The sequence below is a fragment of the Dipteris shenzhenensis genome, chromosome 1 (genome assembly GCF_047967505.1).
Source record: "Dipteris shenzhenensis isolate YYH24624 ecotype China chromosome 1, Dip_SZ_1.0, whole genome shotgun sequence".
Classification (NCBI taxonomy): domain Eukaryota; kingdom Viridiplantae; phylum Streptophyta; class Polypodiopsida; order Gleicheniales; family Dipteridaceae; genus Dipteris; species Dipteris shenzhenensis.
The window spans coordinates 27,908,909-27,980,997 of record NC_141596.1 but is presented as its reverse complement, the minus strand read 5'-3'; the positions used below and the strand labels follow the sequence as shown (position 1 = coordinate 27,980,997).

General features: G+C 42.9%; 1 protein-coding gene across 6 annotated transcripts; it reads left to right on the top strand.

The window, feature by feature from the left end:
- The first annotated feature begins 13,527 nt into the window (after positions 1–13,527).
- BCE2 (2-oxoacid dehydrogenases acyltransferase family protein) lies at positions 13,528–52,802 on the top strand. Of its 6 annotated transcripts, XM_087373751.1 has the most exons (11): positions 13,528–13,791; positions 13,879–14,111; positions 14,723–15,041; positions 15,732–15,881; positions 16,032–16,157; positions 22,336–22,796; positions 22,971–23,218; positions 51,695–51,783; positions 51,976–52,203; positions 52,503–52,640; positions 52,713–52,802. In XM_087373751.1, the coding sequence occupies exons 2-10, from the start codon at positions 14,041–14,043 to the stop codon at positions 52,614–52,616; spliced, it is 1,806 nt and encodes a 601-aa protein (XP_087229877.1). In that variant the 5' UTR covers positions 13,528–13,791; positions 13,879–14,040; the 3' UTR covers positions 52,617–52,640; positions 52,713–52,802. The 6 variants fall into 6 exon arrangements, with proteins under 6 accessions (XP_087229877.1, XP_087229871.1, XP_087229893.1 ...); XM_087373745.1 differs by having other exon boundaries at positions 52,503–52,802; XM_087373767.1 differs by having other exon boundaries at positions 13,879–14,143; positions 52,503–52,802.
- Positions 52,803–72,089: the final 19,287 nt, after the last annotated feature.

Sequence of the window (72,089 nt, the reverse complement as noted above, 5' to 3'; positions counted from 1 at the left end):
TTTTAAATGGCTTCCAATCTAAAAATAGATAAGTTTGAAGGAGAGGGGTTCCACACTTGGCAAACAAAACTGAAGTTTATTCTCATGAAAAAGGGAATATGGAAGGTAGCGAATGGTAAAGAAACTAAACCTACAACTAGAGAAGGAGAAGCTTCATGGCTTCCAAAAGATGAAAAAGCTCTTGCTATAATTGCTCTTGGTTTGAGTGATTCCTTTATTCATCACATCGACAGATGTGAGATTGCTCATGCTGCATGGACTCATCTTGAGTATGTGTTTAGAGCACAGGGAAGATGCTCTAAGTATAGCTTGCTTATCAAGTTTTTTGACTTAAGATTGGATAGGGGGGAGTCCATCTTTTCACATCTAAATTCAATGAAGAGCATTTTGACACAGATATCTAGCATCAAGTTTAATCTTAATGAAGTAGGGAGATGATTGTGGATCTGGGATCTACCTACATGGAGGCAGTTGCCTATATATGTAACAACTCTATGAATAAATAACTACATTTGTGTCTCATTGTTTCTACATGGAATTACACTGCTCTAGTGAGGCAATACAGATTCAAGCTGGGGACTATGGCACTTCAGGAGATCATAAAGTTTCAAAAATCTATCGATCTGCTCATCCCGATGGCAAGCTTTGCAAGGGTGGTACACGAGGTCATGCAGGACCTCAACAATAGCCCAATGTCTTAGTATTACAGGCATGGAGTTGTGGAGGCTCCATGGCATATTTTCAGAGACACCTTGCATGCCATGCAGCATGCAACTGATGCCTACCTAGTAGACCTCATGGATGACACCCAGTTGACTGCCATCCATAGGAAAAGGGTCACTATGACCGCCAAAGACATGCAGTTTATTGTCCATCTTAGGAAGCCCAAGGGCACTTAGGGATTTTGCAAAATATGCCTTGGGCGATAGTTAGAGTTCATGTATTCTGCCTTTGGGCATCAGTCTTGTATCAGCCTCTTTTCAATATAATAAAGTGTCTTTTTTTGCATTGTCTTTGCATTTGCAATCTCAAATTTATTTTCATTGTATTTGCAATCTATTAATTTACTTACATGCAATCTCAATTTACTTACTTGCAAAATGAAATAATAAACATCAAATTTCAATGGAACATGCAAAAGGAAACAATACTTAATTTCACTTAACATGAAAAAGGAAACAATGTTCCGTAATGAACAAGAAAATAATTTGAAAATGGTATTCTTTATTGACATAGAGTGATATTACAAAGAGCACCCACTTTAACGCACAAGCTACTCTAGTCTATGCTTCTTCTTGATTGGTTTAGATCCCTTTTTTTCTTGCTGAAGAAGAGAGGGTTGCACAATTTCATTCTCTATAGCCTGTGGATCTGTAATGCCAGCTAGCCGTGCAATAGCTATGATACTATGGAGAGGACCAGATCATGTGTTCGAGAACAAAAATAAAGCTATACTATGCCTAACCAAAAAAATATGATCTGCAGTAAGACGGATGGGCCTCATCTTCACTATCTGACTAAGGACCCTAAACTTCATGATATTCAACTTTCCATCCGACGATAATTGTCGATGGAAGACCAAAATGTGTTGAGACACTCTGTTGATGTAGTGGCCAATCAAAGACATCCCCCCACCAAAAGACCCTCTAGTTCCACCCTTGCATCTAGCATATTCATCAACCCATAAGATTGTTGAGATATGGTGCCATGTGCACATATCAGAGGCTAAGGTATGGTATAGGAATGTATTAAAGTAGCCACCCTAGGATGTGGACTAGATGATGTGGAGATGTCGATCAAGGATATCCACATGGAGAAATGTGGATGAGAGGATCCCACATGTATTGACTATTCTAAAGGTTCTCTCTACATAAGAAGCCTATCTTTGTATTGTTCCTGTACACATTGCAATAGATTGAGTGTTTGCTTCCCTATGTCTCTCTTGTTGTGCTTTGATCCTCCTTGATCCCTCACTTTTACATGGTATCAGAGCATGGTTCTACCTTCCACTGAGACACCATCTTTCTTGTGAGAGTTCTTTCACTTCCGTTGAGTGATAGAGAAAATTCTATCCATTGAGAATTTTCATTCATTCCTTTAAGATTTTCCGAAGACTTGGTTTCCCAATGTAAACAATCAACAAGGAATCAAAAGGATTGCCTAGATGGTGGGGTGATCAGAAGACAAATCAAAACAAAATATGACGATCACAAAAGATGAAGATGAAGGATGATGAACATGTAGTTACTAGATGAACAATTCAGTGCAAGTTTCAAGATTGGCAACTAATGGCAGTTACTAGCCATGGAATTAAAGAAAAGACCCCGAAGTTAACAATTTTTCATTCACGTAAGGAAATTTTCAACAAAAAAAATCATCCATTTTACACAAAATAAGGACTAAAAATCATCACAACAATCGGAGGGGATTTGATCCCATGACTCATCCTTTAAAATTTTAGGTCCCATGCATGAAGAACTATACCAAATGATGGCATGTTGCATGTTGGAAACGTTAGAGACTTTTTAAATATAAAACACCCTTTTGTATATTAACCTTTGGTCCTTAATTTACTTCCTTATGTATATATAAATTTGTAAGTAGTGCAATTAATAAAAACCCATATGTTGGACTCACATGATAGAGTTACATATGATAGACTTTACATATAGACAATGAAAATATTTAAAATTTTGTGACAATATATATTCTTTTTTAACTATGTTGTTATTCGGGGGAAAACTTTATATGCACTTTATTGCGCCAATAGTTCTAGTCTGATTTCAAACTAGTATGAGAAGCCTAACGAGTATAAACATTGTCAACATATCACATCTGTGGACAATCATGGAATGGTCAAGTATCAAATGGCCATTCAACTTTACATGGGTGTTAATTAGAGTAGGTTCCATGTCCTTGCAAAGTTTCTTCTTGATAGGTGAACATTTGGGTGGGCGGACATGCAAAATTTCCTATTTGTGCACATTAGTGCATGAAATCCACATAAGTGGAATGGTCAAGTGCCAGATGGCCATGCAACCTTGCACAAGTGTTAATTAGAGCATGCAACCTTGCACAAGTGTTAATTAGAGGAGGTTTCATGCCCTCACAAAGTTTCATTTGTGCACAAGCATCGTGTGTAGGTCATGAAATTTGCATGTCTAGATCATCAAGGAATGGTCAAGAATGAGATGGCCATGCAAGCATGCAAGGGTGTTAAGTAGAAAAGGTTTCATATCCTCCTAAACTTTTGTGCCAATCGGGAAACATCTGGGTCGATGGGCATGTGAAATTCCCCATTTGTCTAGATCATCATGGAATGGTAAAGTGTGAGATGGCCATAAAACTTTGCAGGGGTGTTAATTAGAGTATGGTCTACACCCATTGTTGTGCGCTGATGACGTCAGTGGGGATGTCATAGTAGCTAGTCCCTGCTATGCGTGATGGAGTTTATGGTTTTCAACCTTATGAGTGACTATCATGAGTTTGAAACTGTAATGACCCTATGAGCTCTCTTAGTTTGATAGAAGAGAAATGTCTTCACGTGTTGTAATTTCCTGCACCACCTCCCTCTCCACCACCCTCCCCTCCATTTCCCTCCACCCCTTCCATCTCCTCCACCCCCCCTCCTCCATCTCCTTCTCCACTACCACTCTCTCTCTCTCTCTCTCTCTCTCTCTCTCTCTCTCTCTCTCTCTCTCTCTCTCTCTCTCTCTCTTTTTTCCCCCTTCTCTCTCTCTCTCCATCTCTCTCTCTCTCTTTCCCCCTTCTCTCTCTCTCTCTCTCTCTCTCTCTCTCTCTCTCTCTCTCTCTCTCTCGCAAATGTTCATGTCAATCAGGAAACATCTAGGTTGATGGGCATGCAAAATTTCCCATTTGTGCACATGCATGGTGCATAGGTGCATGAAATTTTGCATATGATGGTCTACATAGAGAGATGGAAGATGGACCATGGCAAATGGCATGCAACTTTGGATGCATGTTAAGTAAAGTAGGTTTCATGCCCTCTCAAATTTCATGTTGATCAGAAAACATCTCTATGAAGTGGGCACCATTTGTACATATTCATGGTACATACATGCATTAGATTTGCATGTGTGGACCATCGTGGAATGGTCAAGTGTCAAATATACGTGCAACTTTGCATAGGTTTTAATTAGAGTATGCTTCATTTCCATGCATAGTTTTGTATTGATCAATAAACATCTGGGTCAGTGGATGACATGCATGGTGCATAGGTGCATGAAAACCACATTTGTGGGGCATCATGAAAAGTCCAAAGCATCACATGGCCATGAAAATTTTCATGGGTGTTAAATAAAGTAAGTTTCATGTCCTCAAAAAGTTTAATATCGATCTCGTTGAACATCTGGATGGATACGCCTACCAAATTCCCCATGTGTGCACCTGCATGGTGTGTAGCTACATGAAATTCACATCCTGGAATGTTCAATTTTCAAATGGACATGAAACCTTACACGGGTGTTAATTAGAGTAAGTTTCACGTCCTCACAAAGTTTTGTGTCAATCGGGAAACATCTCGAAGGGTGGGCTTGTGAAATTCCACATTTGTGCAATGTGTGGTGCGCATAAGTGCACAAAAATCGTATCTATGGACCATCATGGAATGGTCAAGTGTCAGATGTCCATGAAACTTTGCATGAGTGTAATATTCATTTCCTTGCAAATTTTCATGTTGACAAGGGAACATTTGGTTCGGTGGGCATGCAAAATTTCCCATTTTGTGCACATGCATCGTGCATAGGTGCATGAAATATGAATGTTTGGAATATCATGGAATGATCAAATGTGAGATGGACATGCAACCTTGTAAGGGGGTTAATTATAGTAATATTCATTTCCTCGCAATGTTTTGTGTGAATCAGGAAATATCTAGGTAGATGGGCACGTGGAATTTCCCGTTTGTGCACATCCATGATGCATAGGTGTATGTAGTTTGCATGTGGACCATCATCGAATGGTCAAGTGTTAGATGGCCATGAAACTTTGCATAATTGTTCATAAGAGTAGGTTTCATGTCTTTGAAAAGTTTCATATTAATAAAAAAACATAGTGTGAGTGGCCATGTGAAATTCCCCATTTGTGCACCTACATGGTACATGGGTGCATGGAATTCACACGTGTGTACATCATGGAATGGTGGACGATCCTTAGATGGCTATGTAAAATTTTAATGGCATTAATTAGAGTATATTTCATTCCTACACAAAGATTTGTATCAATCGAGGAACATCGAGGTCGGTGGGCATGCAAAACTCCCCATTTGTGCACTGTAGTGTATACGTGCATGAAAATTCATTTGTGAATCATCATGGAATGTCTAGAGTGTCACATGGCCATGCAAATTTGCATGGGTGTTAAATTATTTTTCATGTGCTCACAAATTTTCACATCGGCAAGGAAACATCTGGGTGGATGGACATGCAAAATTTTCAATTTGTGCACAATGCATGGTGCATAGATGCAAGAAAGCCATATCTGTGGGCCATCAAGGAATGCTCAAGAAATTGATGGCCATGCAACTTTGTAAAGGTACTAATTAGAGGATATTTCATTTCCTCACAAATTTTCATATAAATTTGAGAACATATGGGTGGGTGGGCATGCGAAATTCCCCATTTGTGCTCATGCAAGGTGCATAGTGCATGAAATTCGTATCTATGGACCATCATGAACTGGTCAAATTTTAGATGGTCATGCAACCATGCGTGGGTTTTAAGTGGATCAAGTTTCATGTCCTCTCCAAGTTTCATGTCAATCAAGAAAAATTTAGGCTAGTGGGCATGCACAATTCCCCATTTGTGCACATGGGTGGTGCATAGATACATGGCAATCACATGTGTAGACCATCATGGAATGGTCAAGTATTAGATGGCCATGAAAATTTTTGTGGGTGTTACCTAGAGTATGTTTGATATCCAAACTTTTGTATTGATACAGGGGGGGTATGCGAGATTTCCCTTGCACATGCATGGTGCACAAAGTGACAAAATTGGCATGTGTGTACCATCATGGAATGATCAAGTGTCAAATGGCCATGTAGCCTTGAACAAGTGTTAATTAGAGTAACTTTAAAGTTCTTGAGTCAATGGGCATGTGAATTCCCCATTTGTGCACATGCATGGTCCATAGTTGCATGAAATTCACGTGTGGACCATCATGGACTGGCAAATTTCCATGCAACTCCTAATGGGTGTTGATTACAGTAGGTTTCATGTCATAGTAACGTTTCATATCAATTGAAAAACATATGCATCAGTGGGCATACAAAATTCCCCATTAGTGTACATGCATGGTGCATAAAATTTACAACACCATCATTGGTGTCACATGCCCATGCAACTTCTCATGGGTGTTAAATAGATCAATTTTCATGTTGTTTCACAATTTCATGTTAATCGGGAAACACTGGGGTTGATGGGCATGCAAAATTTTCAATTTTTGCATATGCATGGTGCATACGTGCATGAAGTTCACATGTGTGGACCATCATGGAATGGTTAAGTGTCAGATGGCCATGAAACCATGCATGGGTGTTAATTAGAGTAGGTTTCACTCACTTGTAAAGTTTCTAGTTGAATTTGGAAACATCTGAGACGATGGGCGTGCAAAATTTCCCGTTTCTACGCATGTATTGTGCATAGGAATATGGTCATGCAACTTTGCATGGGTGTCAATCAGAGGAAGCTTCATGTTCTCACAAAGTTTTGTATCACGTCTAGGTCATTAGGCATGCAAAAAATCTCCATGTCTTCACATGCATGGTGTGTAGGTGCATGAAATTTGCATTTGTAAACCATCATGGAGAATGAACAAAGCATCCTATGGCCATGTAACTTTTCACAGGTGTTTATTAGATTTTCATGTCCTTGCATAGTTTCATGCTGACATGGGAAAACTTCTGTGGATGGGCATGCGAAATTCCCAAATTTGGGCACATGCATGGTGCATAGGTGCATGAAATTTGCATCTATGGACCATAAGAGAATGCACAAGTGTGAAATGGACATGCAACTTCACACAAGTGTAAGATTTATGTCTATGAAAATTTTCATATCGATAGGGGAACCTTTGGCTAGGTGGTCATGCAAAATTTTCCATTTGTGCACATGCATGGTGCGTAGGTGAATGAAATTTACACATTTGGATCATCATGGAATGGTCAAGTGTGAGATGGGCATGCAACCTTGCAAGGGTCATAATTATAGTAATATTCATGTCTTTGCAATGTTTTTTGTTCATCCATAAACATCTAGGTAGATGGGAATGCAAAATCTCCCATTTGCACATCCATGGTGCATGGATGGATGGAATTTTCATATGTGGACCATCATGGAGTGGTGAAGAGTCAAATGGCCATGCAACTTTGCATTATTATTAATAATAGTAGCTTTCATGTCTTTGCAAAGTCTCATATTGATTAGAAAACATTGTGTGAGTAGGAATGCAAAATTCCCCATTTTTGCACCTACATGGTGCATGGGTGCATAAAAATCACGTGTGGACATCATGGAATGGACAACTGTCAGACAATTGTGCAAGTTTGCAAGCGTTTTAATTAGAGAAAATTTCTTTTCTATGCAAATATTTGGATCAATCAAGGAACATCTAGGTTGATGGGCATGTAAACTCCGGATTTATGCACATCCATGGTGCGTGCATGCATGAAACTTGCATATGTGGACCATTATGGAATGTCCAAAGTGTCACATGTTTACATGGGTGTTTGTTAAAGTAGTTTTCATGTCCTTATAAAGTTTCCCATTTGTGCATATGCATGCTGCATGAGTGCATGAAATTCACATCTATGGACCATCATGGAATGCTCAAGAGTTAGATGGCCATCAACTTTGCACATCTAGGATTTAGAGTAGATTTCATGTCCTCACAAAGTTTCATATCAATTAAAGAACATTCGAATGGGTGGGCATACAAAATTCCCCATAGTGCATGAAATTTGCATCTCTCAACCATCATGGAATGGTCATATGTCAGATGGCCATGTGACCATGCGTGGGTGTTAAATGGAGTAAGTTTCATGTCCTCTCAAAGTTGCATGTCAATCAAGAAACATTTAGGTTGGTGGGCATGTGCAATTCCCCAATTTTTGCACATGGGTGGTGCGCACATGCATGGCAATCACATGTGTGGACCATCATGGAATCGTCAAGTAATAGACGGTTATGCAACTTTTTACGTGTGTTAATTATAGTAAGTTTCATTTCCTCATAAGGTTTTATATTCATATAACAACATTTGGAAGGATGGGCATGCATAATTCCCCATTTGTGCACATGCATGGTGCATAGGTGCATGAAATTGGCATGTGTGGACCATCATGGAATGGTCAAGTGTCAAATGGCCATACGACCCTGCACCAATGTTAATAAGAGTAATTTGCATGTCCACACAAAGTGTTGTGTTGATCGAGAAACATTTGGGTTGATGGGCATGCAAATTTTCCCACTGGTGCACATGCATGGTCCATAGGTGCATGAAATTTGTGTGTTGATTAGAGCAGGCTTCATGTCCTAGTAAAGTTTCATATCAGTTAAAAAACATCTCAGTGGTTGGGGAATGCAAAATTTCCCATTTGTGCACATGCATGGTGCATAGGTTCATGAAATTCACAAGTGTGGATGTCATTCAATGGTCAAGTGTCATATTGCCATGAAACTTTGCACGTGTTAAATTAAGTATGTTTCATGTTGTTTCATAGTTTCATGTCAATCAAGAAACACTTGGGTTGATGGGGGCATGTAAAAGTTTCTAATTGTGCACATGCACGATGGTGCATACATGCAATGTGAATGGTCAAGTGTCAGATAGGCATGCAACCATGCACATATGTTAGTTAGAGTAGGTTTTATGTGCTTGCAACGTTTCCTATTGATTTGGAAACATCCGGGTCAATGGGCATGCAAAATTCCTTATTTGTGCACATGTATTGTGCCTAGGTGCATGAAAATTTGCATGTGTGGACCAACATGGAATTATCAAGTGTGAGATTGTCAATTAGAGTAAGTTTCATGTCCATCCAAAACTCCCCATGTCTGCACATGCATGGTGCGTAGGTGTGCAAATCACATTTGTGGACCATCATGGAATGTCCAAAGCATTATATGGCCATGTAAACTTTCAAGGATGTCTACTAGAATAATTTTCATGTCCTTGCATAATTTCATGATGAATTGGGAAAATCTATGTGGATGGGCATGCGAAATGCACTATTTGGTCACATGCATGATGCTAAGTGTATTAAATTTGCATATGGACCATCGGGGAATGCTTAAGTGTGAGATGGCCATGTAACAACTTGTAGATAGTGGTAATTTGAGTAGGTTTCATATGCTTGCAAATTTTCATATAAATTGGAGATAATTTGGGTGGGTGGGCATGCAAATTTTCCCATTTGTACACGTGCATGGTGCATAGGTGCAATTCACATTTGTAGATCATCATAGAATGGTAAAGTATCATATGGCCATGCAACCTCTTAGTTTATCTCCACTTCTATCAAAGAGATGGCAATTAAGAAAAGGTTTCAATTTTCTACTACCAAGAAATGGCAATCAAGAACTCACTGCCATTTTGTGCTACCATTTGTTCCTAAGAAATGTCAATCAAGAATGTATGCCATTTTATGTTGCCATTTCTACATAAGAAATGGCAATCGATAGCTCATTGCCATTTTGTGTTGCCATTTCTTCCTAATAAATGTCTATAAAAAATGTCTGCCATTTTGTGTTGCCATTTCAACCTTAAAAATGGCAATAAAAAATTGATTGCCATTTTGGGTTGCCATTTATTATCAAGAAATATTGACATTTCCTATTGCTTTTTCTTCTTAGGAAAATGTTGCCATTTCTTCCTAAGAAATGGCAACTCAAGAACTAGTTGCCATTTCCTACTGACATTTTTAATGAATAAATGGCACTTTGAGAAATGGTTGCCATTTCATACATAAGAAATGGCAAAAATAAAGTTTGGGTGCCATTTCCTTTTGCCATTTCTACCTTATTTTCTAGTAGTGGGAGTTGATGACTTGGCTTACTACACATCGGTCCACTGATAACACATTGAGGATTCTTGTAGATTGTGCTGCTTGAAAGCACATAGACAATCATTGGCCGGACTTTGTGAGGGAGCCATGCAACTTACATCTTGAGCTTGCCATGGACGGCGTGAACCCTTTTGGGTTACGCTCGACATCTTAGTCAACATGGCCTAAAGTCTTGGTGAATTACAATATCCCACCATGGCTAACAATAAAGAAGGGACACCTCATGCTTGCACTACTTGTGCCAGGGAAGTACAAGGCCAAAAATATGGATGTGTACATCGCACCTTTGATAGAGGAGTTATAGATCTTATGGAGAGGCATACATGTCTTTGATCTTTCCGAAGCTCCTAAACATACCAATGACATTTTGGTCAAGGGAATCTTGATGTGGACCATGCATGACTACCCAAGATATGAATAGTGTGTAGGTACGTGGTTGTGTCTTTACATGTATAATGATACTTTTATGACTCTCTTTCTAGTGCATGTCTTATACTAACACATTCATGCATGCATGCAGGACTTGCAATAAGTGGGTACCATGCTTGTCCTATTTGTGGGAAGGGTTTGAGTGCTCTTGCATGACACTTCAAACACATGAGAAAAATGGTTTATGAAGGTCATGCTCGATACCTTCCACTGGACCATCTCACACGTGAACTCCTGGTATAAAGAGGCTATCCATATTTCAAGAGGTTCCTTATTGGGGTCAGTTACAAATCAATCATCTCTTTGATCCCATGCATATCTTCAAGAATGTGGGGGCTATTATTTGGGCACACTTGGTTGGTGACAAATACTTGAGAGGAGTGCAAGAAGACTTGCACGCTATGGATAGGATGCCTCGTTTTTTGCCCCAAGTCGTGGTCGTAAAGTTGTCCTCTTGAAAGCAACATGGATTCTCTCTAAGAGAGAGGAGGCACCGGTCAAGGCAGACATTGCCTCTTTTCAAACACTGATAGGGTACATGAGTTGCTTGAAAGGAGCATTTTCAAAGGACAATAAGCTTAGTGGGCTCAAGTCCCATGATTGGAAGAAGGTCTTACAAGGCTGTAGGATTAGTGTACCAATAATCATGATGCATTAGTGTAATTATGATTATGCTATATTATTGACATGACTTCTTTGTTGCTTGCTTGGATAGTTCATCCTCCCAATTATAGTGAAAGGGTGCTTACAAGAAGATGCTAGAAATGCTATATTAAAGATCAGTGGTATTGTGAGGTATGCTTACTATCAACTCACATTGATTACATTTTCTTCAACTTAAGTTGAATAATCTGTAGAAAGATTATGAATCTTACATGGGCACGTGAAATAGGTGGATATCTCAAAAAGAGATCTCCATATCGAGCATCGAGAAGGCTAGGGTGGACTCCATCAAAGTTGTATGCTTGCTTGAGAAGCACTTTCCCTCGAGCATTATGATGACTCAAGTGCACTTGCTTGTGCACATAGTTGATGAGGTGGCCATTGTAGGTATGGTACCATTCATAGTCGGTGGATGTGTTTTCTCGAGCAATTTATGAGAACTTTGAAGGGATTTGTAAGGCAGAGAGAAACATCGGAAGTAAGCATGGCATAGGGATGGCTTGTGCACGAGTCATTAGTATATATCACGAAGTTTCTTGCATCCATAGATCCTGATATGCCATAGGCTTGGCATAACAAGGATGATGATCTCATCGTTTGGCGAGGTTCCCCAAGGAAAAGGGATTGAAAGAAAGATGAGCAAAGAGAAAATGGAGAAATTCAATAAGTTTTGTATCCTCAATAGCAAGGAGCAAAGTCATGCATAAGCGAGTGCAACCATATCCATGGGATCTCACCCTTCTTCCCACTCACATGTCACTTGATTGGCTACAACTGGCTCTACGTAAAGTCGAACACGATGGAGAGACAATAATTGAGCGCGAGCGAGAGTTATCATCTGGATGTATGATGCATGTAAGTTTCTTACCTCTTGACATAATTAAGTTATTTGTGGCAATATACGCTATAAAATAGATGCATACTCATTGTTTTAATGATGCTCTTTTGCAATACAAAAAGTACAGTGCATTATGGTCATATGGATGACATTTTCACGTGGAATGCATCGATTCAAAGAGAGTCACATATGATTGTGGAGTCATGGCTAACTTTACACAAGATAGCCGATCAAGTGCTTCAGATACTAATCTTCTCTCCTCACAGTTAAATTATTGTGGGACCATATGCAAAATCTATAAAATTGATTTTAGACGATTTAGTATTTTCATTCTTGATGTAAAATGGTTTAGAACTATTTATAGTGGTCCCCATGCTACAGTGAGGAAAGACAGTAGTGGAATCTTTGCGATAGACTCCACCAATATCTGGACTGATGAAAGTGATACTTTTATCCTTCCCGAGCATTGTGAGCAGGTCCATACTAATGATTTAATTAATTGAAAGATTTCATTTTTAAAGATCAATTGGTACATGTACTTAAGCATAAATTCATATAATTGATGGCATTTGACACCCATCTTCAATATAGGTGGCTTTTCATCTGGATTGTTCCGATCCAAGATTGTGGTACGTGATCCAAGTTGCACCACCATGAAGTAGATAAATTTTTGAAGATAGAGATGTGGATATGGAAATGCCACTACCAATGCCAGATCCAATTGATCTAGATGGATCTAGTGAGGAATATGAAGATCACAATATGAGCCAAGAGGAAGATGCACATAATGACATCGTACGGGAGGAAGATGCATATCACGATATTGAGGGAAGAAGATGACGATTAACAATCACCCGATTTTATTGAAGAGGGGGAATTACAAGATATAGTCTTAGGTGAGCATACGATGCCAGAGTACGATGATGATATAGGAGATTAACTTGGTATAGAGTTGGAGATAGACTTGTTTGGCATGCAGGACTTGGCTTAGGATGAAGCCATTGATGTAAATGCTCTTGATTGATTTTTTAAATCTCAAACTTGGACATGAATATATGAGCTTCAAACTTGATGTACATGCTCTTGTATTTTTATTCTTTTAAAGGATCAAACATGCATGAAAAGAAATTTTTTTTGTCATTGGGAAACACTCTTTAAAGGTCAGTATGGGGAAAAACACTCTCTGTAAAACGTTGGTATAGGAAAGCGCGTCTCAGAGTCGATATATACCGACCTTTTACACTTTTGTAAAAGTTCGATATATACCGACCATTCACAGGTTTGGTAAAGGTCAGTATATACCCACCCTTTTACTCCCTCCATACATACCGAGACAATTAGTGCACCACACGTGCTAAATGTTGATGCTTAATCGTTGCAACAAGGCCATGTGTAGTAGTGTATAACAGATTATTTTTCATTTGTGAGAAAACCCTAAAACTAATTGTATTCCCTATGGCCTGAATAAAAACCATAAACTTGTTATTTTCCCTATGTTAGAAAACCATCGCAGCTCTCACTTTGAATTTAGCTTCAATTGATGACGTAACGTCCACTTTGACGAAAAAATGTCGCTTTTTAGTTTTTACTCTGCTCATCCATCGAGCTGAATTCCAACCCGTCGATTATTGCTTGCCTTTATATCGCTAAGGCAGTTCTTCTATGCAACCTAGGACCATTGGTTGCGGCTTTGCATATCTTGAAGCAGTGCCATACCACCACCTGCCCGAAAAACGTCTTTTCTTAATTCGCTCTTTTTAGCTTGAGCTTGATCGAGGTATTGTTGCATCGTTCTTTGACCATCAGACTCAGTGATGACTTATCAGAGGAGCTCTTTCTTCACTGACATCAAACGCCTTTTCAGGGTTGGGGAATGCGCTCCTCCTATTATTCTTCAAAAGATGGGAACTCGAGACCGGGGATGTCCCCTAAACACTTGACACATGTCGAGAGAATGTTTGGTTACGGCACGCCAAATTTAATTATTCCATAAGCAAATTGGATTGCAATTGAATTTGATGAGCAAATGTGTGATATGGCATGCCCCATGCCCATTCCCCATTTTAGTAGTGCCAGGCCTGTTTCCATGCAATTCCGGCATCTACATTAGACCTTGCAACTCTGATCAGGTGGATAATTTACTACTCTTACAGTGCTCAATGCCCCACTTCAGTCTGGTGTGACTCTGACTTAGTAGATTATGTATTGCCTTTACGATGCTCTGTTGAGCGAACGCACCCTGATTCTGTTATGGGCAGAGTTAGCATCTATTGGAATGCTCACCCAATGCAATGATACTTCTGTTTTTTAGAGATGGTAATCGTCGTTACAACTTTTTATGCGTTATCGTCCCTTTTGAAAACTCAGCAAATTATAACACTAATACTGCTGCGGTAAACATTGCAAGTTTAAACTTTAACAATGGGTACATGATTTTGTACGTGGGAAAGCAAGTTACAAATTTAATTCTCACACATAGACGTATGAGGGCAATCAACGTTGTCCAAGATAGTGCGTCCACATTTTACATTATTTAGTTCACTCGTCATCACATCAAAGTGGAATGCGGCTTTGTTTCAAAGCAGAGCTAATGAAAGAACCTTGAGGTGTTGTGCTGCAATGTTCATACGTTATGGGTCTGTATGAAAAATTGCAAGACGGTTTTGACCTTTACTTGTGTAATAAACATCTCTAACCTCTTCTTGCAGCTCAAAAAGGCTCTGGGGCGATTTTGAGACGAGCAAATTTATAAATACACCTAAAGGAAGAAACATGAAGAGATGTGTGGCGCAGAAACTACTGAACCATTCTCACTTTACACCTTGGGGAGCTCCAGATTCATTTGCTGGACTACCGAGTCTGAAATTGATCATGAGCAGGTGGGCTGGAGGGGACGAATTGGACAGGACATTCACCAACTTTTCTCAAAATGCATTAGAAGCAAAGATTGTGGAAAATTTGCCAATGCTCTCAAAAAGTGCATCCAAACCAGGCAGATCATTGCAATGTTATGGCTCTTCAAAAGTTGTAAGTCACATTCTAAGCTAAAATTGAACAATGAATGGGTTGCACCAAGATGGAAGAATGTGGTGTAAATCAATTCTGATGGGAAGGATTTTGTTTCAAATACAACTCTGATGGGTGTGTCATGAAAGGCATGAGATATTGTTCGTGGCACCACTATGTGCTGGAAATCTTTATCTGCTGTGTGGGAATTCACCAATCTAGAAGTGAAAGCATAAGATTAAATTACAAGACTCAATCTTCTCCTTTGAGATGCAAGCACAATGCTGAAGCACAAAATCAAGTACCCAGATGCCAAGGGGGGACAGAATTAGGATATACAAAAGACTCCAATAGGTTTGCCCTCGTCTTCTAATGAGGATTCTGAAGTGGCTCTCCAGAAGGAGCCCATTGGATGGGCTGGGGCCACTGTCTGGCCAGCCCCACACAAGGGATGGTCAAATCTGACCTTAGCTCTGGATCTCCGAGTAAAGACGTCGTGTTTGTGTTCCAGAGAGAAAACTGGCTTTTGAAACGAATAGTTCTGCATATTGTTGCATCATCAGTCACAACAAAAATGAACTTAAATACATGAGTTGACATCAAACTGATGTAGATAATCATTTTCTAATTAGTGCTTGTGGCTTTAGTTGAGCGTGTAATAATTTTGCATTTCATTAACGTTCAACAGTACTGACATGGTTTGGTTAACAGTGTTTCTACTCAAGATACCCAAAGTCGAAGTTTTCCATGTTTCATTCACAAGCTTCAAAATTGGAGTTGGGAGGGATAATTGAAGTTCCACTAGCCCAGACAGGCGAGGGCATTGCAGACTGTGAGCTTCTGACCTGGCTTGTTAAAGAGGTGTGCAATTATCAATACGTGTTCTTACATTCAAGTTTCCAAGTTGTTGTGAATCATAACATTCCTTGTACTTGATATCTGGTTTCCTTTCTCTAGACCTTTTGTGAACCGTTAGGGTGATTTAATAAAGCCCAGTATATGTTATTACAGGGTGATGAAGTGGACGAATTCCAGCCTTTGTGTTCTGTTCAAAGTGATAAAGCCACCATCCAAATCACCAGTCGCTACAAAGGGAGAGTCTCAAGGTTGAATTTCATCCCTGGGGATGTTGTCAAGGTTTGTCGCTGTGTTTCTTCCCAAGGAATCTCTATTTGACAAAAATGATGATGTGGCTTGGTCTTATAGTGTGGTCTTATAGGCACCCTGTGCATATTTTTTAACACACTCTAACATACTTTTGTTGGTGTAGTGACTTTTTGGGTCTTTCATTGACAGAATCTCTCTCTCTCTCTCTCTCTCTCGCGCGCGCTCTCTCTCTCTCTTCGTAATAGAAGATATATACTAAAGTTGTTTATATTTTACAAGGCCACACAGCCACCATGTGGTGTGAAGCTTTACCTCACTAATTAGTCCGAACTGCAAATGTAGCTCGGAGTACCCTCGTCCAATATAGTCATCTCTCTCTCTCTCTCCCTCAGCGAGATCTCTCCCCACTGGCACAATGCCCGTGAAATCACCATAGCTTGGGGACGACTTCGCCAGAGTGTTATGAAAAACTGGCTGCATGGCTTAACTCCTCTCTGGTGCTCGAATCCCAAATCTGCAGAAGTCTCTGTCTCCTTACCATCAAAGGAGTGGGCTGACAGTGATGTCTAGCTGACACTCCCCCAACTGCCCAGTTGCTAGATGAGCTAGTCAATTCCAAATAGATGAGATAGCATTATCCATTAAGGAGGGAAAGAAAATAAAAGAAAGAGCTCTCAATCTCAGGGTCATGGGGCTGAAGAAAGCAGAAAGTAGAGCTTAAATGAGACTCCGAGTGAATTCTTTTGCAATACCATGGAAAAATCTTGTTAGGGTGGAAAAAATTGGTTGCTATTGTACCTTCTTAAAAGCCTTAGGACTCCCTCAGGAGCAAAATCTGGAATGTAGGGGGATGGTCTCTAGTAAAGACCCTAGCTTTGAAGGAGGAGATATCTGAAAACTGACATACTCTTAATATTGGAATTCTGGGAGCACGAAGGACACGAGATTCCAGAGGTACAAGGATTCCAAGAAAACGAATGAACACAAAAATATCCCATAAGGGACAGGGCTGTGGTGGAATAGCATGCTACATTAGCAAAGTGTGGGAGAACACAATCTAGGTCATAAAAGAGGACCCTCAAAATATGTGGCTGGAGATAGCAGCAAATGAGAGAAATATCTGCCTGACAGCATGTTTTGCGTCCAACAAACAGAACAATCACATCTCACGAGGGGACCCCTTCATATATTTGGGAGAGGATATAGCCATATACCCTAAAGATCATGAAATTATAATGGAAGGGGACTTTAATGCACAAAGAGGCTGCTGAAACAGGCTATCATAAGAGTAGAAAGAAAAAACCACTGTGAATGGCGGAAATGGATGAGGATAGGATATCCCAAACCACAATGGCACACATCAATGTTCCTCATGATTGATTGTGTGATTCGATTCCCGCTACTTCCTCATCTAGGCTTGCAGTCATTGAAGGGCAGCCAACTAACCTATGTGTTATTTTTAATTTTCTTCAAAAAGACTTCTATTATGTATGAAAGACTTCTACTACTTTTATTTTTTCATTAAAATTACTGCTATTATGTACGATAGGAACAGCCAAGATCACAGAATTCAAGGCATAGATACATCATATGGAGCATGAGAAACAAGTGGTAAGGTGCCATTGAAAATATATAAGGATATGCAAATCTTGAAGGAACCAAGACTGTGGCTGAAAGTGCCTCATCAGGCCAATAAGTGACTTAGAGAAGAAAGGATTGCCTCTCCACTTTCTAAGAAAAAGCGTTCTCTTGGCCAAAGCAAATCTTGAAGACCCCTACATCATAGACCAAATGGCCACCAAGGCCACTACATCATAGACCAGATGTGCAATATCTATCTAGATGCTAGCCATGGTATGAGTAGGGCGGATTTAGGTGCCGTCTAAAGCCTCAATACATCCGGATCTCCAAATGTGCTAGGCAGTGTTGCTAGTAACAATCTTCCAACCTCATATTACCGAATCCATAGTTATTCAGAATATTATGGAAAGAGCAACTGCATTCCTCAAGTTCCTCTCCTTTGACTTTCTTTCTTTCATTTTTCTTTCACCTTATTTGGATCTACTGAAACTGAGATCTTCCTTGTGGCATCCAAAATTGACACGTTTCTGCTCCGTACCTTTCGTCACCTCCCAGATTTCCCTGGCCACTAGATGACTGCGAACGCTAACTTTCCATATAGGATAGTGAAAACGAAGGGCAATGAAGCTCTCTCTTCATGTAGACGATGGAATTGAAAACTCTCTTCAATCTCTCTCTCACTCCCTCTCTTGGCACAACATTAGGGCCCAGAACCCAAACAGGCTGGACCCCCCCGAAGGTATTGTGTTTCAGTAAAAGAAAGTACAAAGAAAGCTCTCAGCTCACAAGCTGCTCCTCTTCATACGTGAAGTTCCCTTTACAAAAGCTCTCAGCTCTCACTTACTTGGCCACATGCCACTTGTCATAATCCTAGCTGAAATCCTAGCTACATGCCTCAAAGGACAACTCTGGAAATTTCATAGCACTTGGTCACATGGAGTATCTCCTGATTGCTTGCTAAGCTCCATGAGGCTTTGGGTTTTCAACCCCTCTTGGTACCTGCAACAATGAATTGAAACACACAACCATGGCACCCATTAATTGTTAGTGCTTGCATGCAAAAATAAACTCTAGACTAATCTGTGGGCGTCCCCACCAAGCAAACATGCTCTCATAACATAGAAAATACTCTGGTTGACCGAGGTCAACCCTCTTGACCGTAATGAAGGGGCTTTGACCGAAGGTCAAGGCGCCTTAATCAAAGCCAAAACTCACCGATCGGAGTTGAAACGCCATACGAGAAAGCTGATTGACATGTGACATGCATGTGAGAAATGCTGATGTGGGAGAGCAGTCAGTGCAGGTATAGAGCTGATGTGGTAGCTGGGCCAGCTTGTTGGTTTGCAATGTTGATTTGAAACTGGTTCCAGTACTTCTCTTGTGGCAGTACAAGCAACTTGCTGACGTGGTCAGGTTGAAAACTCATAGCCTTACGGAGCTTAGCAAGCAATTAGGAGATCCTCTGTGTGACCAAGTGCTATGAAAGGTCCAGAGTTGCCCTTTGAGGAATATAACTATGATTTAGGCTAGGCTTATGCCATGTGGCATGTTGCCAAGAAATTGAGAGTTGAGAGCTCTTTGTAAAGGGAACTTCACGTATGAAGAGGAGCAGCCTGTGAGCTGAGAACTTTTTTGTAAAGGGAACTTCACGCATGAAGAGGAGCAGCCTGTGAGCTGAGAACTTTTTTTTGTACTCCCTCTTTTACTGAAATAAAATACCTTCGGGGGGGTCCAGCCTGCTTGGGTTCTGGGCCCTAATGCTGTGCAGAGAGAGGGAGTGAGAGAGAGATTGAAGAGAGTTTTCAATTCCATCGTTTACGTCGTGAAGACAAAGTTTCATTGCCCTTCGTTTTCATAGAGAGAGATTGAAGAGAGTTTTCAATTCCATCGTTTATATGAAGAGAGAGTTTCATTGCCCTTCAATTTCGTATAAATGAAGGACTCTATAATCATGATCAAATAAATGGTCAACTGGAACTTTGGCTTGGAGTATTTACAACTTGGTGACAGACAGTTTGTTCTGTCAAGCTTCTAGACTCATCGAAGTTCAAAATGAGTAAATTGGATCCCATGGCAGGGTGTAGATGACCTGAAGTCTTTTTGGCTATTTTCTGCAATCACGGCAAGTTATTCACAACACACCTAAATATGGATCTCCTCCCTCCTTGGCAAGGTCTCCACTTGAGTTTGGTGTTGATCTCCAAGAAATGCGGGCTTTTCAGATGCTTTGCTCTGATACCATGTTAGAGGAAAGGATTATTTGCTACAGCCAACCCATACACAATGGAATAAAGAAAGCCTTGAGATCTCAAAACAAAAACTTGAATGCGACTCAATCCATGCATGTATTTATAGAGAGGAAGCACTTCAGATATGGAGAACTCAAAATACACACAGATATTTAGCCAAACTAATCTCATTAAGAGAGGTAATGTCCATGTACAAAATCTAGCCAAAACTGTGACAACACTATCAGGAAACCAATGCTGAGGTAAGGCACCAAGAACAGGCTCTGTTTGCTGATGAAACTGTTGTAGACCTCTCCTAGATCACCGCGTGTCCTCAATTGGACCTCAGCGGCTGCTCTAGGTTGAGCACTCCTGCAAAGTCTTCTCACAAGTTCTCTGAAGACGAAGTCCGCCCCATTGCACCACGTTATGGTCTTCCACAGTGTGAAGGTCTGCACCAAGGTGTACTCTAGATGTCTGGGACTGTAGGTGTGGATCCCTTGATCCCTCTGGTCCTTTCCCTGAAATGTGACCTGCAGGTTGAGACTACTGGAATACGTGGAACCCTCAAGTGGGGCTCCTGATATAGGGCAAGGGCCTTCTTGTAACAGGCTGTCTGACCTGGCAGTCTGCCAGCCAACCCAGTATAGCCAACCAACCACACTGTTTCCTATATATATAGGTCCATTTTGCAGGTGCCTATCTTCTGATATCCTCTCTACAGCACAGTCTTCTCCAGGTCCTGCAAAAGCTCTGACCATGCTGCTCCAATTGCCGTACCTTCTATTGCTGCACTGCCAACCTGTTTGTGCTGAGTCTGCCGACCAGATCTGTGGTGCTGTCCTGCTGACCCTGTCCATGGGCCATTGGCTGGACTGCACACAGCCCCACAATCAGCCCACATCCTGGGCATACTGTCAGTCCAATTTGCTGACCAGAGTGCCCCCTTGCCCCAAATCAACATTTAGAAGGAACTCTGTCTGCTGTCCATGTGTGCAGCCATGTTGCTGCCCACATGGAAGCCTCATCCCATCCCCTACTGATGCATCTACGCTGAGGCTCCTGTATCTTCCTTTGGGGGCCCACAGGTGTGTCATTGGACCTATTAATCCAACAAATCATTTTCTGGCACAAGTTAGCTCATATCATGATCTAAATACAATGCCAAGCAGCACAACATTGCAAAGCAAATTTGGCAAAGTGTCTTCCTTAAGCACGGCAAGTTGCATGCATCAAATGCACACACTGCAGATAGCATTGAAGATCATGATGCAAGAGAGTGATGAGCTATGGAGTCTCGCCTTCTGTGTGTGACAAACCTGAAGCTGCATGGACTAAAGCCTGTCATAAGAGAATTACAGGTAGCTGAAGGGGCACCTTGGTATTGCGCACCCCTAAGTTTGAATGGTGAATCTACTTGGATGCAGCACTACAAGCGAATGCCATCCAGCCATGGCCACAAAGAGTGTCCTTGCCCTATTGTAGACTGAGAGTGCTTACATGGAATATGAAAGCGTCTGGCATCTTTATGTGAAAGTATCCTACATTTCAATCTGAAATGACCAGAAGTAGAGCAAAACAGAAGGGTTTATTGTTGTTTCTTTTCAGATTTGAGTGCGCGTGCCCAAAGGGTGACTTGGCATTTTGGAGTCAAATAGGAAAAAACCGTTAACAGGCATCAGGATATGACAAAATAGAAGGCGCTTGTGGTAGTCTCCCTTCCAAAAGACTTATATTGAAAACATCAACAATCTAAGGAGCTTTTAAGTTTACATGTCCAGATTTAAGATTACTCCTCCAGCTCAGAAATGGACTTAGAAGTTTTCACAATGTATGAGTAAGAGCTACTAGGAATCACAAAAATGGTGTTGCTCTGGAGCTCTCCTGGTCCAAATTTAAACCATGCTATTGTCCTTCTAGTGTGAATCACTTTGATGAGTCTACATCTAAGGGTTTCCAAATTCCTCAGTAGCTGTGTTATTGCGTTTCTGCAATTGTTTAGATAACAGATAACTATCCTCAAAGTCTGAAAACATAAAAGACTTTCCCTCAATTCTGATGAGATGATAATTTTGAAATATTCTATTTCCACCCTCACTGGGTGCATCCTGGCCACATATCATTACATGCAGATATGCTTACCAGGAAGTCTGTTTATTGCAGGCTGATTTTGTAACCCGCTTTGATGTATGGAAAGTTGGCAATATATATATCCTTTAATATAGACTGGAAGGTAGGAGTACCCATATTAATTGTGGATTTCAAAAAGATAATAAATTCTGGGCCCTAAATAGTTGAGAGAGCCTTTAAAGATGCCATATTTTCATATATTTGTCTTTACTTTGGTTGCAATTTTCAGGGTTCTTGGTTTTTATATGCGCCTTGGATGTGTCACACAGGTTGGAGAATCATTATTGGAGCTGGTTGGTGGCACAAATAAACTTACGCAGGTTGGTCAAAAACCCTCAAATGAACAAATTTCAGATGCAAAAGAAGATAGTTTGCTCTCTTCACATGATCGGTCTGCTGGTTATGACGATGAGGTAAACAAGAAAGTACTTGCAACTCCTACACTTCGCCATTTTGCTCGGCAATATGGTATAAAATTGGAGGATGTTTCAGGCTCTGGAAAAGATGGAAGGATACTTAAGGAGGATTTGATGAAACATATTGCAAATAAAGAGGGATTGAATCAGGAATTGGCAGCATTGTCTGAAATCGCTCCAAAACCTGAGCTTGCCCCCCAGTCTAACCAGGCTGAAGAATCTTGTCATTCAAGCCAGATAGAACCAGGAGCTGTACCATGTGTTAACAAGAAAATGGAAAGCCTCCTCCCTGAAGATAAAATAATCCATGTGAGGTATACATGCAGTCCTTTCTTGCTTGTATAATGAAATCGTGACCTGTTCATATTGGCAGGCCTGTGGTTAGTGGGGAAATGATCCATTTCCATTCAGTCAATAAGTTATTTTACTTGAAAGTTTTAGCTTATGTCAATGTAATAGCCTATTTTTGACTCTTTAATCTGCTATAGGGGTTATCAGCGGATCATGGTGAAAGCAATGACAGCAGCTGCTGCAATTCCACATTTTCACCTTGTGGATGACCTTGATGTTGGTGCTCTTGTCACCTTGAGGAGCAATCTAAAAGATGTTTTTCTAGAAAAGGGCATTAAGCTTACATACATGCCTTTTATTATCAAGGCTTTGTCAGTGGCTTTGGTCAGATATCCATTGGTGAATAGTACCTGCAATGAGGAAGCTTCTGAGATCTGCTGCAGAGGTAAGATTTTCAATCATTCTTTCCATTTTGTGAGAACTTCCTTTTTAAACTCAAAGTTGATTTGTGCAAGCACTGTCTCTCCTTCTGCAGAGACACTGCGGTGTATCTAGATACCTATTCTCTCTCTTTTTATGGTCTCAGATATCAGTCTTGGTTGTGGATGCCTGCCTTACTGGATACCCCTTTTGTTTTCTGATTGTATCCGGTTGTCTTCAGTCCTGTAGACCCTTCAGTCTTTCGAATACTATAATAAACTTTCTTGTTTTCTCACCCCCCGTCCACCCCCTCCCCCCTTACCTGTGCTAAAAAGCTTGCTGAACTATTTTTCATTTCACGAGGAAGCACCGGATTCTCCAAGGACATTTTTGGGGTATCTCAAAGCTTTGATAGCAGCTTGCAATAAGGCATGGTGGCATTGCAATTTTTTCTATGATTACTTTCATCCTCTCTTTTCTCCCGCTGCATGTCTTTTGATTATTAGAAGGAACAAGGTGCATGCATGATGAATGCAAAGAGACTGCAATGGCTCCGTGGACTTTTATGGAAGATGTTGTAGAGAGGAGGCCAGGCCTTGCACACTCACAGTGGCGGAAAACTGCTTAACAGATACGAGTGATGCTCCTTTTCAATTAAGTGCCAGAGACTTTCCTGCATTCATCTTGCAATTCCATTGTGAAGTCTGTCCATTGTGCTTAATGGTTATGGAAGAGGTCTCTATTCCCAAGTATTTGCTGGAGAAGGCGACCTCAGCTGCAAGCTCCGGCTGCAGGTCTGCATGAGTGCCCTCGATCATCCTCCCCACCGGCAGCCAATTAAAGGTGAACTATGTGATTCACTGGATGCAAGTGGCTATCAAGCGGGAGGATAGGCAATGATGGTGGTGATGGAATCCTTAAGGATTTGCTTCAAGTTGGACGATCTACCAAATCTAGTAATGAAGCAGTCTCAGTAGCAAAGAAGACGTGCAAAGGAGGGTGGGCAGCGATGGCGGTGACGGACTCCCTAAGGACCTTGCTTCAAGCTCGATCAACCAAATCAACCACTGAGAGAGATAAACAAGAATTAGGCAGGTCATGAAACCAAATACCAATCTTCACCAATTTTGAGCTTATTTAAAAAAACAGTAAAGGATTTGTGCGGTTGCGGCAGTAGATGTTCTTTGGGGGCTACATTTCCCTTGAATGCACATGGCAGAAAGGGGCAGGAGTCGTTGAAGAATTCATCTTCATCAAGTTGTGAGTCACCACCGCCACTTGAACTTCTATCTCAAAATCTTACGAGCATGCTTGCATTTTCAAGGGATGATTCTTCCTTCCTTTCTCCATCTATGGTGACGCCAGCAATGGCCTTTTCATCTGCATCAGAATTCAGAAGCATGAGAAACTCACATTTACTGCTGTGGCACTGATGAATCTTGGGGAAATCTCTTGCAAAAGCATAGAAGAGGCTAATTTTTCTGCCATCGCCTTCCTCTAGAGTTTTTTACTCACCTTCTGGTAGCCTATCCCTACTCGTGCCATTCATTTCTTTCTCCTTATCAATTGCTCTGACCACTTTTTCTGCTCGTGAGTCATCACCAGCAAGATTCTGTCACATCTGCCATATGTCAGCCATTACCTTTTCTTTGACTACATCCCTAGCAGGTACCACTGGTTTGCAGGGGAGAGAACCAGATGGATCTAGGTCTACATGAGCTTGAGGACTCTGCCGCTGTCACTCAACCCCACCTGGTCATCCATTTGAAAGAAGATTTCTGCCATGGAGGCTTCTTCATTGGCGTACTGCTTGATCGGCAATCGCCTGGCTCAAGGTCCTTCGAGGAATGATCTTTAGGAGGCTTTGGCAGGCTCCACTGCTAGCATTACCGGAGTTTTTCCCCTTGGAAAAGGATGCTATCACATTTAGTTTGGCAGACTAGAGCATTTAGAGGAGGTTCTTATATGGAGCCATATTAATCTGCATACAGCGATTGGCTTTTTGCCAAGTGAGTATAGGGACATGGCTTCTTAGCTTTAGGGCCAGTGGCTTAATGGCCAATATATCCTTTCTTGGGCTTCATACAGAGTTTTAGCGCACATCCATGAGATAGGGCAGAGCTTGACAAAACACGTGTGCCTCAGGATCTATGGAGCGCTCTAAGGTGGATGGAACCTATGTGGAAACATGATGAAGAGAGTGCTCATGACATGTATCTCAAGTCAATTAGGTTCCAAGATAGATTAGCTTGGACTCATAAAGAGAATCTTGAGATAGTGCAAAGTGCTTGATTGATATTCCTTCAAATGAACCTCCCTTTTATAGGTGAGGGTACTTACATCCATTTGCTTGCTCACATGTGGGATATCTCCTCCATGCCATGTGGCAGCTTTCCCTTTACTCATACCTTTGCTCTACAAGTGCTCATGGCACCACAACTCTCAACACCTCCCCTTGGTGCCATGATCCTTTGGCTACTGCAAGGTGGTCAGATGTGAGTTACAAATCCATCACCTCCCCTTAGTGCATGCATGCTACTTAAGGTGGTAAAGTGTGATTTACATGTCAATACCTCCCCTGGGTGCTTTCATAGCTACTCTCAGGTGGTCAGGTTTGATTACAAAATATAGGCAAGGTTGGCAAGGTTTTTGCTTTTCAATACATTCCATTGATGTCACCTTTTGGCTCATGAAGCTATATATGCTGAGTCGCAGGTTGAGGTTGGAGAGGTTTGGCGTGGCTGGCTGTCCGTTGGCTCCTACCTCTAGAGCCTGGTTCGTCTGTTTGTAGAGCCGTGAGCAGCGGTGCTTGTGGAGTCTGTAGGCTCAAAGATGAGAATGGGTACTATTTGCTGGAGACCGTATCTGTGTTCGTTGCTGGAGTCGCTGGTTGGCCGTGAGAGTTGTTGATCGTATGGAGCTAATGGCGGGGAAGCTCAGAGGTCGTCGCATAGAGGCCGCCTTGACTTACGGGCTGTTGAGGGGCTCGTTTGTTGAGAGCCGTCACAATTTCTTCGAGTGGCAGAACTCTCCTTGGAGCTCTGTAGCGCGCTCTGCAGCCTCCGAGGCCAACAGCACAAGCAAGGAGGCAAAAAGCTTATCAGAGGGCCTTTCTTCTAGCACCTCTGTTGTCTCTTAGGAGAGGCACCTCCGCAATGGGCGGATGAAGTCTGATGGCTCTCCTAGCACCGAAGAAGAAGGAAGGGCATCATCTGCGATGCATTTTAGAGTTCGGAACGATCACCTTCACGTGTTGTCTCACGAGGATTATGAGGAATTTGTGCTTGTTGTCGCCTGCATTGTCATGCTGCTAGTCACTTCTCCTTCGTAGATAGGAGCTTAGATGTTGTAGATAGGCCACCTCAGTTGTAGTTTGAAAGTCAAAGAAGCAAAACTCCTCACATTACACCTCTCAAAACTTTGAAAATCTCATTCTCACATCTCTCAAGTCAAAATGAAGAAGAAAATACTCTCTCTCTTACACACACAATGTCTCTCAAAGAAACAATGAATTGAATTGAAGAAGATGAACGGAAACCTTTCAATCTCAGATGGACAGAACTCTCCCTTAATCTAGAACAAAAAACTAACCTAGGAGAAAAACATGAGCTCCTAAGACATGCCTACTACTAATCTAGGAATGGAAGCAATCCTAGTGAACTACTAATGAGCTAAACTAGGAGAGCTAAACCTACGCTCTGATACCATGACAAAACACGTGTGCCTCAGGATCTATGGAGCGCTCTAAGGTGGATGGAACCTATGTGGAAACATGATGAAGAGAGTGCTCATGACATGTATCTCAAGTCAATTAGGTTCCAAGATAGATTAGCTTGGACTCATAAAGAGAATCTTGAGATAGTGCAAAGTGCTTGATTGATATTCCTTCAAATGAACCTCCCTTTTATAGGTGAGGGTACTTACATCCATTTGCTTGCTCACATGTGGGATATCTCCTCCATGCCATGTGGCAGCTTTCCCTTTACTCATACCTTTGCTCTACAAGTGCTCATGGCACCACAACTCTCAACAGAGCTTTGGTCATGTGGTCGATAGGGATAGATCTTTTGCAAATTTGGCTAGAGGGGATTAGCCCTTTGTTTCTTCCATCCAAGTAGTCAGAGTGGAGGACCTACCATCCTGCATTTTGCCTTTCGACATCCATGGTTGTAGACAATAGGGACATTTTTCCACAAGAGTAGACATACTTGTCTTGTGAGTACATCAAGAGAGACGGGGACGTCCTCTGAAGGAGGGCTCTCAGCAGGGAGGACAGCAACAGAGATAGCAGAGGCTCCAACAACAGTGGGCTAGGAGATAGCAGTAGAGGCTCTTGAGGAGGCTAGAGAGAGAGGGGTTCTGAAACCGGACCAGAAACCCTAAAACGGATCTCTATTCAACTTGGAAACCCTAAAATGAATCGGTGATCAGCCTTGAAACCCTAAAAAAGAATCACTCTTGTAGAAACGCAGTCTGGATCTTCGATTGGCAGCAGAATTTCAGGGAAAAATACCATCTGATAGCTTCATCTGACGAGGAGCAACAGCATATTTCTTCAAGGAATCAAAATGAACAGAGAGAGGGAGAGAAAGAACAGAGAACACACACACTAGGGCCCAGAAATAAGGGATGGACCCCCTCGAAGGTCTTTATTGCAATAGAATAAACTTTGTACACTGGCTCTTAAAAGAGCATTAGGAATGATCAGGGAGCCTTGAGGCCCTTCTTTTATAGACTTAGACCAGCAAAAAGCTAGAGCCGCTTTTAATAGCTACTTTTTACAAAAATAGACTTTCTTGCTTTTTGCCCATGGTCGAGCCACTTTTTAAGCCCTTTCTAGAGCCCTGTGAGGTCTTCTTTAATGGCGCCATCTCCCTGATGCTTTTTGGTCTTGTGGGACTTGCTTTTGGGCACTTGCTCCATAATTTGCGAGCTTTTTTGTACTGTCGTACAAAACATGTGTGTGTGTGTGTATGTATATGTATGTATGTATGTATGTATGTATATGTAAAGGATAAAACACCTACACTTTAACCCATTAAAGGTTAGTGAAATGCATGCATTCCTAGTTCTTGGACTAATCCTAGTACCTTGTGGTCGTCTCCACAGTTCTTTTACCAATGCAAAGCAAAATAAAAACAATAAAACATATTCTAGTTAACCAAAGTCAACGTTCTTTGATCGAAGTCAATCTAATTACTCCTCTTTACTTCTTGGGAAAAATACCAATTGGTGATGTCCCCTCGGCTTCTAATTAGTTGTCCTCAATTGAAAAGCTTCTTGATACGGCTGTAAAACTTGAGGATACCTCCTCTTTTGGCATCGATTCCCTAATAGTTCACGTACTTTGCAAGATCCGTGCAGATAAGTGCTTTTCTTCTCTGTGCTGTATGCAATCTATTCTAGTTGGAGGTTCTCCTCCATCTCTTCCACCTTAGGTGGCTCTTGGAATTTGGTAACTTCCGATGGTTGACTTAGATAAATCTTGTGGCATTCTCTGCTTTTTTTGGCCAACTAGCCTTCCAGTAGACTGGGGCCCTTCTTCCCTTGCATCTAAAGCACTTGCTTTCCTTGCAGAGAATCTGGCATTTCGTGCTCTTCAAGAGCACTGGGCAGACATGAGCCATTCTTTTCTTGGCAAATCCATGCCCTTTTTCTTGGAGAAACCATGTGCTTTTCCTTGGCAAATCCATGACTTGTTTCTTGTGGAGTTGATTGCTTCTTCTTCCCTTGTAGATAACTTCAACTGTTTTGTAATAAGACGGGCTGCTTCTTCCAAGGGCTCTGTATCCCCCTCAACTTCTTTGGTTGCAAGTCCACCTTCAATTCCCAAATAAGAGAAAGAAACACTTGGCCAATGGTCACTTGTACCAATACTTGAAGTCGCATTAGGCTCTCAAGGACTTCTCATTTATGAGTAGTGTTTCCCTGAAACAAATTCAAGAAAACAATCCACTATTCTCCTTGCATTGCCATACAGGGATTAGATCTTCATAAGGCAAACTTTATCAACATAAAAGAGATACTTAGCCTTATATATTTCTCGGACCCTTTCTTTGTCTTCTTTTTTGAGAGACCCCTTGAGTCTTCTCTCATGGAGTGATTTACAGACATATTGTTATTGTTTCCAACTAGTGTGAACCTCTTCTTGGGATTGCTTTGGAAAGAACTATTCTGAAATAGATTCCATTCACTGCACAAGTGCTCCCACCAAGCACTTGCCGTGCTGGTTAGATATAAACATGGAGGGGTCTCAAACTTTCCAAATCATACTTGAAGTATTAATATTCTCCTATATTCATAACGGACATGCGACGTTTCCGGTAACAGAAATTAATTCCATAGCTCTATATTTCTTCGGCATATGTTCTTTATTTCCAATACTTCAACAAAGAGTGCTAAGATCCATGGGAGTATAACTGTGATATCTAATCAAACCAAGTGTGTGTACTACCTTTGTTTTCTTGAAAAAGAGAAACAACACACATCTTTTCCTTGTATTATAATACAAGGGTTAGATCTCAATCTTAATAAACATGAAAGAAAATACTTAGCTTTAGATGTTCAACAACATCTCTAAAACCACTCATCCAATGACAAGCCGACATACTTGGGTTTCTTAGCACTTCCGCTTAGGATTTTTGACCATAGAAAATGTCTGATCTGTATCCCATAGCATGAAGAAAAGTTAATGCTTGGCTGATGACTGACCTGTATATATATCTATCACAAATACTTGAGCATAATATGCTCCAAATATATGTTTCTTTTGTTTCCCTAAATGACAGAAGGGGGGAACCAATGTCCAATACTCGGGTTAGTGACTAGTCCCATCTAAGAATTCTTTAAAACCATAGCACTATATATCTTTGAATATATATTTCTGGATCAAACCATGCATCAATAGCACTGGAATCCGACTCTACATGAACCGCGATTGAAATCAAAACTTGAATTACTGAGCTGCCTTGTGATTGGAAAGGATCAAGCGTCAACTTGAGCAATCTGGGGTCGTGTACTCAAGAGTCGAAATAGATCAAGGCTGGACTTGTTTTGAAGCTTGACGGGCCTTTCTCTCCTCCAATAAGACTACAGAATCAACAACTTAATCTATCCGTGCAGATTAGTCGCTCTTCCATAAAGTTCTCTTGTTCTTGGATTGTCACCACCAAGGGAAGTGGTTATGCTTCGCTTTGATACCATTGAAACGGGACCAAAAACCCTAAAACAAATTTGTATTCAGCCTTGAAACCCTGAAACGAATTGGTGATCAGCCTTGAAGCCCTAAAAAACGAATCACTCCTGGTAGAAACGTAGCTTGGATCTTCGATTCGTAGCAGATAATCACCAGTATAGATTTCAATTCTCCTAGATAATAGGTAAAAACATCTAATAGCTTTGTCTGATGAGGAGCAGAAATAGATTTGTTCAAGGAATCAAAATGAACTGAGATAGGGAGAGATAGACAGAGAACACACACACTAGGGCCTAGAATAAACCTATGAGCGAGAGAACAATAAAGTTCTAGGCTCATAGGTTTTCAGCCTATTCGGTTCTTTTGATACTTCTTCCAGCCACAATCACCTAGCTTTTGGGAGTTGCTTCTCAATATCTCTTGCACATCTTGGTCTTATACAGCCATGGGTATCCCATTTGCCTTAGACTTGGTTATTTTGTAACACTCTAAAATCGAGGGCTCAAGCTCCTTACCACCTAGTCACGAGTTCACCGAAAATAACTCCCAATCTGTTTCCTCCTTGGAGTTCTCTCTAGAAGTCTCCCTCCAAGCCCACTGTATGCCATGTGGACTTCTAGATGCCAAGTGTCCTTCTAGGGGACCTTAGTCTTTACCCTTCTTGGCATCCCTCTCTAATGCTAGGTCCCACTTATGCCTAGCCACAATAATTTACATCCACCGTTGCAATGTCAAGCCCTCTTGGTTTCCCGCCTCACCATAATCACGCCGCATGGCTCCAGGATTATGGCTAACGTAACATTCCCTTCTCCTTAAGAATGGTTTACGTCCTCGAAAACAAAATTGGGAAAGCTCCTTTGGAGATTGCTTACTCTTTCCCATGTCAGACTTTCTTTGGGTTTATCTTTCCACTTAACCAAACATTCTTGCCATATTGTATCTAAAATTCTTTCTGGTTCATGTGGTAAAGATGCAGGTTCAATTAGTTCAGCTAGGACTTCATTTTTAATGAGATTATTATCATCTTCTAGTTTTCTTTTTAGCCTACTAACATGAAAAATTGGATGTACTCTACATCCCTCTGATAAGGCTAATTTGTAAGCAAGTTCTCCAATTCTCTTAAGTATTGTGAATAGTCCACAATACCTAGGAGAGAACTTCGGACATTTACATGTCTTTAGGGATTTTGAAGATTCAGATACCTTGAGGAAGACTTTCTCATTTACTTCAAACTCCAACCTTCTATGGTGGGGGTTTGCGTAACTTCGTGCTCTATCCTGAGCTCTTCTTATGCTATCTTTAGCTAACTTAAGCATTTGATTCATATCTTCAAGAAAGTCTTTGGCCGTTTGAACCTTCTCTTTTTCGAGTCCCACTGCCATTGGGGCTCTTGGTTAAAATCCATACATCATCATGATTGGACTAAAACCTGTAGTTGAATGTTTGGCACTGATATATGCAAGTTCTAATATGGGAAAATGCTGTTCCTAATTAGTTTTCCGTTTACTTACATATGCTCAAAGCATATCCTCAATGATGTAATTGACCCTTTCAGTTTGGCCATCACTCTGTTGATGATTTGCAGTGCTCATATTTAATGTAGTTTCCAACCTCATAAACACAGCCCTCCAAAAATGGCTGTCAAATTTGTTGTCCTGGTCACTAACAATACCCGCTGGTAGCCCATACAACCTATAGATATGCTCCACAAATAGCTTTGCTAATTTGGGAGTTTTTATGTCTTCATTGGTTGGAATTAAGTGAGCCATCTTGGTCAACCGATCCACAATTACCCACACAGAGTTATGCCCTATCTGTGTTCTAGGTAATCCCACAATAAAATCCATGGAGATGCTTTCCCATTTGTCAGATGGAATCTCCAATGGGTGTGGGAGACCTCCTACCTCAAGGCGTTCAACCTTATTGACCTAGCATTTTTGGTACTTCAATACATAGTCTTTGTTGGAACTATCAGAGTCCTAGTGTGTGTGGTCCTAGAGTCCTAGGAGTGTCCTACAGTTGTGTGAGTGTGAAGAGTCTTGAGGCCACTTGTGCCACCTCATGTGGTAGGTGTGATTCCTCCCCTAGATTATAGGATCTAGATTCTCTTGTGTGTGACCTCATCTATGAGGTGTCAGTGTGGGAAGATAAGGCTTGCCCAGCCTATAAATGAGGCCATGTACTTGCTATGATTTCATCCATCTATCAACATCAGCTATTGTGCCTCAGCTCTTGTCTCCAATCATGTGATGAGTGTCTCTCACCCTCTCCCCATTTTCAACAAATGGTATCAGAGCCATGAGCACGAATTGCTTGGAGATAATCGACACATTTCCATCTTGATGCCGACTTGCTTCTACGCCTATCTTCCACGCCCACCAGATCTGGACCAGCAACTGATGAAGCAACGTTCTTGACATTGTATGTAGTTGCTAGGCCATGGAGAAAGTCTCTGTGCATTTCTACACGCTCCCCCGCTCAGTTTGTCGCCTGCTTCTGCAACTGCGTCTTGTGGAGATGAAGCCACATTGAAGTAGTCGGCCTCCCTCGCAATCTGCTCACGCATCTATCTCGGCCAGGAATTCTTCCCCGACTAGGAGAAAAGCTACTGTTTTGAAGGACGCCACTTTTCTCCATCGCTCCTGGAAAAGCCTCTGCTGAAGACTGTGTGCTCCTCCCCTGTTTTCGCTCTTCACGTCACCGTCTCACCCGGCTGTCAAAACTGTATCAAAGTGCCCAGATCTATTGCCTGTTCTTGCTAGGGCCGTGGCCATCGACTTGCACGTCACCGTCTCACCCGGCCGTCAAAACTGCATCAAAGTGCCTTTGCACGCCATCTCACCTACTGCAAGTTTCAGTCCGGACAGTGAACGAAAGATGGCTTACATGGTATGACATGAAAAATTGCTGTTTTTAAGCTAGTGTCGAGCATGTATATAGTATAGCTCCATGTCTTCCAATTCCATTCCTGAAGTTATGCTTCTGAAGGCTGAAATCAGCATTCTTTCTTGATAGTCTGAGGTCTCCTCTGTGCCTATTTTTTTTTGAGTAAACATTGTAAGGGATTTAGACATTGGCTGTAATAACAGCTAAGGCCTTCCCACCAATGGATAGCATAAAAATCTCCTCGTTCATCGATAAATTCTCAGGGAGCAATTTCCCAACTTGGCAGACGAAACTCCGGCTGCTTCTTATGCGAGAAGGCATATGGAATATCACCAATGGCAAGGAGCCAAAACCCAAAAGTGACGATGCTAGAATTAGTTGGTGGGAGAACCAAAATGATAAAGCAATGGCTATCATTGGCCTAGCTTTAGCTGACAACCTTATCCACCATGTGGATTTTGATAAGAATGCAAATGACGTTTGGGAAAAATTAGAGAATTTGTTTGGAAATAAGATCAATAATTCCAAAGTCTTTCTTAAACAAAAACTCTTCAAGCTCAAGATGAAGGAAAGTGAAACCCTCAATGAACACTTGAGCAATCTTGGGTCAATTCTCCAACAATTATCTGCCATCTGAGCCATTGTTGAAGATGATGATCAAGTTGTTGTACTTCTCTCAAGTATTGAAGACATTTCCAAGTACAGTGAGATCCTTGCTGTCCTAAGAGTCAGCCGCAATATGAGCTTTAAGGATATGGTAGCTCATCTCATTGATGAGGACCGTAGGCTTACAGAGAAAGCAGAATCTTCCTTTGAACTTGACAAAGCATTCTTTCTCAAGAATAAGCCCAAGAAGAAAGGAAAACCTCTTAAATGTAATTACTGTCAGAAGCTTGGCCATACAGAGGATCGTTGCTTCAAGAAGATGCAAAGGTACAAGCCAAAGAACATGCCAATCTGGTTGCGGAGCAGAGCGAGGACGAAGGCGATGAAGCTACACCTTCTGGACCTAAGGAACAAGCCTGCACTGTTGCTGTTTCTGGTCTATCTCTCCATGAGGTGATAGATGAAGAGTGGGCTTTCTAGAGTCGTGTGTGTGTTAGGTACTCTACCTTGGGTAGTCCCCCTAAAATGATGTAATAATTTGTCATTTTGTGTGCCTTGTCCCATAAAAGGCTCCACTTATTTTCATGTACCCAGTTAGGAGATAGGGGGGTTGTTATGTCTTTCCTTTATCAGGCCTGGCCGAGTTCCAGGATGTTGGTGTACTCCCTAGACCTATGAGTTGGTCATGCATGCATGCTCAGATCCGAGTCTCTGATCACGTTGACACCTAAGCCATGAGAGTGCTTGGTTCAACCTCTGAATTATGCTCAGCTGTTAGCCTCTGAGATTGCCTAGGATGCACAGTCTGGATGATGTCATAGTTTCTCACCCTAGCTCCGAAGGGGGGTTTGTTGGAACTATCGGACTCCTAGTGTGTGTGGTCCTAGAGTCCTAGGAGTGTCCTACAATTGTGTGAGTGTGAAGAGTCTTGAGGCCACTTGTGCCACCTCATGTGGTAGGTGTGATTCCTCCCCTAGATTATAGATCTAGATTCTCTTGTGTGTGACCTCATCTATGAGGTGTCAGTGTGGGAAGATAAGGCTTGCCCAGCCTATAAATGAGGCCATGTACTTGCTATGATTCATCCATCTATCAACATCAGCTATTGTGCCTCAGCTCTTGTCTCCAATCATGTGATGAGTGTCTCTCACCGTCTCCCCATTTTCAACAGTCTTGGACGTCCTAACCTATTTCAGGCCAAAAGAATTTCCTTTTACATATGTCTTCTGAATTTCTGGGTGTCCAGCACTCGGACTATCATGATACTCAAAAATAATTTGGCGCCTAATGTCATTATTATCCGGTACACATACTCTACCCTTGTAGAGCAGGTAGCCATCCTCAATAGTATATTTTTTTTACTTGAGTCCTTTATCACTAATCTGTGATGTGTCACCATTTCCATCATGTGAAAGCCTCTCAATTAGTTGGATCCTTATTTCTAATTGCTTTCCATATTTTAGAGAAGTGAGGATCAAACTCACATTTCCCTTTCAAGGACTCTACAAAATCATTCTGAAATTGAGTAAACCTCAATTCATTAATAATTGGCATTCGATGAAGGGAGTCTGCTACCACATTGAACTTCTCCTTTCGATATATTAATTGTATATCAAACTCTTGCATTAATTCAGCCCATCTAGCTTTTCTACCTTTAAGCTATGGTTGATTACAAATCCACTTAATGCTCTCTTGATCAAAGATGATCTCGAATTTGGCACCATACAAATAGTGCCTCAATTTCTTCAAAGCATAGACTATAGCATAAGTTCCTTCTCATATACCGAGTAATTTCGTAGGCACGGTCTAACTTCTTGCTGCCATTGGTCGACCCTTTTGTAAAAGATGTCTGAACAGCAAAATCATTGGCATTTGTCTCAACCACAAATGGTTCATTGGGATCCACTACCTTTAAGACAAGAGCTGCTGCTATAGCTACTTTTAATTTTTCAAAACTCCTCTTTTGAGGTTCATCCGATATGAAGGTGCTTCCCTTCCCCTTAAGCCGGTCCGTCATCGGAACAACAACTTAGCATAATCTTGGATGAATCTCCTATAGAATCCTGACAAACCCAAGAATATCTGTAATTCTTCTAGATTTGTAGGATGTGGCCATTCGAATATGGCCCTTACTTTTTCAGGAATGTCCGAAGTACTTTACTTATTTTACGAAGAATTCACATTTGGATTCCTTAGCCAAAAGTGAGTTATCTCTAATCAACTCAAACAGTTTTCGCAAATGTTCCAAATGCTTTTTTCTGGTTTTACTATAAATAAGGATATCATCTAAAAATACTACAACAAATTTTCCTAAATATGGCCTTAAGACACTATTCATAAGTGTCATGAAAGTTGCTGGAGCATTTGTTGACCCAAATGGCCTTCCTTTAAACTGGTAATGTCCATATCTAATACGAAATGATGTCTTAGGACATCCTCTTCTCTAATTCGTACTTAGTGATATCTTGACCTTAAAGCAGTTTTAGTAAAATATTTTGCTCCTTGCAATCGATCAAAGAGCTCATCAATGTGAGACATAGGCTACTTATTTTTAATGGTGATTTTATTCAATGCTTGGTAATCTATGAATAAACGCATAGTACCATCCTTTTTCTTTACCAGTAAAACTGGTGCAGACCAAGGTGAACTACTTGGTTGAATTTGGCCCTTCCTAAGGTATTTAGTTAATTGTCTTTCGACCTCAAGCTCCTCCGTTTGACTAAGCCTATATGGGGGTTTACAAACATGGGTACGTTCAGGACTCAAGTCTACTTTATGATTTACTTCTCTCTCAAGGGGTAAACCATCAGGCAAATCAGACGGAAAAAAAATATTAAATCATTGAAAGAAGATTTATACTTTTTAACATCATAAAAAGCAAGATTACTTCTTTTTGATGCAGACGACATAAAATCACCAATAAAAGTAAGTTCACAGAGATATACCTCGCATTCTTCTTGGTATAGCAGTCGTTTCAATTCCATCGAACAAATAAGAGGAGAGTAGGGCACATCATGTTCTCTGTGAATTTGGAAGACTTTGCCGTCTTTTTCAAACATAATGGAGTTATTAAGATAACTCCGCTCTAAGCTATGTCTAGACTATACAACCATTCTCGACTAATAATAACATCTTTTAGATCGAGATGCGTAATTTGGAAATCCTTGACATCTTGATAACCTTGGATATCCACCTCTACACCATGAATCATGGTGTCCCAAACCTTTTTATCACTGTCCTTTGCCAAAGAGACCACATATTTATGGGCACTTAGACTCTCGGGCAATTTTAATTTCTTAACTAACGAGTAGTTCAAGAAATTATGTGTTGAACTATCATTGACCATCACTCTTACCCTTTGCCCCTTAAAATTTCCATGCATCCTCATTAAATCATGAGGACCAAAGGTGGGGTGCCACATTGTCGATGATAGACAACACATGTGGGTGCTATCCTCATGATAGTCTTCTACTTTAGTGTACTTTTCAATACCATTAAGCGGCAACACATGCACTGCATGTACTTGTTTTGGTGGAGGTCTATTTGGGGCTTTAGGTCCCGCTTGTTTATTTTTAGGGCAGTTCCAAGCAGCATGGTCTTTGCCCAAACATTTGAAGCAAAGGTTTGCCTGCTTGATCCTTTTATAATCCTCTTTCTTCAAGAGAGGATACTTTTGTGTTGAGGTTTCTTAGGTGGTGCCTGAGAAGCCGCCTTCTTAAATTGCCCCTTCCTTTTCAAATTTGGTAATTTGTTGAACTCAGAAACAAAATATGTTTGTTCGGAATTTCCAACTTTAGATTTCCCCGTCGTATCGTCGTAAATTTGGGCATACTTAATTGCTTCTTCAAAGATTTTGGGAGAATTTCTTCTCATCTCAATCTTACAAGTGTCTTTAAGACCTCTCACGAAACCCCTTATCTTTTGGAATTCATCAATTCCCTTCAGTTTAAGGCATTAGGAAAAAAGAGAGCTCATTTTGGGGCCCTGTAAGAAATTCACTATTTTCTCTTTTCTCTCTCTACAAAAGCAAGAAAATATGGATACTTGCGTGAGAAATGTCAGTGTGAAAAGGAATAAATATATTCTTTCACATGCTTTACATTCAATGTTCATATAAGAGCAACACGTTTCTGTGCAGAATTTGGTGATTCTGACACCGTAGACGCGTCCGGAACGGCCCAAAACCCCAAAAACGGCATTGAAAACGCTGGAATCGGACATCCGGAGGCCCGGATACGGCCAAAAAAGGTCGAAAAGTGAGATTTGCAGCAAAACGCGATTTGTCACCTTTTGAAAACGGCCAAAAAAGGCCGAAAAGTGAGATTTGTAGCAAAACGCGATTTGGCACCTTTTGAGATTTCAAAAGGTGCCAAATCGCGTTTAGCTGCAAATCTCACTTTTCGGCCTTTTTTGGCCGTTTCCGGGCCTCCGGATGTCTGATTCCAGCGTTTCCAGTGCCGTTTTTGGGGTTTTGGGCCGTTCCGGACGCGTCTACGGTGTCAGAATCACCAAATTCTGCACAGAAAATAAATTTTTAAAAGATTCAAATTAGATCACCTCATTAATGTGACATGCTTCTACGAACATATAGTACTATTTCTTTTTCTTATTTTCATCTTCTTTTGTTGAATTTTCAACGTTACGTTGGCCCACTCCTGATTGGTTGAGAGCCTATTTTCTCTCTCTTCTAAAAGGCCCCAAAATGAGCTCCCTTTTTTCCTAATGACTGTCTCCTTATATTTCGCTATATACTGGACTAGAGTGTTTTTACCCATAGTGCAATTGTCCCAAGCCTCCCAAGCTCTTTCTAACTCTTATTCAGGTAAAAGCTCTTTTAAGAAGGCTTGTTCAAATTCAGCCTAATACCTGGGAATTCTATCATTTTCTTTGAGGCTCATCCACCATTTATAGGCCTTATTTCCAAGGGAAAGACTTGCTTCCACGACTTCATTTTCAGGAGGAGTATTCCTGAGATGGTGTAATGATTTAAGATTGCAAGCTGAAAGGTGCAGGATGACGATGAGGAGAGGAGAGCATGATGCTCCACGAGCTGTTGCTCATTCGCTCGCGCAAATCATTAGTAATTCAAACTCGCCCTTCTTCCACCCCTCATTGGCGTTCTGGACTCTCTCCATTCGTTCCTTCGGCCTTCCTATTGCCCAAAAGCTTAGAAATGTTTTGAGCGTCTTTATCGCCAATCAGACGAGTCTCTCGTCGCTCATGGCAGTTCCAATTCCAGCTTCCTTCGTTTCTGAGCAGCTCCAGTTCTGCGGTGCTCCACCTTTGTCTTTCTTCTTCCTCAGTTCGATGATGCGCCACCTTTGGCTTTCTTCTTCCTTTCTTTCAACAAATCCCTCTTTGAGACCAAACTATCCGAGCTCACGCACACCCGCCTCTCAATGAACTCACCTCAGAAAAACCTCACTTCAGAAAATCCTCAGTACTCCCACTGTTGCTCTCAAACACTCGGAGTGCACGGCGGACCGGCGAACAGCGGGATGTTGAGAAGCTTCTCCAAAGGCTTGATTGTATCGCGATTGAATGGCGGGTGAAGATGTCCGTTCGCGTTAACGATTCTACTCTTCGTTTCAGGCAACATAGGCCGGAAGAAACCACTTGAACACTCGCTGGCTCTCAACTGTAAAAAATCTCTTCTCCTCAGGCTCTCCAACCGCTCTGATACCAATGTAACAATCCAAAATCGAGGGCTCAAGATCCTTACCACCTAGCCACGAGTCCACCGAGAAAAACCGCCAATTTGTTTCCTCCTTGGAGTTCTCTCTAGAACTCTCCCTCCAAGCCCACCGCATGCCATGTGGACTTCTAGATGCCAAGTGTCCTTCTAGGGGACCTTAGTCTTTATCCCTTCTTGGCATCCCTCTCTAATGCTAGGCCTCACTTTTTTTTTTTCAAAGAAAGGAACCTTCTATTAATGCTTGAAAGATTTCATACAAAACAACAGCCCCGAAGGTGCTGAGTATGAAAAAAACCGGAAAAGGCTGAAAGAAAAACCAGCCTGTTCCAGAGAAGCCCAGATCACTGCCTAAGGGATCTCTCGAACTGGGGCTAACAGCCAAGTGGCGGGACTATACAGCCAACGAATCCCTCGCGGGGTGAAGATGTAGAAAACACCTGCAGGCCAAGCCTTGCAGAAACGAGCACGCCTCTCAATAGTCGCCTTGGAGCTTGGAGTCCCATGCTCCCAGGTGGACCTAGAGTGTAGATGATATCCTGCCAGATGGCAACCAAGGTAGCCGAGGGTGGAACGGGGTGCTCTCCCATCACAAGACTATACCGAGCCACCTAGATGTTCCAAGCCGTGATGTTGGCTACCACCTCCCAAACACTGTCCTCCCTAGGAGGAGGAGGAGCTAGGGTGTCAGGGGGGACTGCCTCGTGGAGTGCAATCCTCTGAATGCTCTAACCCTGTATTCGGTAGGCTGGGGAGATCTCATCAATCTGAAAAGCATGTCCTCCCTCTGTCAACCAAGCCACCATTCCCCCTCCCCAGGTGTAATCTCTGTGTATACTTTGAATGCGTGTCGTGATCCTGAGGGCTCTCATCTAGATCCTTGTTGCACTATGATAGCTCCATAGGCAGTGCGGGATAGTCTCGTGGACACCATCTGAGCAGCAGTGGCATTGCCCCTCCACTCGCATTTGCTCCAACCACGGACCGATGGGCAAGCGCCTCCGTGGGCTGGCCGCAAGTTGGACCACAACCGTGTCCAAAACCTGGAGTGAACATCTTGGGGCACTCTCTGGGTCACCCAGAGTCTTTCCCTTGAGGGAGTCCACCTCGACGAGTCCATCTGAAGTCTCCTGCCAATCCGTGTGGTGTAGGAAATGAAAGGCACCTCATCTATCATCTCAGCTAGGCCACCCTTGGAGGGCCAGATCCCGGGTCCCACTGGACCTCGCTCAGGGGTCTACCCTCCCATAGCCAGAGGCGCCATCGAGAGTCGTCCTGCTCTAAGACACTGGGATCAATGTGCCACTCCTTCCCCAAGCGTCCTACCACTTTGATCATCTGCCAGTGTATCCCATCAATACTCCCATCCATCTTAGGGTCACTCTCAGTGAGGGGCTGAAGCAGTCCTCCAGGTCCGACACGGAAGAAGCCGGGGTGCGTGTTGTGGCGTTGCATCAAAATCCTCAAAGGAACACCAGTACGGGAAAACTGCCCTAACCATCTGCTGTCTCTCCACATGTGAAGTCCTTCCCACCAGGACTCAGGAATGGCTAAGTCGATCTCGACCATCCCTTGCCCAGCCCCTCTTAGATGCGCTAGGGTGTCAAGCCTCGCCTGTGCCTCCATGGGTAGTTTGCTCCAGTGACCAAAAGACCCTGTTGGACCACTGTCCCACTGTGCCCAGCCAGTGTGAGTCCGCTGCCCAAGCATACGTCCCTCCTAATCTCTGACCTTTGGGTGCCACATAAGGGGCTGGCGCTCAAATTCCTCTCTGCATCTGGGCGGGCACGGATGAGGCCCCCTGCTAGTCTCTGCCAAACCCTATGGAGGCTCCTCATCAAGGGGGAGCCCTTCCCCGTAAGGGGAGCCTCTGAGAAGATCCATCTATGTGAAGGTTGCCACTATCCCCCAGTGCATGGGGTGTTCCTCAGAAGCCCTCTCTGTAGGAGGAGCTTCCAAGGCTCGGCACCTGGGGTGAGGCCATGAACCACCAACTTGCCTAGAAGGGCCTTGCTTTGCATCTCCGGATCAATGATACCCAAGCCTCCCAGTGCCTGCGGCATGATCACCGTCTGCCAAGCTACTCGGGCCCTAGAGTTCCTCGTGCCATCTGAGCTTGCCCAGAGGAAGTTCCGTACCAACCGTCGGAGCTGCCCAATGCAACCTCTGTGAAAGCACCAACAGGAGGCAATATACCAGGCAGTGGCAAGAAGGACTTGGTTTGCCACTAAGGCGTGACCTGCGAGGGAGAGTTTGGCCGAGCTTCAATAGAGAAGCTTGCGCCGAACACTCTCAAGGACCGGGGCAATCTGCTGCTCTGCTGTGATGTCAATACCCACGTGGCATCCGAGGTATCTCGTTGTCTGGCCCCACGGTATCCATTTGAAACCAATGTCACTCCCCCACTCACAGATCTCCTGTGTCTCCTCAAAGCCCGTGAAGAAGCCTATGGATTTCGTCCAATTGATCCGTGCCCCCGAGGCCTCACAATAGATAGCCAAGGCGCCTCTGACTCTCTCTAGACTCGTGGTGCCCTCAACATACAAGGCCATGTCATCTGCAAACTCCGAGTCAAGGAGCTCCTCCTCAGAGGAAGGGAGCTAGTGGGCAGCCTTGGCGGACCGAGCGAGAGAGGAAAGGCCTCACTTGTGTGTCCTCTGATAATCATATGACTAGAGCTCCCTGCGTATAGTGCTGAAACTCCTCTGATTTGTCTGAGAAACCCAATCTCCTCATAGTGCCCTCGAGGAAAGACCACTCCACCCTGTCGTAGGCCTTCTCGAAGTCCAAGAGAAGGATGGCCAGTGGCTGTGCCTGGAGCAATCCACTGCCTCCCAGAACGTGAAGATGTTGTCCAGGATGCTGCGCTCCTGGACAAATCCAGTCTGTGTGTCATGTATGATGTCGGTAAGATGAGGTCGTAACCGCAAACTCAAGACCTTGGCGAGGATCTTGTATGCAGTATCAAGCAAAGTGATCGGCCTCCACTATCGGATATCTGACCTATCTCCCCCTTTCGGGATCAAACAAATCCACCCCTTGCGCAAGGATTGAGGGAGAAGGCCTGTGTCGAAAATCTCCTGGCAGGCTAAACGGAAAGGGGTGGAAATAATCTCCCAGAAGTTCCGGAAGAAGGCCGGAGTCAAGCCATCCTCCCCTAGGCATTTTTGGGTCGGGAGAGCCTTGAGGGCTTCCCAGAGCTCCTCATTTGTGAAAGGCTCCTCAAGTCTGCTGCATAGGTCCCGCGAGACTACCGTCGGAATGTGATCCCAAACTAGCTCTCGGGCCACAAGACCGGCTAGGGTCATCCTCTCTGTCTGAAAGAGTTGGCTATAAAAACCGGTGGTCATGTCAAGAATCTCTTGCGGGTCAGTGTTCATGATGCCCTGCGAGTCCCGGAGACGCTGTAGCTGTGTGCCGGTCGATCGGGGCCCAGTGGTCTGAAAGAACTACTTCGTCATCCTATCGCCCTGCTGTACCCATCGGGCCCAGGAGGAATGATAAGAGAACTCAGCCCGCCGCAGCTCCGTGTCCTGAAGCTCGAGACGAGCGCTCTCCAATCTGTCACTAAGCCACTGAGACACTTGGTCCTGCTCCTTGAACCTCTTGATGGAGGCGAGGTCTCTCCTCAAAGCCCGCTCGTGCTCCTGAAGTGTCCTCCTTCGCCTGAGGGCGTGAGCCTGCAACTCCACACTGCTCCTCTGAATTGCATCGGCAACCCACGTAGCCCAGCCCTAGCTCGGTGCCATCTCTGAGTGCTCCCAGATCTCTGCCATAACCTGCTGAATCTCCTCGTCCTGCAAGAGGTCCTCTGGGATGTGGACCCCCTTTTGGGGGAGACCTCGGTGGGGCTGATCCAAGTGAAGTACCACTGGAGAGTGCTCGGACATCATGGTACCTGCCAGAATCCTAGTAGCGCCGCCTCCGTGTAATGCCCAGTCCCCAACATAGAAGCGATCTAATCTCTCAAGAAATCCATCGTGTCTCCTCTGTCCAAAGGAAAAGAGAAGGATGCCAGGAGTCCTGTTGAACTCTGGCTCTCTATATGGGTCTTTGCCATTGATAATGAAAATGAATTGCTCCGAGGTACTACGCTCTGCTACTGGCATCTCAAAGAACGAGGCGCCGCCCTGCTTGTCTTCCCCAAACTCGAGGTTGTTTAAGTCCCCTCCAACAATCCAGGAGTCAACATCCGGAAGACACTTTGACAACCTCCTCCAAAAGGCCGGGCGATGTTGCCTACACGCTGGGGCATACACGTTCAAGATTCCAATCCTGGACTCTCCCGCGTCCGAACTCCCATCCAAACTGCCCGTCTTGGAATGAGCTCACCTTGATTGTAGACCTCTGGAGCCAAGGTCTGTGAGACTGAGATGCAGGCCCCTCCGCTCCGTCCTACTGCGGGAGACCACTCCTCTGGACCTCTCCCTGGAAGACGGTGATGGCGTCGTCTGATGTCTGCTGCTGAAAACATGTGCTCCTGAATCATAAGGATGTCCACTACTCGCCCTACCGCTGCCCTCTGCAACTCGTGTCGGAGCATCAGGTACTGTGGCTGACTACGAATACGATTGTGGAGCCCATGTACGTTCCAACTCACTATGGTCCAGCTCATGAGAATGGGGGAGTCGGGAACAAGGCTCTCCTGTGGGTGGGTGCCTGTCCTAGAGAGACTGACTTGTGTGATTTTGCCGGGGGTTTGGAGGGCGAGTAGTCGGTGTCTGTGCGGCGTCGTACTAGGGTGGATATCGGCTCAATACCGATCTGTCGTGCCCACTTCATCATGAAGGAGGCTTCCACCCCGAACAAATCCGCACACATCTGGAGGGGCTAGAAGTGTGCGTGGTCCACCTTTGCCTCCATCAACAATCTAATAACTCCCATCGCTAAACCACACATCGGCTCCTCTCACGTGAAGCTCAGCTGAAAGTTCACCTCTGCGCCATGGGCATACCAAAGATCTAGTCCCTGTGGGCCCATTCACTCGTCCATCATGAGCATAAGCTGATTACCCAAAATAGCATCAAACACCTCCGGGGACCACTTCTCCAACCCTGTGGAGGCAAACAAAAATCTCCAAACGGGGTGTGTCTGAGATCCCATTGCACTAATCAAACGCCCCTTGCGGGGTTGAAGGACCATGAGTGTGACCTCCAATGGTAGAGGGTATGAGTCCGGAATCTCCAGATAGTTCTAGGATCCTAACCTCTAGAAGTCCCGCGGTAAGGGATGCCTAGGCTGGAGGTTGGGAGCTGCTGGCTGGGAGGACGAGCCTCGCCTCTCAGGATCCCTCTCTGAGCAGACCTGCTGCTGCGATGAGGAGGCTGAAGGCGGCGTCGTCGTTCCCTTGCCTGATGGCAGGGGTGTTGAAGAGGAAGAAGTTGCTACTGGAGTAGAGAGGGGAGCGGCAGGAGAGGGAGAGGTCGGGACGTGGGGGACAGAGGGCGGGGGGCGGGTGGTGAGAGTGACCATCAGAGGGGGGGGCTAAGGAGGGAGGAGGGGGCGGGGGGAACCCTGGAGGGGGAGGGGGAAGTGAAGAGGAGGAGGGGGAAGTGAAGAGGAGGGGGAGGAGGAGGGAAAAGGCCGATCCCAGGTCCCCCCTACTGATCAGGCTCGTCGGGGCTCTGGATTGGCTCCTCCATGGCCCTCGTCGGGCTAGCGACTGCGGCTTCTGCTATGGCCGCATCTAGAGCTCTTGGGGCTCTTTGCTACTGCAAGGGTGAATGCGGAGTTGGACTTTCGAAGTTGGAGGAGCGGCTGAATGGGCAGAGGCTCCCGCTTCTGGGGGGGGGCTCCTGTTGTTCCTCTTTCGAGGCCTGTCGGTCAACTCTGTCCCTCTCCCAGCGGTTGGCCATCTGTTTGCGGCGTTTGCGGACTTGCTTGCTTGTTTTCGTTTTCCTTTTAACCTGTGTCCAGTTCCCTTCTGAGGGGGTAACCCATGGGGTCTGAGACTCCTGCTGCTCTTACTTGAGAGGGCGTTGAACTCGGGCCTGCTGACTCTGCCTAGGCACGCGAGGGAGGCCACGGGGGCAATCTCTGGCGAGGTGGCCCATCTGTCCGCATCGAAGACACTGGCCTGGTAACTTGGAGATCTCTACCCTCTGATGAAGTGTGCCCCCTTTCAGGGTCTCGAGAAGGATCAACTCTGGGAGGGACTCCGAGCTCTCCACCACTAGTTTGATCCTGGGGACTCCATCATCTACTAGAACGGAGGCAGTTGTCTCTGGCGGGGGCTCTAGCACCGTGCCAAATGCCCGTCCAATGGAAGGGAGGATGGCTTGATACTCCTTGGGGAGCCTTGGGAAACGGAGTGTAACCGGGAACCGTGGAGCATGGTGTGTAGTGGCCATGTCCTCCACTGTGAACCCATGATACCAAGGAAAGAGGTAGACAAGGTGCAGGCCAAGGAGTAGGGGGCTCTGCTCCGCAAGTGTCGAGGCGGTGTCAGGGGAGCTCAGCTGGTGGATGAGGAAAACGCCTCGTCCATAGATGGTGACCTCTTGGATGTGGTTGCCCTCTAATGTCAAGCTCGCTTGGATCCACTCTCTCACCTGTCTCTGTGTAGGCGTGAGGCCCACAATTTTGCCCACAAGCTCCTTGTCCTGGAGGGACTGAACTTCCTGTTGTACGTGTTGCTTGTCAACTGGGGAAAGAAGAACCTTGACGGCCGTGGGATTTGAGGGTGCTGCCATAGAGCCCCTCTGGTCAGAGCAAGGGTCACCACCAAGGTTTTCTTTCGCCTTAACAAGCACAAATGCTCCCGCTGCAGGGAGGAAGAAGAGAAAGGAAAAAAGGGCAGAGGGGGAGGCGGAGACGAGGCGGAGTGAGGGGGGGTAAGGACGGAAGAGGAGAGAGGAAGGCAGGGAGGACGGAAGGTGGAGAAGGAGGAGGGGGGGGGACGAGAAAGCGAGGAGGGAGAGAAGGCGAGGGCAAGGGGCAAAGAGGAGACGGGAGAAGGTAGCAGGCGGGGGGGGGAGGAGAGAAGGAGGCGGAGGGGCGAGGAGGTAGGGGCGGCAGGAGGCGGAGGTGGGGGCGGTAGGAGGCAGAGAAGGCGGAAGGGGAAGGTGGTAGAGGCGGCGGCAGGAGGCGGGAGGGGGTAGCGGAGGAGGCGGGGAGGAGCAGCGGGGAGGGGAGGAGAAGGGGGAGTGGGGAAGCGGAGAGGGGAGGCGGGGGGGGGGCACTGCAGGGAGACGAGGCGGGAGAGGCGGGGAGGGTAGGCAAGAGGAGACAGGAAGCGGGGCGGAGAGGTTTCAGAGGAGGTCGAGGGGGAGCGAGGCGGAGGAGGCAGAAGGGGTTGCGGGAGGAGGAGATGGCGGGAGGGGAGCAGCGGGAGCAGCCATGCTAGGCCTTACTTATGCCTAGCCACAATAATTTACGTCCACCGTTCCAGTGTCAAGCCCTCTTGGTTTTGTGCCTCACTATAATCACACTGCACTCGGCTCCAGGATTATGGATGACGTAACACATTTGCAATTCGTTTTTGTTGTTTTGTGGCTTCCTTTTGTTGGTGAGGAACATTCAACTATAAGATTCGAGTCTGTGACGATTGTTAGTGGTTCGTGAAGGTTTTCCGGCTTGCAGTTAGAGAAAGACTTGTGGGAGAGACTTCCAGGTGTTGGAGTTTCCGTTGTCTCTATTTTCAGTTATTTTGTTATTTTATGTAAGTTTGTTATTTGATTTGTTGTACTCGTTCTAGAAACCATGGAGTCTGGTCTAGGGTACTGCGCCTTCCCTTTCCCCAATGGGGAGGGAATTTTGGTTGCACCTGTTCAGTCCCCTTGGGCATCTTCAATTATTTTTGGCACTAGTGGGTCACATGACTCCACTCACGTTCTAAAGGATCTAAGACCTCCCAATTGTAATGGCGAGGAAAAAGAAAGAAGCAAGGATGCAGTCACCACTTTCCTGTGAAAGTTGCAAGACTTGCATAGTTTACGTCAAAATCTCAGCCACTTGCGTGCCTTGGAGACCAGTTTGTCCCTTAGGGGTTAACGCTGATAAATTGTGGTTAAGTCTGACAAAGAGTGAGGCGATATCTACCTCGTGGAATAAATTTGAAGCACTCTTTAAAAAGGAATTTATTCTTGAAAATGAAGTGGAGAGAAATTGTGATGCCTAGGATCAATGGAAGATGTGAAATTGACTGTTCACCTAGTACATTGCCGAGTGTAGAAAAGTCACCCTGAAGCTTCTAGGAATTGATGATTTTCAAAAGCTATGCATATTTATTCGTGGGCTTGACCCAGATTAAAAACACCAGGTCCAGTAAAATGAACCTAAAACCCTCGATGAGGCAATTACATTTGCCCAGATTTTCGACGATACAATTAGCAAAGCAAACTGTACATCTCATGTACAGAGGTTACTTGGTGCAACTAGTGGTTCTATGTCTGAGGGTCCCAGAAACATAAAGGACCTTATCAAAAGTCTGATCAAGTTAAGAAACCTAAGGGACCACCCCATTTCTTGAGAGCTTCAGATTTTGAGAAAGCTAAAAAAGAAAGACCTTGTTTTAATTGCTTTGAAATAGGACACAGTTGACATCTGTATCCCAAAAAAGGGAAAGAGGGTGTGGATTACAAAGGAAAAAGGAAAAGGCCTGAGAAGGTAGTACACACAATCCAAGTGTCATCCTGATGCTTCCCATAAGTGTGGGTCCAATCCCTATACCCACTGAGGGCCCCCTTCCCCAAAATAGGGAAGAATTTGCTTTATACTTGGAGAACTTGCAAATACAAAAGCCACTCCTCAAAAGTGCATGGAGATGCGACTTTGAGGATGACCCATAGAAAACGGAAAGCTGACCCACAGATGTCTGAGAAACAGACCAGCCATGACCAAGGCCCAATCCTCCCCACACTGACAATGTAGACCACTGTGCAAGGCTATCGGGGAGGCTTATGCTGTCCACGGGCATGCAGTAGAACTGCGTGAGTGAGAGAGGTAAACGGAGGCGAACTAAGGATGGAAATTAAAAGATATGGAGCTGAGAAAACTGAGTGGATGTTGAGAGATATGGAGTTGAGAGAGAGCGTAGAAAAGAGTTGTAAAAACTGAAATGGAAAACTACTAAAACAGAACCCCAAGCCTCTGCTCCGACCTCAGGCTATGGTGCTGCATGGACACCTTTCTTGGATCACAATTGGTACTGTTGTGTGTTGCTTCTGTATTGCGAGGCCCTGGAAGGGCTAGAGGCTGCACCAGGGCTAGGGAATGGGTGAAGGCTAGAGGAATTGAATGAGCAAGAGGAAGGGCAAAGAGCCCCTTATATACCTTGCACCCAAGTGCAGGGGTGCATGTGCCAAGTGGGTCTACGAGACCAAGTACACAACGGATGGTACTGTGGATAAACATAAGGCCTGTCTTATGGCCAAAGGTTACTCACAGCAACTAGGGTGATTATGAGGACACTTTTTACCCCACTGCCAGGATGGCTACTCTCAGGACGGCGGTCTTGGTAGTTGCTGCTCATCAGCAATGGCCGATCTTTCAGATCGATGTCAAATCAGCTTTCCTCAATGGTGATATGCATGAGGAGCTTTATGTGGAATATAGCCTCCAGGTTTTGCCATGTCAGTAGGGATGGTCTACCGGCTGAAGAAGGCTCTGTATGGACTCAAGCAGGTTCCCCAACCTTGGAATCCAAAGATTGATGAGTTCTTTCTATGGAAGGGTTTTCAGGGTCACGAGCATATCCGAATCTGTATATGTTCCTGAAGGATGATTAACTACCCTTGTAATCTTGTGTGGATGACCTGCTCATTACAGACAGTCATGGGTTCCACATTGCCGAGATGAAGGTTGCTTTTTCACAGGGTTTTGAAATGACGGATCTAGGGTTACCTCACTTCTTCTTGGGCCTGGAGATCTGGCAGGGAAAGGATGGTTACTTTGTGCTTCTTAGAAGGGGTATGTACAGGAGCTTCTGGCAACTTTCTAGATGGAGGAGTGTAAGTCTATCTCTTCCTTGTGGATCCTAGCACCAAACTGTCCAAGTATGATCCTAGTGAGCCGGTGGATGCAGGTCGTAAGCTGATAGGATCATTGATTTGGTTGTTCAATACCAGGTTGGACTCAGTTCTGTGTGGGACTATTGAGCTCCTTTATGCAGACACTGAAGAAGATCCATTGAGATGTAGGTATCCTCGAGTAACTCCAGGGTATGCATAACCGAGGATTATTCTATCAGATATGGCAGCAATCCAGGATCCATTTTACTAGGCTGGAGTGATTCTAATTGGGGAGGAGATTCAGACACTTGCCGCTCAGCCACGGGCTATTGCTTCACCCTCGGATCAGCAGTAGTCACATGGTCTAGTAAAAGGCAACCCACAGTAGCCTTGTCTTCGACTGAGGCTGAGTACCGGGCCTCTTGTTCCACAAGTGAGCTTTGTAGTTTTCTTGGAGAGATTGGGTTCTTATAGACGACACCGACCGTCATCCACAGTGAAAATCAAAGTTGTATAGCATTTGCTTGTAATTCGGTGTTCCATGCACGGACAAAGCATGTTGAGATACAATATCATTATGTCCGAGAGAAGGTGCTCGATGAAGTGATCCTGCTCATCTTTTGTAAGACGGAGGACAACAGGCAGACCTAATTACCACAACATCTGCTTGGTGCTTATACCAGCTCCTTGAGATTGATTCATGATCCAGAAGATGAGAGGGGGTGTTAGAGGTAGCATCTTCTGTATCATAGAGTGACGGGCTAGATTGTGGGTATGCCTGCCCATGCAAGGTAGGAGGGGGTTGTTCAGGCTTCCTTGCAGGCCACTTTGGAGGCGTATTGGCTGCGGACAAGGCAGAGGGGTGCCCTTGGGCTTGCTTTTCGGCTGCCAACAGGCTGCCATGTAGGTGCCTAGGTGGTGCCCTGGTTGGGGGGGTCAACCAAGCTCCCAACTGTGATCAGTCAACTGACCAACTGGTCGGATTAAACCTGCCTTGGGCCAGGCTGACCCCTTGAGTCGGCCAGGTTGGCTGGATGAGGGGGACCCTATAAATAGGGCTACTCCCCTATTGTTGTACCATCAATTGTACAAGGTTTTTGCCTAGCAGTTGGCATTTTTCTTCTCTTGTGCAGACTTTCTCTCTCTCTTTCTCGCATTTCAGTTCGCAGCATGTGTGCTCTCTTTTGCTGTCCAGATTCCCCTGCACTCTCACATTGAGGAGGTAAGGCAGCAAGAATCCAATCCTTTGCCTGACTCTTGCAAGGATGGGATCCGTGGATGCGTGCGAACAAAGTGGTGGACCTCTCAAGCTCCACATCCTGCTCTAGCTGCTTCAACTCATCTTCAGAAAATAGGCAGGCTCGCGGCAGCAGCCGTGGGGAAGAAGATGGAGGATTGACTCAAGGCGTTATCAATCAGTTATGGGGGGACGATAGAAAGATAGATACAAATCCTACCATCATCTGCAAGCTCCAAGTAATTAAGGAAACTAAGAGATCAGAGTGCTGAAGCGGGATTAATCTAATCATCTTCGTCATCATGTCTCTCTCCCCTCCCGCTCAAGTTGTGCAAATCAGCCTAGTGGTGATGTGGGCCACAATGCTGAGTGGTCTGACAGTATACAATTATGAGCCTACTGCACTTCTGTTTTATTTCTATGATGAGGTCAGTTTGAGACAACATTCGATTTCTGTTTCAATGCAGAAAAACTTGGGCTCCTGTCCAATGACTTGCTCCTTAAAAACAAATTTCAGCATCCATAAGTACCTTTGAAAATCAGCTTAGGCTAAGTCAGAAATATAATAGGGTGATCTCTGTGCTTGCTTATGCATTCATCTTTATTTTTTTCCAGAGAAAGGGCATCTTATATTAAGCTTGCAAAATCTGTACAGTAATCAGGCTGCCAGAATTGGAAGAAGCGATATTGCTCCTTCCCTCAAAGAACCTTTGTCAAGATGTCTACTTAACTCTGATACGCAAACTGATTTGTTACATGTCTGCCCTTTATAACTCAAAGAGATCTTTCCATGAGAAGACTCTCGTTAAATCCTAGAAAACCAGATACATTGGACTGTTTCAGCTTGGTTTCTTTCTTGTTGAAGCACCAAAGGATCATTAAAAGGTACACGAATTGCTGAATTTAGTTCTAATTTTATGTACATTTTTGTACAGGTGCTCATAATGTGGGGGTGGCCATTGCAACATCTCATGGTCTGGTTGTGCCAAATATAAAAAATGTTCAAAACCTATCAGTTCTAGAGGTACAAAAAATCTCTACTTTTCTAAAACCCACAAATATAAAGTGAAGATAGGAGGAAAGAATGTAAAATTACATTTTCAGCGTAACATGACAACTTCATTCAGCTCGAAGTATCTTGCCAAATGGCTGTCAATTGAATGTTAAAAGAGTATGGACATGTGAGCTGATCTGTGCCAAATTTTTCCTTGGGCAGATTGCAAAAGAATTGTCACGGCTGACTGAACTGGCCACAACAAACCAACTCAGTTCAGCGGATGTGTCAGGTGGCACCATTACAGTCAGTAATTTTGGATCTGTTGGAGGCAAGTTTGGCTCTCCTTTGTTGAACTTACCGGAAGTGGCCATTGTTGCCATTGGAAGAATACAAAAGATACCCCGCTTCTCTGATGATGGGAGCATTTATCCTGCTTCAATAATGAATGTAAGCCAGTAATTCATGCTGATCACCTCTCGCACCTTGTTCTTTTTTTAAATAAAAAAATCACGGAAAACTGTTGTGGCTTGCAATGAAAAGGAATTCATCTTAATGACCTCAAATTCTTATGATGCTTAACTGGTTTCTTATGTCTTTTCCATGGTCAAGAGATTTAATGCAAGCTATGTTTTAAATGAGCAGTAAACCCATTGTGCCACGTGTTGAACAGTACTTTCAAACATTGAGCTTAAGGATCACATGGTCTGATTATGCTAAATGGGCATTATTCTGTCTTTTCTATGAAGGTCACATGGGGTGCAGACCACAGAGTTTTGGATGGTGCAACTGTGGCGAGTGTCTGTAATGAGTGGAAGACTATGGTTGAACGGCCAGAGAGATTGGTGATGTACCTTAAGTGATTCCCAACCTCTTATATTTCTTGTCTATATGATTCCCAACCTTAAGTGATTCCCAACCTCTAATATTTCTTGTCTATATGAGCTTAGAACTTGTACCATGTAGTCAGAGATCTTGCCAGAATCTGACTCTGGGGATACAACTTGAACAAATTGATCTTGTATTTATTTTTAAAGAACCATTCTAAATGTGTGGTCATCACAATCCCTTTGATATTTGTAACATATTTTATCTGTACATTTCTTATAAACCTCTTGTTTTTCTTGTCATTCGTGATTGTGCAGTCACAGTACTCCTCAAATTTATGGGCATGATCATTTACGATGTTAATCACAATTCTATGGAACCCCTTTCTCTCTAGCTGGCATGCATGGATCTCAAGTGCTGTCCCATTTACTGACTGGCAAAAACAATACATTGCATGTACCCTTGTTGCCAGCAGGTGTCATTGTACTTGAAGAAATTTAAAACTGAAGCCTTAATTTGTGAGAGGTGTGGCTTTAATGCCATTCCCAAGCTCCATGTTTATTTTCTGTCTTGATTGTCGAGTGTAAATTGAAACACAATTCATAGTTTTTAATGGTTAACAGTACTGCTGCACGGTGTTTCATGCATAGGACACCAGCAAAGAGGGAGAGAGCGAGAGCAAACAAAACATTAGCTGTTACTTAAATTCCAGCTTCTTTAACCCCGGTACATTCATTCACCTCAAGTTCCTCTCTTCTCTCCAATTCGCACGACATTCTCTTCTTTCTCCGCATTCTCTCTCTCTCTCCCTCTAGAATTCTCCTCATCACCTCATCCACTAGATTCTTCCTTATTTTCGTTATTCACATCACACCTTAACCTTTCAACCTCCTAACCCCCACGAGAACATAACCACCCCAACACACATTTGACTCCACAACTCTCCCAAACAATTCTGATTTTCAGGATCTCTATCATATCCTTGATAGAAATGGGAGAGAGAGTAGGAAGCAAGAGAGTGAGAGTAGAACGTCGAATGTGCGATAGAATGAAGTAAAGCAAGACAAAGGGGGGATAAGGTTTTGTCTAAATGACAAACCTTATCCTTTACTAACCGTAGTTAGTGAACTAACTGTGGCTAGGGGGAAAAACCTCTAAATGAGGGAAAAGTGCCCCTAACCCACTTATTGACTTTACATTGGTCAGTGCTAGAATTTATCCATAATTCTAATACCCCCCTGCAGTGCCAATGTCATGTACAAGGAAATGATCAATCACCAAAAGGAAATAAGTTCAGGGCATTGCGAAATGTCTCAAACTTCTCACGTGGAAGTGCTTTGGTGAAGATGTTTGCAACATTGTCATGTGTTGACACATAGATCATACTGATCTCTCCTGCATGCAACTTCTCTTTGACATAGCGATAGTGAATCTCAATGTGCTTCGTGCGAGCATGAAACACAGGATTCTTTGCCACTGCTATAGCACTCTGACTATCAGTGAGAATCGGAGAAGGACCCTCCATTGAAAGATGAAGATCAACAAGCAAACCACGCAGCCAAACACATTCAAGTGTCACTGTGAAAGTTGCCATGTACTCAGCTTCACATGAGGAAGTAGCCACAGTGGATTGCTTCTTGCTCAGCCAAGAAATGCAAGTTTTGCCAAAAAAGAAACAATTACCACTTGTGGATTGCCTAGTGTCATAGTCTCCAGTCCAATTTGAATCACGATAAGCATGCATCTGCAAGTCACCCCCCTTGGGAAACATCAAGCGATAAGACTTTGTGCCTTGCAAGTAATGGAAGATGCGTTTTACAGCCTGCCAATGTGTTGTCTTTGGGTTGTGCATATACTTGTTCACTTGAGATACTGCAAATTGAAGATCGGTTGCACAGATATATGAGGCATCCAACCACTTGACTGTAGAGTGTGGCATCTACAGATTGTCCTGCGTCGTACATTGTAAGCCTTAGCATTGGCTCCATGGGAGTAGCTATAGGCTTGCAATCTTGCATCCTGAATCTATCCAAGAGTTTTTGAACGTCCAACCATAGGTTCTTGGGGTTCTACCCTATTTCAAGAAGTAGGTTTTTGTGTGACTATAGTTGGTACATTTGCCATTGTGGATGTTACATATTCAATACCTTTCAGTCCCCACTCATGCCATTGCGGTTGTGGAGGTAGATGCTCATCCTTGAGGCAAGCGGGAGAAGGTTAGGTGTCACATTAGAATGCACCTTGTCATGTCCACATTGTATGTTTGAAGAAGTAGGTGACCAATGACGTGATGTACATAGAATCCACATTTGATCTTCTCCTTCGAAGCAATGCGATCCTTCCTGACCCAAATCTTTTTGCGTCTGTCTTCTTCATTTCCGTTGTGTCAATGATGAGGATTGGACCATTGAATTTATCATGGTACTCATGGCTACTGGCAAGAGGAGTACTTCTATACGAGGTGTGGCCATGGTATCCTTGCAAAGAGATGCCACAAAGGTTCGACCATCATTTGTGAGTGTAGCTATCCTCTCTCGCCAATCGATTTGTGGTATATCTTGGCCATTAATTAATGACTCTAATTTTCCCAGTAGTAGTGTTACGAGGTATCCATTGTTGTAGACGCTCCCATACCTCTTGTGCGATAAAGTACTCGGATCCACTAATGCTTTGATTGTTATCAATGTTTGATCCACCAACACTTTGATTGTTTGATCCACCAATGCACAAGCAACTTGGCTGGATCTCTATGGTTAGATTATCAAAGGTATCCTCATCCTCAAGAGTTTCTTGATATGGTCTTAGATGATTTTTACCAAATCTTAGCATCCCTAGCCTTGGCTTTCTCTTGGGCTTGCCTTTGTAGCAACTTGATCTCTTTCAGCTCCTTATCACAGTAGCTGTCGATCCATTTTGTCCTAAAGGATGGCTTACTACCCAAAGAAAGTTGCTAGGAGAGAGATGAAGACCCGCATACATATGGCATTGAACAAATTCAATGTTGTAAAAGACAGGAAAGTTCGAGCACTGACTACTGTCTTCAAGGCATCAGGGGCGAAGATTTGGGTATGACAATTAGACTTTCTTGATATTTGGGTTCTGATTTTACCCCGATAGAATGAGACATGCTAAAGGCATGGCTCAAAGGACAAAAGACAACAACTAAAGGCAGAAGATTAAATTGCAAGACGAAGGTCCAAGGTCAAATGAGTCAAAGCAAAGGGTGACTAGTGAAAGACCATGAGTCCAAACAAGGATGGACCAAGCAAGCACGAAGGGGCTCTTGATGGTGCAAAATAAGAAACAAGAATATAAAGAAAGATTTGAGGGGTTGTGTATAGTCTCCAGTGTGATGTGTTTGAGGATGTTGAAGGAATGTTAATGGAGCCTCCAACTCCAAGCTAGTCCTTGTGAGAGCTATGCAAGCATTAATGGTCCATAGGTATCACTCCAATGGCTCCCAGAGTGGTTGCAAATGTGGACCCACAAGAGAAACCCTTTCAAGAATGTACCATGATGGTGAAAGACCATGAGTCCAAACAAGGACATTACAAGCAAGCACAAATGGGCTCTTGATGGTGCAAAATAAATGTTGAAGGAATGCCAATGGAGCCTCCAACTCCAAGCTACTCCTTGTGAGAGCTATGCAAGCATGAATGGTCCATAGGTATCACTCCAATGGCTCCCAGAGTTATTGCAAATGTGGATTCATAAGAGGAAAGGATTGCAACAACATACTAGCATTCCAAAAGAAAAGAGTTTCCCTTCTTTCTCTAGATTTCTATTGCTGGAACAAGATTACTTTGCTCTATTTATCTCTTTACCTAGTTCATGCTATAAGATAAAGGCTTCAAAATATATCTTATAACTTGCCATTAGCAGCATCTTAGTCACACATGTAAATATTATGAGTTACAAGAATGGAAAAGAGATGCAATCCGTCGAACAAGAAAACTCCACAGATCCTTGTATTGGACACAAGGACATGATGAGGCTTATACTTTAAATAACACAAAAAGTTAATTGTTGTAATCATTCCTCATTAGACTTTGTCCTAGTATACAATGACTTGATATTATTTAATGGAATAAACTAGTCTTGAATTTTCCACAGGAAACTGGAAACAAGGCATACGTGAGAATCATGTTTGAGCTTTGAGTGAGAGCTACCTATATTGCTACTGACAAAATATAAAGAGGGGAGAGGAGAAGAGTGGAGATGAGGAGAGAAGGCACAGCTAGAGAGCACACCACAAATGAGTAACTATTGAAATTGTAGAATATATAAAACCCTTTTAGGGTAAGGGCTAGGGGATCTAACACTTTTCTTTATAGCACTATATTGGGTTAGTGCTATGCACATATTGAAACATGATGTTGAGCATGGTTTCTCAACACCTTCCCTCAAGATCAACATGATGAAGTAGGCCTTCTCTCAAGATGACAATTTTGGGGAATTGAAAAAGGTTGAGCATTACATTCCATCACTCCCCTTTAATGGGAATGTCCTTCCTTTGTGTCAAACCAAGAGCTTGTCACAGTGTTTCTCGAAAAGCTCTTTGCCAAGTAGTTTGGTAAAGATGTCTACAACATTTTCTTTGCTATTGCAATGTTGTAGTATGATGTCACCAAGTAATACTCTTTCTCTAATGAAGTGCTTTGTGACATCAACGTGCTTTGTCCTGGAGTGATATACTGGATTCTTGGCCAATGCTTGAGCCGATTGATTATCATAGTATATTGTTGTTGGCTTTGATTCATCAAAGTAATCTATTTCTGACAATAGTCTTTAGAGCCATATAGCCTCACATGCACTTGTAGTGAGTGCTCTATATTTTGCTTATGTTGAAGACAGAAATAGTTGGCTGTTTGTTTGACAACCATGATAGAGCACCTTGACCAAGGAAAAATGCATATCCTTGAGTGGATCTTTTAGGTGCATGATAGAGCACCTTGACCTAGACTCTTTTGGCTACATTCCAGTGGGACTATTTTGGATTTGACATAAACTGTGCTAGTGAACTTATTGTATAACAGATATTTGTCCGTGTGATAGATATATAAGAGATCTGATGAGCTGTCGATAGTACCTCTCATTGACTGTAGGATTTTTTGAATCTTTTGTAAGCTTCAAACTCTATTCCATGGGAGTGTTTGCAATCTTGCAATCTGCCATATGAAACTTCTTCAGGATACTGTCAACATACTTTAGCTGACTCATGAAGGTGATGTCTGAATCTCTCCAGAACTCAATACCAAGATAATAGTGCATAAGTCCAAGATCTTTCATGTTGAACTCTGCAGATAAGTCTTGTTTTAGCTTTTTGATGAAGCTCTTATGAAGCTATCATTGCTTTTGGTCACAGTTAGATCATCTACGTACAAAAGTGCAAGAGTAATGTCTTTCGCTTGAACTTTGTAGTAGAGAGTATGATTTGCATTGGACTTCATGTATCCCAGATTAGAAAAATACTTGTCTATTCTGATGTACCAACTTTTGGGTGCTTGCTTTAAGAAGTAGAGACTTTTCTTGAGATGGCAAACTTGATTGTCTTGTCCTGGCTCCCAACATAACCTGTTGGTTGTTGCATGTAGACTTTCTTGTCTAGATAATTGTTGCATGTAGACTTTCTTGTCTAGATAACCATTGGAAAAAGCATTCTTGACATCGAGCTGATACACATTCCATCTACTTAGTGTCACTAGTGACATCAAGAATTATATGGAATCCATCTTTACGAATGGAGCATAAGTCTCATCATAATCTTGACCATATTGTTGTACAAATCTTTTTGCAACTAGTCTGGCTTTGTATCTTTCAATGCTTCCATCTGGATTATACTTCACTTTGTAAACCCATTTGTTTGCTATGACCTTCTTTCCTAGTGGAAGGTTGAGTAATTCCCAAGTATAACTTTTGTACAAAGCTTCCATTTCCTCATTCATAGCAGTCTGCCATTCTGGCTTGTCAACTGAGTCTTTGAAGTACACTGGTTCTTTTGTAGCCATGATGATAGTCATAAGAGCATACTTGGTGGTTTGAACCTGAATAGCTTTGCCTTTTTGATCATATGTTAATTTGGTTGGTAATCTGCTTTCCCCAGTAGACTGTCTGACTTGCTTTGGCTCTTCTCAAGGTGCTTTTGGCAATTCCTACTTTTCTTCATCAATCGTTTTTGTAGATGACTGTGTAGCCGGTGTTTCTATCTCCTGTGTATTTGAGGTTTTCCATTCAAATTCCTCATCAAAGATTACATCTTTGGAGATAATGACCTTTTAGTTTATGGGATCATATAGCTCGTATGCTTTGCTTTCTTCACTATAGCCAACCATGATGCATTTAGGTGACTTCGCATCCAATTTCTTGCGATGATCATCATGTATGTGGGCATATGCTATGCAACCAAATATGCGAGATGCCCAATGCATGGCTTGTGTCCAGTGAATGCTTCATAAGGTGTCATACCTTGAATCGGTTCGGTCAAAAGGTGATTAAGCAAGTAGTTTGTAGTGGCTATTGCTTCTTCCCAATACTGATTTTGGAAGATGCTTCTCACTGAGCATTGCTCTAGCACTGTCTGCTAAAGTACCATTCTTCTCTTTTAGATTTTGCATTCTACTAAGGAGTATCTGCACATGTGAATTGTCTTCGAATGCCGTTACTTCTGCAAAAGTTCATGAACGCTGAAGACATGCATTCACCTCCTCTATCTGATCTCATGACTTTGATCTTTTTGCCTGTCTAGTTTTCTACCATGGCTTTGAATTCTTGAAATTTGGAAAAGACTTCAGATTTCTCTTTCAGAAAGTAGACCCAACAATATCTGCTGTAGTCATCGATGAAAGTCAAGTATTGATGCTACGGGTCTGGGCATAACCCCATACATTTGTGTGTATGAAATCAAGAATACCTCGTGCTCGAGAGATGCTTCTGCCTAAATTGGTTCGCTTTTGGTTACCAAAGAAACATGCTTCGCAAACTTTTTCAAGAAAGTGAAGTTTCAAAATTCCAATTGCCATTTTCTGATTTTTGAGCTCTATCAAGCTTTTGAAATTGACATGTCCATATCTCTTGTGCCATTTTGTGGAAAGTGGCATCTGTTTTAATGGTTGAGCTGATATGGCATGCAAATCTAGTACTGTTGGCTAGCATTCTGAAGCATCCTTCCTTGACTCCTTTTCCTACTAGCTAAAATCCTCTGGATTTTTCTCTGAACATTCATCTCCATCAAAGATAACTCGGTAGTTGTGTTTCATCATTTGACTTGCTAACAAGAGGTTCTTGTTGAGTTTCGAAACATAGAGTACATCTTTCACCAATCCTTTCGTACCAGTGAAATTGCTCATAGGGACAATGCCTTTCCCTTGAACTGGATTCAGTATGTTATTTGCAGTGTATATAATGTTATTGTGTTCTTCTAATGGTTTCATCTCTATGAACCATTCTTGATGATTTGTCATATGAGATGATGCACCACTGTGGATGTACCAAGGATCCTGATCTGCTTGGTCGACTTGATAATTGTATTACCCTTCGAATTGTAATCAATGTCAAGATACACTATTTTAGTCTTCTGCATATCCCCGCTTGCAAGGAACATATTCTCAAGTTTATTGGCATAATGACTGTGATTGGAATGTCCACCGCGTTGATTTCCTCTTCCTCAGAAATTCCCTCGATTGCCACTGGATTGACCGCCTTGGTCGTACTGCTTCTTGCAGAAATCTCTTTCATAGTGTCCAAACTTATGATAGTTTTTGCACTGAATGTTTGATACGTCGGTGTATGCATTTCCTCATCCTTGGAATCTTCCTCCGTTGGAATGATTTTCTTTTTGCTGATGCTGATGTTGTTGATGCTGGGGATGATGCTGATGCTAACTTTGATGGCTTTGTTGTTGATGATGACCACTTCGCTGGAGTGATCTACCTCTGACTCTGCCTCTACCTTTGCTTTTATCTGAAGTTGTGAATGATTGATCATTGGAATGACCTTTGCATGTGTGAATGTCTTGCATCCTGAGTTCTTCACGAAGTGACACTGACTAAAGCTCCAGTGTTGAAATTTGCCATTGAATGGCAATACTCTGAACTAGATTCTTGTATCCCTCTCGTAGTCCATTCAAGATGACTTGAACCATTCTTGCGGGATTCATAGTCTCTCCTGCTGTTACGACTTGATTGTTGTAATCCTTGATTATGAGTACATAAGCATGACCAGTTTCACTACTGTTGTAGAAACTATGGTTTATCTGGTTTCTCAATGTGAGATGGTGCTGTGGCAATAGGTGGAGTAGAGCTACTACTGAGATTGGATCCTCCAATGGTCTAGATGTAGATCCATTGACATACTCCCATTTGTCTTGAAGTACAAGAATGGTCTCCATTTGGTATTTCCCATGTGCCGTAATTGGAGTTGTCTAGCTTAGCATATGTCTCCAAATTAGGGTTGCTAGTTGTAGACATGGCGTAAGAAATGTACTCAAGTGTCTGTGAAATCACTGTCTAAATCAATTGCAATAGACTGACTGTATCAAGTGAAATCTGAACTGTTGGTGAAGATAGAGCTGCAATATATAATCCATCTGTTACAAGGCTTGTGGCAAATGATGTTGGGAATATCCAAGAGGCTTTACAAGGCTTGAAATGATGTGCACAATGCCAAAAAATAGCTAAATAGGCTTTAGAATTATGGCATGTGTGTGTAAAATCAAATTATGTGCAATCTGCCCACCACTGAATAATCGGCAATGCCTTTGAACACTCTGAAGTCTGCTCACTAAATTGTGGAACGTTAGGTTTTAGGAAATGTAATGATGTGAAACCGCATGTGAGTGAAGGCACTGACTCCGAGTAGGAACTATTTAGGAATTTTGTGGCATGGCTTCAATTGGCTGCTTTGGAGTTCTCTCTGATATGGATGATCTAGACCAACCGTCGAGTGATGTAAAAGCAAGAAATAGATCATTTTCTTTATTCTTTTAAGTGCTAGGTCAGATGCGTCAATGTAGAGGTTGATGTGCATGCAAGAAGTGGATTTGTCAGTGAGGCTCAAAAGTGTGTGATACTTGCACTGAAATGCTTGTGTGATGTGACAAGCACATGGAGCACAAAAAATCAAGCATTCTTCTTTTTTGGAGTGCCCTCAAATTATTTCTTGATTAAGAGATATCGCTTGATCAATGTGGAGGGGAAAAAAAAGGTGAAAATGGTGATGTCGCACTCAGAGTCACATGTAGTAATAGTGCCTGTGGAGAGGTGTGCTAATAGAGCATTGGTGAGGTGGTAGCCTAGTTCACATGTAGTGATGTGTGCCTGGTAAGAGGTCAGTGCCACGTGGCAATGTTGAGTTGGACAGTGAGGTGTCACAGATGATGTGGACCTTTGACTTGGTCAAAGCTAATGTGGTAGTGGTGAGTTAGTTGATGATATGGCAGGTTGACTAGGTTGCTGATGTGGATGTTGACTGGTCAACTCTAATGATGTCACATTGTGTGGATAAGTGTGCCACATGTCACTCAACTAGCCTGCTGATGTGGCAGTGTGCCTCGAGATGATGGCATGGAGAGATAAGATGCTGAGGGATTGACACATGTTAAGATAAGCCTCGCCGTGTGTCTTCTAGAGGAGACCTTGGTGATATGGCCAAAATCTAAGAAGACACTAACGAAATCTACTCAGATTTTGTTGCTGGTCTTGAATTTCCGCCGACAATGCCATTTCTATCGTCGGCTTGTTATGTTTGATGGAGGCGCCTTCTGATGTTGTGAGATGTGGTCGTAGCGTTGCTTTGTAGTCGGGTGTTTTGATGGCTATGCAAGGAGCTTCTAATGATGCAGGTTGTTGGTGCGGTTGGCCTTGTGTTGCCCGTGGAGGAAAGGAGCCCGTAGAAGAGTCGTTCCGAGAGATCGCATCGACGAGCTATTTGGTACTTTACGTAGCAACGGTGCTGCTAGCCGTTGGGTGTGAAAAGCCGTTGATGGCGTAGAAGAGTTTGTTGACAACGGAGTGGGCAGAGAGTTGCGCAAGGAGTCGGGACTACTCTAGATAGGAAGAAGTCGTTCTTGCTTGCCTTCATTGCCTATATGCAGGAGGAAGAGCCATGGCTTGTTGAGTCACCCAGGTGTTCGAGTCACTGGTGGTGTAGCCCATTGTGGAGAAGGGTTGTGTAGAGCCATAGCAGAAGTCGGAGGAGGAGACACCGTTTGAGGCTTAGTTGGGTTGGAGTGCTGCTACCATGGACATGGAATCCGTCAGTTGGAGGAGCTATTGCTCATTGCATGTTTCGGCTCTTAATGCTGTAGGGAAATTATCATTTGTTGTCCAAGCAGGGTTGCTGCAGTTTTCTCTGGGTGGCAGCTCGTTGAGTAGCCCGAGAGCTAATGTTGATTTTAGCTGCCCGTGAGAGTCTTCTGGGTGGAGTAATAGATCCTTGAAGAGATTCTCTCTTGTGGAAGAACGACTCAGTAGGATAGTAGAGAAGCTCTCTCTCTCTACCTAAGGAGAAGGAGAATATATCTCTCTTTCAAACAAATGTCTATCTCTCTCTTGACTTGAAGACATAAATCTCTCAAAGAAAACTCTCAAGGGACTCTCTCTCTCACATGGAATAATGATCACTCAAGCTCACACTGAACTAAACAAAAATCCTTCAATGATCAAAATTCATAAAGGAATGAATGGAAATCTTTCATCAACGGAATGAAAGGATGGGAGTTCAATCTCTCAATCACTCTCAATCTATCACACTCTCTCACATGGATCGCAATGCCTCAGCGGAAGTCAAGGGAGCTCTGATACCATGACAAAATATGAAGAGGGGAGAGGAGAAGAGTGGAAATGAGGAGAGAGGGCACAACTAGAGAGCACACCACAAATGACTAATTGTACACTACATTTAGTTGAAATTGTATAATATATACAAACCCTTTGAATCCCTTGCTCTGGTTTTGCTGGAGACCCAAATGCTATCTATTGATTTTGCAATTGTTGGATTTGTTCAAGGTAAGAAGCATTTTTCATGACATGGTGTAACTCTAAGTTTGTCATGTGCAATTTCAATGCACATATGCATGATGATAATTTTAGAATTCCTTGTAGCATATAGGTGCTTTGTCTCTAGAAAATGAGGTGAGGTTCCTTTAAGGCTACTTGGAACTTGTAGCAGTGATAGAATGGAGCCCCAATACAATCCCATATTCATAATTCTACATCTTGCTAGCATCCACTTCTTCCTTCTCCAATGGTTAAGTTATACTATCTTCTTGTGTAAATAAGTAGCAATTGTAGGATTCATTCGGTTTTTCGAAAAGCCACTCCCAGCTTCTACACTCAGTCCCAACAAAGCGTCATGTATGCATATAGTGGTGGTCCTTCAATACACTTGTCAACTAGGATAGGAAACTTTGCATTTGATCCAAATGGAAAGTAAGCATCAAAGACATGTAGTTTATGCTCCTTCTTTGTCCTTTTCTTCCCTTTGTCTAGAGATTTGATCTGCATGTCTAGAGATTCAATCTACACGTGATGAACCATTGGTCATTGAAGCAAGGGGAACATGCATGGTTATAAAGGAACCTCCCAAAATTCTATCGTCTCCTAAATTTCCAGATGTTGTATTTTTTGCCTTTGAAGAACTAACCTTTTTTTAAAATCTACCTACCATCATTCTGACCAAAAATAAATATCTCACTCTTCTTTATCTTCTAAAATGCCATGGAAATCTGTTTAGTGTTCATCATGTCTAATTTTACATTCGACCCCATTATCTTCAATGAGAAATCATTATGTTCATTAATGCATGTGAAGTCAAAGAATGATGGATCAAGCTTCTATAGTAATTTCTTCCCCTTTATCTTCACTATGTTGCTGCAAGGAATTGCTTCCTTACCCACACAACCATCAAATACATCCTCCATAATGACTAATTACTTGAAGTTTGAAGAGAGATCATTGAGCTTGAATAATTTATGCTTTTTGATGGTATTTTCCCCTCACCTCTTGGTTGATGTATGAAACTAGTGCTTGGCATTCAGTGTGAGTGTATAGTGGCTGGCAGGAAGATGCCCTCTCTCACACTCCTAGGATTTCTTAGAGATGCAAATCCTACTTGGTGCTTTGGATGTAGATCAAATGTCAAGTGTTCTATCACAAGGGTTTGTGATACATGATTAAAGTTGTATGGAGACAAGTGAATAAGTAGCAAAGAAACACAAGCATTGCAAAGATCCATATTAGAAACTAAGTACATAACAATAGGGTAACAATAGTACTTGTATTATGAATAGAACATGCTCAAACACTCTCTTTTATTTAGCTTAAGGCACCACTTGTCACAACAAGACTTGACTCCTACTAGCCTATTCTGGATGTCACAAGACAAAACTAGGGTATGGGAGTGATCTTATTCTAACTCAGATTCCATACCTATATACCTATGGACTTAGGGCTTAGGCGGTTGAGATGTACTTCCTTTTGAATGAATGACCTAGGAACCCATAGAACCACTATTAATGATTGGTTTCCTACAATATCTTGTGTTGGACTTTCTTGATAACTCGATGTCACACTTCTTGACTATTCAAACCTAGTTTAATTTTACCCATGCTTGCATACATGGTCTTGATCCAAGTTGGCCATGCTAACCTTTCATGATCACAACCGTGCTAACCTTTCATGGTCTCGATTGAAGTTGGCTAATATTAGTTGAGGCCCTGCCGAGGCTAACATTTCAACTTAGATTCACATTTTCCTTGTCCTCATGGTTGCCTTGTGTTGCAAATGAGACTTTGTTTAAAATTTGATGGCCAAATAGTTGGCTTCCATTGGTAAGGCACATAATAAGTCTTTTTTTGTTTGGGGACTGGGTGCTATCTTCATTGCAGAGACAAGGGAAGTTTTGAGAGGGTTGGAGAAGAGGAGGGTCAAGGGCATTTTTGATAAGCTGAGAAAAACTATTGTGTGCACAAGGTCTACATGCTTCAGAGTGGCACTAGTGGCCAAGGATGGAAATACTCGATGTTGACAGACTCTCACTCCATATGTTGGCTTCAATATTTAGTCCGTTGTCATGCCACATATCAAGCAGCTGAATGGACGATGCCTATGTCCTTGAAATGGGATTTGTAGTGTGTGAACAAAGAGTGGGGATTTTTTATGGGACTCCTGGAAAGTGTCAACACATGCTGCCCCATAGTCGTCGCTTTAGAGATAACGGGGACATCAACTTCTTGATTAGATTTAATTGCCATGTCTAATATCTAGGTAGATTGGCCATGGTTGTCCAAGACACATCCTTGTACCTCTAGACTATGGCTTTGCTCTCAGAGTGGAAGTGCTCTCTCTACTTTTTGGCTTTCTCCTTCATTTCCAAGTTGAAATCATGGTAGGCCCAATCATACGTTGAAATTCCGGGTGGCAGGCGACCCAGCTAGGTGCAAGGGCCATGAAGAACTAAAAATGGTGAGCTAGAGGGTGCTAGAGCCAAGTTCAACATTTGCTAAATGGTAAGTCCAAACCTTTGTAGGAAAATGGAAAACCCACTTGGCTGGGTATAGAATGCAACATATCACCTGAAGTGTGCAAAGGTGATAGGCAAAATTTCATAAGAAATGGCCAAGGTCTCAAATAAAAATGCATGCTTCAGAGATGTTTGGTTAACTATTTCTATATGAGATAGAGAGGACAAGTCTGTGTGATTCTACTCATCCAGCATCCCAAGAAAAACGATTTTGCATGAACAAAGGACACAATAAGAGGTTTAGGATTAAAGGGTTAATAAGGCTTGTGTACTTGTAGTTCTATCTTCTAAGCCCTATTGAATGGACTGTATGGTTGGGGTGGTCTGTCCTTTGGCTGTGGTCTCTATACCAGTCATCTTCTCTGTATAGCAGATGGGGTTTGTGTCTTGAGGAGATACTTGAGACTATGAGTGGGACACCTTTCTTGGATGCATTGTCCTCATCCTCCTTATGGTCTTGGTGCTAAGAGATTGTGCTCAAGTGCTCTTGGGGACTATTGAGCTATCACAACAAGGCCTAGCTCTGTTCTAATGTAGCCAATTTGCTGCGAAGGGCAACATGCTCCTCATGCACCTAGCCAATCTTAGAAGCAAGGGTGGCAAGCGATGTGAGCCTTTCTCTCTATTGAATCATCACATGTCGCACTACAAATCTACTATAAGTTGGGTAGTCCTCATAGCCTCGTACTGAGCTTGCAGTTTGGTATGGTCTTCCCACAAGCTATCAAGTTGAGATTGCATCTTCTTATGCTCTTCCTCATAGTAGCAATCGATCTCTTCATCATAAAATGCATTGGCCCCCTGATAGATTTGACATGCTCATGCCTCTGGTGAATGAGAGCTTGGGGAGGAACCCAGTGCACAATGATGTTTGCACTCTGTAAGAAGTATCTAGCCCTTTTCCCTAGTGTTCTCGCCATTTGGCCATTATCACATTTTGGGCTGCCCTTTGCTTGTGGACAAGTAGTTGCTCAAAACTCAAATTCTAGATGGTAGGCTTCCATTGGCAAGTCCCAAAACTTGTTCTTTATCTTTTAGGGACCGGGGCTATGCACTGGCACTCTAGAAACAATAATGGGTTCTTAATGATGGTTTAGGCCATGAAGGGATGTGAAATCTCTGATTTTTGGTGTAGAACTATTGTAATCTTAGGATTTAGGTGCTTGAAGAACAATGGTGGGTCTTTGAGAAGGATTAGGGGGTCATGGAGGGACATGGGATATCTGATTTTGGGGGTAGAACTAATGCACCCATAGGCTCTAGGTGCTTGGAAGTCAATGTAGGTGGCTAGGGTCATGGAGGATGGGATCTCTGATTTTTGGGGTAGAACTAATATACCCACATGCTCTAGGTGCTTGGAAGTCAATGTAGGTAGCTAGGGATGGAGCAAGTCAATATTAACATGCTCTTGCTCTAGATGTCCATTATAGTCTTTAGTCCATTGCTACGCCAACTTCTTAGCATTTGAATGGATGAGAACTGGGATTTTTTTAGTACATTAAAAAAAAGAAAAGAACGTTCTTTTCTCTTTTAAAATGTTTGGGAATGTTCCAAACACAAAAAATGCAATTTTTAAAACTGACAAAAGTGTATCAGTTGACTGACAGTATACCGTGCAGTGTAACACCACACCCCATGATATTACCCAATAATACCATGCAGTATCATGTAAAACCATGCGATAAACTTACACTGGATGGTTGAGGCACACACCATGTGGTATCATGTGGTCATACCGTGCAATTGCATTCCACGTAGTGTTAGAAAGCACACCACGTGGCATTAGCCCAATCACATTGGCCGGTGTAGGTTTACACTGGGCAGTATAATTAGGCGGGGTCTATAAACTGTAGGGACTGCTTCTCCTTTGGTTTTCATATGTATACCTCATTAGTGTAACACAACTGGCCAAGTGCTTACGTAGGGCTTACGTAATGATTATTGTGTGGATTAGATCTATACTTTTGCTTTGCTCATGGTAGCCACCTCATTAAAGAGAGAGAGAGAGACACTTGGAGAATCGAGTTGCAATACCTTGTCCATAGGGTGTGCATGCAATATTATTAGACTGAGTGAAAAGAAAATTAGAGAGATTCCTCATAACAAGTCTATGTTGGATGAAATGAAAGAGTGCATATTTGCTCAATTTGAATGCAGCTAGATGAGGAATGGAGAGGTGGAGCAGGCAGAGGAGAAAGAGGCTTTATAGAACTTCCTACCTAAAGTGTTGGGTGATATATTTGTGCAATGGGAAATGTTAAATCAATCAGAGCTCTTGATAGACAAAGTTGGATAGGTGTCAGAGAATGGAAAGAATCCCACGCTACCATTCATAGAAAAAACCAAAAGGAGAAAGGGGCAACACGTAGACTATCAAATGTCACCATCCAATATTATACCGAGATTGCCAGGGGTTCCTAAGAAAGGATTGACTCGAGAAGCCAAGACAACAAGGCACAAATAGATCTATGCACAAAGTTTTCCGACATGTGCTCTACAATGGTACACTTCCCACTAGTTGCATTGAGAATTCTACAAGAATTGGGTGGGGGAGTGGAAGGAAGAGTGTATTGGATTAAGATAGAGGGAGTGCCAATAGGTTTCCAGCCCATCCTATCTTATGCTGAAGTTGAGGCATGATATTGCACAGGCACATAAATCGTTGAAGATTGATCTGGCAATGACCGTAATGCATAGGGCTATGTGTTGAGCCATTGGTTACATGCACATTAGCAAACTTTGGTTAATCAATCCATACTTCAATGGAGGTAGTATTCATGACATGATCGTGAGTATACCTTCCATATATCATGATTATCCGAATTGGGCAAGGTGAGGCAACCCCGCGAGCAAAACCTCAGAATGGGTGGCATGGTATGTGGAGTCAAAACACACTAACTTGAATGCTAGAAACTGTGTGTTGTATTTCACACCAGATGGAAAATCTGTGCATGTGGGCATTATTGACTGGGGAAGATGTATTCATAGGACTGAGAGCAAAGCTTGCATAGGTTCAAGCGCTTGCTCCAAAGTCACGATTTTCCTTGGTTTGCACCAGATCTATATGCGAGAAATGATGCATACCCTCAACCAAGTGGCACATGGTTAGACATGTCAGATTGCTATGCTGTCAATTGGTTACTTAGAAAAATAACCAACTTTCTTGCAAACTACAGGTCTGCACTGTCAACTAATCAAATGTACCAAGGGCATGTAATCAAGCTATTATGGGATCGCAAAACACACTTGTGCCAAAATGAGCCTCGGAAAAGGATGACAATGGACTTGTTGCTAACCAAACTACACACACACAATGTTGATGAAAATGCTGCAATGTGACCAATTGATGATATGAAAACCTGTATATAAAATGTGCAATTTGGCATCTCATCATGTCTTAATTTACAATGTGGATAGTTTTGTATTTAGAGAATGATGTTGGTTTTGTGAACTTGTTGCTTTATAAGTTGTGTAATTTTCAAATATTCTTAAATCATATTCTACACTATTTTTGAATTGATGTTGGATAACATGATTGGATGTTTAGGGTTTGATATTTCGACCATTGGTTGTATGACTACAATCTCACGAGACGATATTTTACAATTGTATGAGAACAAAATGTTGGAATGTTCATGTTATGAACTCATATCTTTGTTACCAGGTTAAGCATCTCTAGAATCACGATTCACAACAATGGCATCATCATTAAGAACACCCTCTCAACCATCCACATAAGCCAAGTACCAAGCACAAGATGCACACACGCATGCATGCTAGTCAAGACATGAATTTCATGATGACGTGGCTATGATGCCACCATGCAACCTCTCTTCTAGGCAAAGGCAATTGCCATTTCCTGTCCTTTCCATAATGTTGAGGGCTTGAAGTATGCAAAAATAAAGACCCTCGTCTCAAAGGACAATGTTATAGCTATATGGGAGGAGGCTCAACTTGCATTAACCACGGATGATGGCCCATTGTACATTGTCTTAACCAAGCCATCAAAGAGAATGCACCCATCATCTGGGAGATGATGTTCGCAAAGAAATCTCTTAGAGAGATTCCCCTATACTTTGCAAATATTCTATGTGCAAAGTTTGTGCTTAGCCCTGAGGTGGACTTTGCCTCAGGTGCTCGAGTACATGAGCAACGACAAGTGACTCAACAACCAACCACAATTTTTTTGGCCTCGCCATGCACAAACCATCCACAATACCTATGCAATTATAGCTCATCATGGACTGGCCATGTTGTCCAATCTGCCAAGATCACTTTGACAGGGCCACATGATACTATGCTCTCCCTTTTGACCATCAATTTCACCTTGCTTGCCTTGTGAATACTCTAAAGGTAAGAAGTGCATGTGCGGCATGCAACACTCCTGTGGCACATGAATTGTATGACATTCTTGGCATCGGAGCAACCTACTCTCTTGATCTGAGGCCATGTAGAATTTAAATGATTAGGAGAGAGAAATATTGTATTCAACTTACATATCTAATTGATTTGCAAGAATTGTGTTAAAAGTATGTTTGAATGGTGTATTGAATCAATATTCGTTTTGTTTTTAGTTCTCACTAAGTTTGTTTTTGATGGTATATTGAATAAATTCTCATTCTTTTTTTTAAAAATGGATTATGGAATCAATTCTCATAAATTGTAACACTTTGTTTTAGTAGCTTGCAAACAATTTTGATCTTACTCATCGCCATCTTATTGACAATCACTAGCATGCTCTTGGCGGTGACCATTGTGTGCAGATGCTTGGTCATTCTCTATTGACGACATGGCCTACATATCTTCCTAGGGGCTCAAGGCACCCACAATACTCCTACCGTTATTGGACGACCTAGCATATAAAAAGCTTCTAGATAACCATTTTGGCATCCATTGGCTTCAGTTTTTGACCTTCCCATTTTACATGGATATTGCCATTTGTTGGCTTCATTTTTTGCCCGCAAACAATGTTGATCTTGCTCGTCGCCATCTTATTGACAATCACCAGCATGCTCTTGGCAGTGACCATTGTGTGTGGATGCTTGGTCATTCTCTACCGATGACATGGCCTACATATCTTCCTAGGGGCTGAAGGCACCCACAATACTCCTACTGTTACTGGATGACCTGGCATATAAAAAGCTTCTAGATAACCATTTTGGCATCCATTGGCTTCAGTTTTTGCCCTTCTCATTTTACATGATTGCCATTTGTTGGCTTCATTTTTTGCCCAGCCCATTTTTTTGTAATAATAATGTTTCCAAAGATGTAAACTCTACAACGTGGGATGTGAACATTGAGAGATCCCAACAATGGAAGCATAATAGAAGAAGGTGAGAGATAGGGAGAGCCAGGAGAGAGAGCCACACAAGTTTTGGTGGGTCCGCAATACCCTAATCTTCTACATCATCCATATATATATGTGTTTGAGTATTATACATAACTAGGGTTAAGGTACAGTGGCCTTCAAACCCCACAACCTCCCACTTAAAGGCCAACGTGCCTTTTAGGGAGAACAATCAATAGACATACTATCCAATGCCCATCAATACATGACAATACTCAAATCACTGACTAACAAGCTCTATGCGCTTGTCCTCAAGTACCTCCTTGATGAAATGGTACTAACCTCAATGTGTTTGGTCTTTGCATGAAAGACCAGATTCTGTGCTAGCTGAATATCACTATGCAATGTTGGTACACCTATATGAATCCTCAAATATCCCACTAGTTGATCAAGCCATATGGCCTCCTTGGAACCCTCAGTGGCTGCAACATACTCAGCCTCTATCGTAGACAAAGCAATGCACTTCTGTGCATGATACATCCACGACTCTGCACCACCTACAAAGGTGAACACATAACTAGAAGCAGATCTCCTACTATCCACATGCCCTGCATAGTGTGAACCTGTGTCTCCAAGTACATGCATCTCTCCTCTACCAAAGCAGATACACATCACCCTTCATGTACCTCATAATGCAATGAAC

What these genes read in the sequence shown, in the direction of transcription:
- BCE2 (XM_087373751.1), top strand. Translation starts at nt 14,041, where the DNA reads ATGTGTGATATGGCATGCCCCATGCCCATTCCCCATTTTAGTAGTGCC. An exon ending in GTTATGGCTCTTCAAAAGTT is followed by an intron (nt 15,042 to 15,731) that starts GTAAGTCACATT and finishes TTTGGTTAACAG; the next exon opens with TGTTTCTACTCAAGATACCC. An exon ending in TCCCTGGGGATGTTGTCAAG is followed by an intron (nt 16,158 to 22,335) that starts GTTTGTCGCTGT and finishes TGTGTCACACAG; the next exon opens with GTTGGAGAATCATTATTGGA.